Below are 72089 nucleotides of genomic sequence, written 5' to 3'. Positions count from 1 at the left end.
TAGTTTCTTGAATTCTAATTGTAAAGTGAAGGTTTTGGTTGTTCATTTCTTTTCTCCCCCAGCACCCCTTTTTGTTTCTTGTGCTGGTCCTGGGGCTTCAACTCAGAATCTGGGCACTGTTTCTGAGCTTTGGTGTTAGAGGCTAGCACTGTGCCACTTGAGCTATGTCTCCAATTTTGGATTCTTGTTAGTTAACTGAAAATAAGCGTCTCATGAACTCTCCTGCTCAAGTCATTTTCTAACTGTGATCCTCAGATCTCCGTCTCCTGAGTAGGTAGTTAGAACTATAGGCTTTACCAGCACTGGCTGGTTCTGTATTTCTATAAACTTCTAGGGTAAGGATACTTAAACTCCTCTTCAGGCCACACTTGGAATGCCAAAGAAGAATAGCAGTATAGAATCAAGAACAAGGATTTGGCATCCCCTTAAAGAGAAAGGACACCACTGGAACATCCTTCTTATTCTCAGGACCAACTATATAAACATTATGTTCTACACAGGGGAAAGGAAAGAAGATACAAACTGCACTGAAGCATAGGTTAGGTGAAACTGAGACCGGGACTCAACTTAAATAGCTTCCAGGGTATATCTCCCTGAGTTGAAGCCTAGGTAAAGAATTAATTCATGAAAGGACCACAAGATAGTTTAATAGCTTTTCAGATGGTAGCTTCATTTTTTTGTTATTCAAATCCAAGTAAGAAGAGAAGAAAGCTTGAACAAGTGCACAGTCAGACTTCATTACTATTATTTTTCTCTCTAGCTGCAAGCTCAAGTTGGGTTATGAATTTATAATAGTTCTGATCATTCAAAATCAGATACAATTATAGAAGCTGGATGGACACAAAGTAGTTGGAGATTAAGAAAGACTAAACTGAGTCAGGAGAAAAGGTACCATTTACAGAGGAAGTGTAATCAGCTATGGAAAGAGACCATAAAAGCTCTCCTATCTCCTGGAGGCCCATCTTCTTGGCTAGACCTTGCTCTGGTCTGAGAACTTAATTTTGGCACCTGCAGGACTCTAGCAGCTGGTATCTTCCACTGGCAGTCTAGGATTAGCAGACTCTCCTGGTTACCTGGCAACTATGTTTAAATAACCTTTGTAGGTCACACAATTTGCAAGCACAGAGCTGGGATTAGGCTAATGGAGGTATGATAAGACTCTCCCTCACTATGCAACCCATGATTTATCTCCACCAGTTATAGCTTGACATATTTCGATAACTTATTTAAAACAAAAAGGCAAATAACTCATGTCTTCCTCATGGATTAAAACCTTTATTGGTTAAAGTAGTAATTTTGCCTAATTTTATATTTTCCCCTTTGGTTCTTTTGACTAAGTTCATTTTGTCACTCCTGCTGTTTACAGTTTCCTGTTTCTTTAGCTTTCAATATTACTTTGGCTTATCCCGTCTTGAAATTAAACTGCTTCCATAAGACTATTTTGTCTTCTGCTCTTTTGATTTGTTGTCAACATGAAATCATATATATATATATATATATATATATATATATATATATATGTCTTTTTTATGTAGGCTTCTTCATGTGTTTTAACTTTTTAAAAATTATATTATCCTTAAAAAGTTGTTCAAAGTAGTTGCCCTTCAACTAAGCAGTTTATAATATACTGTGTGTTTTAACTTTTCTACATCTTAATGTTTTCTTTTATTTAATGATTTTAGCTTTTCTTATATTGCCTGTTTTGTTTTCTGCTTTTGTGTGCGTATTGGTAGGTATTTATTCTGTGTAACTAATCTACGTTTGATTATCTAATATTTTTAAAGAAATGAACTCTAAGTTTCAAATATTACCTGTAAAAGTGTCCTTAACTTGCATTTGAGCAGAACTGACTCCTTTGCTAAAACAATGAATGACTTAGTAAGTTTATAGCTGTTTATCACTAGTAACAGAAATGCTAGCAGTTTGATTCTTTCACTAGTTACCAGGGATCAATACTGAAGCTATAGTTGAGGAGTAGGAAGTACTTGTCTTGGCTTTTGAAGCTTGAACATGACCAGTGCCAGTTTATGAATGTGTCAGTCATTTTTCCATAAATATTTGTCTGTGTTTTATGTTATAACACATTTAAATACACTACTGCCTTTCTTACAACTCTTACAACATGTGTTGAATAGTATTTACTGTCTAGGTGCTTCTCTGATTCAGTGTAGGTCATTTAAAACAGATTTTAAAATATAAAACAGCTATCTAGTGCATAACAGAACTTTCCTCCCCCACCGCCACCCTACCAGATTTCAGCACTGTAACTCATTGCTCGTTTTATCTAATGGGATTATCATATATGTCAGGTGGCTCAGCTCATTAGGATGAGAAATGAAGCAAAGATTTTTTTTCCATTTCTTTATATCCTTAAATAGCTAAAATATATACACAGGCATCCCTGGGAACAGGGTGTTTGCCTTTTTCTAGCTCACTTTAAAAGTGTAGTACAGACAGGTTAAATCCAGCTGGGAGTTCTGTGGATAAGAGAATATCGAGCCAAGCCAGTCTGAAAACCACATCTAGAGTAGAATATTTACAAGGAAGGTTAAACTGGGAACATGCTTTTGATAATATTGCCTTAAAGCTTCTCCTTTGAAAATTATGATAGTTGCTTAGTCACTTAAGTGGTCATTTTTATACCAGTACCTTATTCATTGATTAATTTGAAAGACTTTGACAACTCTTATCATAATACAACATTTTAAACTGCATAAATAAACATGTACCTATTAACAAAGCTCATGTGTGTATTCCTATTTGCTATTTACCCATTGGATCTGTGTTATTTATATGCATTGTCCTTTAATAATCAGATTGTTATGTCCAAAACATTATCTTCCATTATGTTTCAGTATATTCACTTACAATTTCTAGAGTAGTTTTCAGAATGGAAAATTATACATGTAAATCCTTGAGTTTAAATTCTCCAAATAATTGCTGTTTTCTGATAGTGTGTGTGTGTGTGTGTGTGTGTGTGTGTGTGTGTGTAACATTTTTCCCGTGGTAAAGACTTTCCTGAAGATATTACTAAAAGCTAATATTAGCAGTAAATGAAAACATTTGTAAATTGTACTCCTTCTTTTTACTGCATTCTAAGTGGTTACATGAGTTTTCTTCACTTGTCCATTCTAAAAAAGGACCTGACTCTTAGGAAACATTTTACCCAAGCTGCAAAGCTGTGCCCAGCATCCAAACTCTACCTACCATTTTATTCTATAAGCATACTTTTAACTCAAACAATAATAGATAAAAACAAGATAAAATGACCACTCGAAGCATCTTGGCACTTTTGTACTCAGTTTAAAAATTGACCATAGCCATTGTATACTGATTTGAGGGAAAACTAAGATCACCAATCCAGTTTTTCACAAGAACTGACTTTCCATGCTGGTATTACAATTAATAATAAATTGCCACAGGTTATCCTTCTTAATATTAATGCTAAGACTTAATGTAGCAATGGTAAACTCATCTCAAAATGTTTCCATAAAAGTTAGCATTCTCCCTCATTGGCCTTTCTTCAAAGGTTCCATGGACTCTCCATCCATCAGTTCATGAGGACATTCCAAATCTCTCATCTCCTGTTTGCTCATTTATTGGTAGTATCATTTATTGGCTTTGCCAATTTAAATTCAAATCTACTTAAAGGTATGATATGACAACATAACAAATTCAGTAGAAGAAATGCAAAATCATAGAGTGTTAATTTTATAGTACTTTTGTTAAAAGAAAGGGCTGTTCCATTTTCTTTCAAACAAAGGACGAATGGTAGAGCTGTGACAGAGTCTGTAGTTCCTTCACTGCAGGTCTATGGGCAGAACTGGGGTTCTCTCTTTGAGTACAGAGACACTTTAATTTTACATGTTACTTATTTAAATGCAGATAGAGAAATAAATGTGATTTAGCAAATTTGAGAACATGTGTCACGTGACACAAGAGAGAGGTAAGTGAATGCATCTTACAGTGTCATCTTATGACTCTAAAGGGCTTTTCTGGTTTGTATACCACCTTCAGCACTTGGAGACAACCACAGGAGTCACCATGCTGCCTGTGGACTGGTCACCCCACAGCAGCAGAGGAGACTTTGAGGCACTTGTTGAAGACCTCAATTTGGCTTATTTGATTTCATTCCATCACATGATTTACCCTAGACCTCAGGGACTGGGGCCAAAATCCAGGATCACAAGAAACAGGTATTGGCAGATTTATCTGATTTTAAAAGATCTTGCATCTAGCTACAATACCTTTTTGAAAAATATTAATGTTAAGTAGTTGTAAAAATAAGTTGCCATTAACAGAGCAGTATATGGATACAATGCATCTTGATCAATGTCACCTCTTTCAACATTCTCACCTACCCCTTCATATATCTACTCCTTCCTTCTCTACTTAATTTTTAGGTTGTGTGTTGATTTTTTTTGCCATTCAGGAAAACAATTTATGTAGACAAGGCATCTTGATTTATGTCATTCCTTTAACACCTACACCCCCCACCCACCCCTTTATTTTTCTCAATTTTATGGTACATACAAGAAATTCTTACCTGCACTCTCTGCACTTCTTCCTTTCATTCTTCTACCCCTCTTCCTTTGATCTCACCCTCCCTTCTTGCAAGTACTCATTTCCAGGAACTTATTTTCTTGGGCTTTGACTCAGTCTTTCTAAAGAACTATACTATTTGCACTCTCTATAGTCTATTTCAGTTAATTCATTTGTATCTGCTTTTAGTACCTTGTATGTTTACTTACAGATTTTTGTACATTATAGCTACCACAAATGAGGGAAAACATACAACCTGTGTTTCTCTGGATCTGGCTTACCTCATTTAATATAATTCCCCTCCCCACCCAAGTCTTTCTATCTCCTCACAGATGATACAATATCATTCCTTGTGATGGATGAGTAGAATCTTGAAGATAAAGATATCTTTAATCTTCCTCTTTAGCTTCTGACCTCTTTCCACTACAGACTTTCCTTCACAATCAGTGATCAATTATAAATGTTGCCGATACTGGTTTTGAACCAAGTTGCTTCGTAGACAAGAAAAAGCAATTGTCTTTATGGAGCTCTTTGTTTGTTGTTGTTGTTTTTACCCACACATTTTCCTCTTTTGTGAAAGTCCTTAAGGAGAAACTTGAGCTGAAGACCCACTTTTGTTCCTAGACCATATCTATTACAGCAGTCTTAGAGAAAGTTCATGCTGAGAAGTAATTGTTCCTGAGAATAGGCAGAAGTGTTAGTTGTTGTTCCAATAGCTTCCTGGGCTTCAGTATCGCTTCTGAATCAGATTCTTGCAGACAAGTTCACAAGTGGGCATGTGAAGCCTTCCTTTCAGTTTTCCTGGTACTACTAAGTGCTGAGAACCTTCGTGTCCAGGAGGCACAATCTTCCTCATCTTCTTCATCCAATTTTCAAAACAACTGAAGATAGCATTTGTGACTTTCTGTTTTGAGAGATTCCTTCCCTGATACTTATTTTTTACTTTCAGATTTAGTTATGGAGGCCTATTACTTCTAATTTAAATTGTTAAGTACTGTTTGGTAATTAAGAGTGTTAATTTGTATATTTGGTTACTGTGTGAGTTCTTTGTGGGTTTATTTTTACAGGATATATATTGTTCTGTTATAATGCAATTGAAATGGAAACCTACTGAAATTGGCACAATCATCTTCCTTGGGATTTGTATGCATCTGAAATATCTAAATAAACGCCTAGCCTTTTCTGAGGTAATGGATGCTTCTGAATAAAATGAAGGTCTCCATCAATGGCTTCTGAGTCCAGACCAGTGTTCACCCTTAGAGGTCACTCATTGGCTTTTTCCAATGTTTCATTGTTGACCTTAGTTCATTTGCAGCTCAGGGTCAGAAATCCCCTTTTGCTTCCTAACAACTTACAGAAATGTTGTAATTTTAGAGAGGAGAGGCACTATGGAGCTAGCAATTGTAGAAGAAGTGGTTCCTGGCTTCCTGTTTTCCTTATCTCCCCAATGGAACCATTCTTGCATGAATGCAAATCACTATTGAAGATACTAGACTTCAAAGGATTCAAGTTATAAGAATTCAAATTGTCCAAAGACTTAGAGTTCAATTTGTAACAGTGAAGTTTAACCCATCACAAAACTACATATTCTAGGAACGAAAATGATCCTCGAATCTGAGGCTAATCCTCTGTCATTGAACACTGCTCTGGCTTGCAAAACATCCTTTGCACGATATGATCAGGAAGGTCTTCCAGCTGCTAATTCTGGCAGATAGCCCTTCATGTAACTGGGCCCATGCAGCTGTTTTCCATAGCAGGCATTTTTAAGAGCTTTCTTGGCCACAGGAGTTCTGAAGTTTCTTACCCAAACTCCCAAAATTTGTACCATTATGCATTGTAGATCTGGCTCTGGAGTTTTTTCATGGTTTTTATATGTACTTTAGTAAGGTTAAAAAATGCATCTTATCTACCAAGATTAATGATTGTTTTGGAAGAATATATCTAATTTCTAAGCTAGCTTTGAAATCTTAAAAAAGATAAAAATCAACATTTGAAATTTCTGGTATACATATTTTACAGAGAGAATCTGCAGAGTTATATTCGTACTAATATTTATATCCAGCTCTCATTAATCTTATAAATAATCAACATGTAAAATCAGATCTCCAATGATACAAAGCCTATTTTAGTTATATTAAAAGAAGCAGTTGGCATATTTAAGCTATTGGAAATTACTAAATAGATCAGGAAGATAGTAAGGTCATACACAGTGCATCAATCAAATAAAGTGAGAAAATTTTTAACTACACTGAGAAATACAATATGCTCACTGAATTTTAACAAGTTTTTTCATTCTTATTTTTCCTAGCCTAGATAAAAATGGAAAATGCTTCACATGAATGATTGTTCTTCCAGATATTTGCCAGTATTTATTGAGTGTTATGTGTCATGTAGCTATTTCACTGATTTTCCTATGTTGACTCATTTTAATCCTTAAAACAACTCTTTGAGGTATATATTGTTATTACCCTCACTTATCAGAAAGTTTCACAGCTGAAGTACATTTCTCTGACTCAGTCAGCTTGAACACTTGTTTTCTTTGTCTGTAGTATTAGATATATCTTAGCCCTCATTATGAATATTTTTGTAGACATTTACTCAGTAGTAAATCATACTGTTATACTGTAAAGTATATGCGTTAATAATAAAGTATGATCTTCTCTCCAACGTTTATTTGAGAGAAAAGAAGAGTTTGATTAAAAACTGCAAAAATTGAGCAGGGCATCAGTGGCTAATGACTTTAATCCTAGCTAGTCAGGAAGCTGAGATCTGAGAATCACAGTTTGAAGCCAGCCTGAGCAGGAAAGTACAGGAGATTCTTATCTCCAATTAACCACCAGAAAACTGAAAGTGGTACAGTGGCTCAAAGTGGTAGAGCACTAGTCTTGAACCCAAAAGCTCAGGGACAGCATCCAGGCCCTGAGCTCTGGAAACAGTTTGTATGTTTATATTTAAGCAACGTGACTTTGAACATGCTCATCAATCTGGAGGTGTCATGATGTCTTTCATAACAAAATGCCAACCATGAGATTGAGACTGAAATTAGAAAAGTAACTCCATTTGTAATAGCCAAAAAAAAAACAAACTCCAAACCTAGGAATTAACTTAACCAAAGATGTGAAGGATCTATATCATGAAAACTTTAAAAATCGGAAAGAAACTAAAGCAGATTTAAGGAAATGAAAAAAATCTCTCATGCTCCTGGATGGAAAAAGCTAACATTGTAAGAATGTCAATACTGCCCAAATCTGTCTACAAATCCAGTGCAATACCCATCAAAATCCCAACAACATTCTCCAATGATATAGATAAAGCAGTCCAAAAATTAATAGGAAATAATAGAAGACCCAAATAGCAAAGATAATACTTAGCAAGAAAAGGGGTGCTGGAGGAATATCAATACCAAACTTTGAACTCTATTACAAAGATGTAGTAATAAAAACAGCTTGGTACTGATACAAGAATAGGTTTTAGGACCAATGGAATAGAATAGAATAGAGTAGAATAACTGACCCAGAAACAAATCCACAAACCTATAGCCACCTAATATTTGATAATGAAGCCAGAAACACAGGATGGAAGAAAGACAGTCTCTTCAACAAATGGTGCAAAATTGGCTATGCATGTGCAGAAAGCTAAAAACATTATCCTTATCTATCACCCTGTACCAGAATAAATTCCAAATGGATCAAAGATCTCAATGTAATGCCAGATATCATGAAAATATTACAGGAAGGGATGGGGAAACATTAGGATTCCTAGGCATTGGTCCAAACCTCCTAAGTAAAGATCCAGAATTACAACAAATCAAAGAAAGACTGAATAAATTGAATTGCATCTAACTGAATAGTTCTACATGACAAAGGACATAGCTGGCAAGAAGCTGGGGAGAAGATCTTTACTAGCTATGTATCAGAAGAGGGCCTCATATCTAAAATATACTTAGAGCTCAAAAAATTAACCCTCCTAAAACAAATCCTCAAAGAATCAACAACCCAATTAATACATGGGCTAAAGAACTAAAGAGAGACTTCTCAGAAGCAGAAGCAAGAATGGCCAATAGACACATAAAGAGATGTACAACATCTCTAACCATAAAAAAATGCAAAACAAAACAACATTGAGATTCGGCCTCACTCTAGTTAAACTGGCCACTATCAAGAAAACAAACAATAACAAATGCTGACAGGGATGTGGCCAAAAGGGAACCCTACTACACTGTTGGTCGTAATGTAAATTTGATCAACCTCTCTGAAAGCAGTATGGAGGTTCCTCAGAAGACTAAACAACCATAAGGCTTTTCTTTGACCCAGCAATTCTATTCCTAGGCATTTATCCAATTAACCCCAAACAAGACTGCACTAATGTCACCAGTACAACCATGTTCATTGCAGCATCATTTACCATAGCCAAGATATGGAATCAATGCAGATGCTTTTCATTGGACAAATAGATCAAGAAAATTTGTCATAGCTAAAATATGGAACCAACCCAGATGCCCCTCAGTAGATAAATGGATCAGGAAAATGTGGTACATATACACAATGGAATTTTATGCCTCTATCAGAAAGAATGACATTACCCCCTTCATAAGGAAGTGGAAGGACTTGGAAAAAATTATACTAAGTGAAGTGAGCCAGACCCAAAGAAACATGAACTCTATGGTCTCCCTCATAGGGAATAATTAGCACAGGTTTAGGCTAGTCACAGCAGAGGATCACAAAAGCCTAATAGCTATGCCCCTATGAATGCATAAGATGATGCTAAGTGAAATGAACTCCATGTTATGGAAATGACTGTTATATCACTGTTGTAATCATTTTCAACATGCCATGTGACACCATAGCTTCTATTGTTGATGATCCTCTTGTATCCCCTTCCTGTGGTTGTACCCGCACTAGCACTGTATCTCATCTGAGTACCCTGGATACTGTATATACTGGTATAAGAACTAGGGAATTGAAAGGGAATATCAAAATCGAGAGAAAAAGGATAAAAAGACAAACAACTCCAAAAGAAATATTTGCAAAACCATTTGGTGTAAACAACCTGAACAACTCATGGGGGGGAGAAGGAAAGGGGGAGGGGGGAGGATGAAATGAGGGAGGAGGTAACAAACAGTACAAGAAATGGACCCAAGGCCTAACCTATGAAACTGTAACCTCTCTGTACATCACTTTGACAATAAATAAGAAAGAAATAAAATTAGAAAATTAAAATTAAAAAAGAATACCACATAAGTTAAAAAAGAAAGAAAAAAAGAAGATTTGGTATAGATACTCAATGGAATCTTAAGCTTCCATAAGAAAGAATGATATTGTACCATTTGTAAGGAAATGGAAAGACTTGGAAAAAATTGTATTAAGCTAAGTAAGCCAGACCCAAAGAAACATAGGATTCATGGTTTTCCTCATTTGTAATAACTAGAATGTGCATATAAATCTATAAGCAAACACAATCCATGATAAAAGACAAAGAAGTATTATACTTGGGCAGAATATTTACACAGTGAGACCAAAAGATATATATATATATATGTATATATATACATATATATATATATCTTTATATATTCTTAGGAGAGGAGCACAAGGGCTCAATAGCTATGTGTGTAAAATCATATAAAATAATATTTAATAAAATGAACTCCAAGAAATATAAACAAGAATTTTTTTGTTCTTTTACTTTTTCTTTTGATTTTGGTCTCCCTGTCCCCCCCGACCCTTTGTGCTGTTTTAAAATTATTTCTGGGGGCTGGGGATATAGCCTAGTGGCAAGAGTGCCTGCCTTGGATACACGAGGCCCTAGGTTCGATTCCCCAGCACCACATATACAGAAAACAGCCAGAAGCGGCGCTGTGGCTCAAGTGGCAGAGTGCTAGCCTTGAGCGGGAAGAAGCCAGGGACAGTGCTCAGGCCCTGAGTCCAAGGCCCAGGACTGGCCAAATATATATATTTCTGTACTTTTTGTCTTTTATGTAAGTTTATTTGTTTGGAGGAGTGGAGGGTGGAGCACAGAAATGGCAGAACAAAGGGTGAACTAATGCAGCAGTGATTCTCATTAGACACTATGTTGAAAAGAATTATGCAACTTGAGGTGGGGGACACTCAGGAGGGAAAAAACTGGGAGAACAGAACTGAAGAGGTGATGTTTTTCAAAAAGAAATATACTCATTGCCTGACTTATGTAACTGTAACCCCTCTATATGTCATCTTTACAATAAAAAAATTAATAAAAAATCATACCAGGGACTGGTGGCTTACTCCTGTAATTGTAGGTATCATGGTTAAAGGCCAGCCTCAGCTGAAAAGACCATGATACACATTTCCAACTAATTAGCAAAAGGCTAAAAGTGGAGATATACCTTAAGTCGCAGAATTTCAGTCTTGAGTGAAAAAAACAAGCAAGAGTTCAAAGTCCTGAGCTCAAGTCCCAGCCCTGACATACACAAGTATGCACATGCCATGCATGTAGGTGCGAGCCTGCGTGTATGCATCCACGCTGGCACACACACACACACACACACACACACACACACACGGTAATTATACCATATAGGTTTAAGAATTAAATGGTTAATATACAGCATTTCAAGCACTACTTAATACATAATACATAATAAACTTTATAGGCCATTTTCTTCTTCCTCCTATTTATATTGTTCACATTCAAAACTTTAACATAGTTAAAAAGTGTTCTGAGTACAAGTGGGTTGGTGCTTTATTGATATTCACTGATCATTTTATCTAGGAAAACACAGACAGAAAACCACTGAAATATTTATGTTAATCAATTTTTTTCTCTAAATGTGTGGTTTGTGTTTAATATAGACAGGCTAGGATTTGTTTGTCTAAGGAAATCCAGAAGTATCTGAGAGCTTCAATTTATTTCAAGCTGCCAATTAATGAACTTTCAAAGAAACTGATAAATAATTCCAGAAGTTTTTATCTCTCACCAGTTTTCTTAAACATATTGTAAAATCTTGTATTGGCTAGGTATCTTGTGTAGAAAATATTGTTCAGTCACACACACACACACACACACACACACACACACACACAGAGCTACTGTGAGTATTTTAGAGGTTTCAAAGCATGTCTGGAGTCATTGAAGCAGTAGCAAGCCGTCAGTATTAAAGCATAGAGTGTCATATTACGAACCAAAAACTCTGCTGCTTATGATAACCATTACTAAAATGAATTAAAAATTACAACCTAGATTAAATCAGTGGGTGGTCAGGGGAGGTGGAAAGGCACCACTTAGAGGATAATCACTCAAATACTAAGGGCACAGAACTAATAGTATAAGTCCAAAAATCACAGTTACGAGCAGTTTCTGTTGCCATTTCTTTCAAACATGATCATTATTTTCACTGATGGCTAGCTAATTTCTGTGTATGTAGGGTTTTTTTTGTGTGTGTGTATATGCAAGATACCATGCCTGGACTAAATGAGATGAGCAAAACGAACAAAGAATGATTTCTTGTATCACTTGAGGATTGAGAATGATAATGAGCCATAAATCTCAGAGTGCCTACCCTGTGGCAGAGGCAAGGGGTGTGGTTAGTCATGGTCAACATTATAGGCAAAATGGAGAAAACAGGGGAGGGGTTAACTCCATTCAAAGTAAAATGTCCTCATCTGTACATCACTTTTACTATAAAATTCATATTAAAAAAAATAGAAGTACCAGAGGACAAGTGTAATGTGTGTCGGTTCATAGCAGTCAGAGAGCATAATCAGGTGGGGGCATTAGGGAAGATTTGGGGTGGGTGGAGGAGGGTTGCCACACAAAATGCGCTTTGAAAAAGCTGGACATAGTGAAGGCTAAGTGGAAGAAAACACAGAAGTAGAAAGAAAGGAAACTATAAAGTGCTTTGGTCAGCCGTCCTTTGGGTTAGGGAAGTTGAGACAACTGGAAGATAAGGCCAGATTAGGTTGAGGAGCCAGACTGAGGTGGTTAGGTTATTTAGGAAGGAAAATGAGTCTTAAAGCCATTTATGTTTATTTTTTACTGTTTGCTTGAAATTGAACCTAGGGCCTCATACATGCTAGGAGAGTGCTGTACCACTGGGCTATGTACTCCAACATGGGTATAGAGCCTTAAAACTCTAATTTAGGAAGATTGCTTCAACACACCCTTCTTATGTCTTAGAGGCCTAAGAGGGTAGCAGTACCATATATGAAAACAGTAAGTCAGGGGTTGGTTTGTGCCCCTCTCCATCAAATTCAGATTTATGTGCTTTGTTTGAAGAACTATACACCTATAGGATTGAACTTTGGGTGAAGGGGAAAAAGAGACTGTTTATCAGTTTGCCAGCCATGTGCATAAGACATAAGTGAAGTGATGTTGATGCTGACATTGGAAAGAGAAGGAGTGTGTGAGGGATGATGGTCAAGTGTATCAAGAATATATCACTGAGCCAGCTGATGGGAAAGAGAACGGTAATTGAAACTGTAACCCCTCTGTACATCACTTTAACAATAAAGAAATGACAACAAGAGAGAAAAGGAGCAGGAAGTGAACAGTGGCAAAGCAGGGATGTGAGCAGTATTTGGAGGTAAAAGGAAAAGAGAACTTCAGAACATAAACAATAAGTCATGGCATTGTCAGCTCCTTATAAACTTACAGGCTGTTCGTGTTGTCAGCACTCCTGACAACAGGTGTGCTTCAGTGTTCATGCATTCTTTGTGCTCAGTAGATATTGAATGGAGATCTATATTGTACAAAGCCTGAGGAGTATGTGAACACTAAAATGCTAAATAAAAATCCTCTTACTTTGTAATCGGGAAATCCTTGGTTATTGCTTCTATGTTTGTAATTCTCCAGACTTTGTTTTAAGGAAAATAAGGGACAAAGATCTTCATATTGAAAAAGGAGGTATATATGACATTGCCCTTAGGTCATGTCTTCCATCACATCATGAATATTAAAATGTCTAGTTTTGTAATATTCCAACGTTGTCACTAAGCGCTGGGTTTGTGCTCAGTGGATGTTTGAGAATGTGTGTGATATCAGGAAGGTAAAGGCCACACAATGCCCATCTCTAGACCAGGTCAGTCCAGTGTGTGACGGGTGTATGTAATGAGATGGTTAGCAGCTGTTGGACAAAGAACATCTGGTGACTGTTTATTTTAGAAACATAATGGCCAGTGGGAAAGAATGATAAACAGAGTAAAAGCCACAAAAATTATAACATCTTTGTATATTAAAAGCACTCACAATGATAATATTCATACATAACACAAGGACATAAGCACAGTCAAAACCATAATCATGGAATGGGTGTCTTTGGGGTACAAAGGAGTGAACATGAGACTTGGGATAAAGGGAAAAACTAAACCAAGAGAAAGACTTTGTAGATAAATGATGGGGTATGCAGTTAATTCATACTTGAGACATCAAAGAAAAATGTATAGATGTGGTAGAGGGAATCTCCTAAATATCAAAATAAAAACTAAATGCAATAAGAGGCACCATAACCACAGGAAAATAAATAGCTTTTGTAGTTACTATGATCACTAGCAAACAAAAAGTGCAGAGGAAAGGCATGCTATTTATAATGACATTCATGAATATCATAAGGTTTATTAATTGGGACTTCACCTGTACAGTTCAAAGTGGTGATATGATATATGCTGGGACCAACAAGAAGGGTGGATCTGTTTATCATAGTAAGAACAGACAAGGTACACACAGTGCCTTCAAGTTCTTCTAACACAGAAAAGCTACCCACATAGTTGAACTGAATCTAATATTTAGGACTATAATCTATGGCAGCTGATATTATATGGTTATTAGCAAGCAGAAATTCAATGATGTGTTCTAGCTAATTTGCTTTCTATCTGTTCAAATAACAAGATAACTTTCCATTGATATCCAACCTGAAACTAAGCAAGGATATCCTGGATACATAGTGATTTGCAGAACATATGAATGGAGACACAGCTTACTTTGATATAGAACAGGACTGCTAGTTTCCTACATAGTGACTTCAACCAGCTTTCTGCCTCTTCCTCACTCTTTCTATGTTTAAATGAGATACAACTGCTGCCCCTCAAAGAGCCTCACTGAAGGTCATTGGGGCAACTAGTGCTTAGGACTGTGTGTTTTTGTCTTCACTGCTCTCAACACGAAATTCCATTTGCTATTCATTTGTTCCAGGCGCTCTTTTTTGAAACTGTCTTGAAAAGAACAATGGTTATCTTCATCCTCTGTTTCAGAGATGATCTCCATCTTCTGAATGATGAGTTTGATGAGTTCGTGCTGCTTTTCTAAGAGAGAAGTGAGGTCCTTCAGCCTAAAAGAATATACAGAATTTGTGAATTTATTTCCAATTCTTCTTTTTGCCCTACTGAGGTAGGAAGGTATAGATACTAGAAGTGGTTCATATAGGATTTATATATAGCATTTGTTATATATATTATATTGTATACTATAATATATGTTTCATATTATATTATATATTTACTATATATTATATATTGCATTTCCTCATGCTAGTCATAAAGCTTTCAAAGGAGATACATTTAAATGATTTTTCGCAAAGTTGACATAATTTGTGGCAACTTTTTTGTTGTTGTTGTTGTTGTTCCTAGTTACAGACAAGAAACTATTGCATAGAAAGGTTAAATGCCTTTCACAGGATTATAAATAGTGGAAAAGGGATTTAAATTTGGGGAAACAAAGCCAGAAGCCTTCATTTACTATGGCCCCTTTCCTGCTACTCCAGAGGTCCTCATTCAGAATTTTGCTGTATAAAATCACACTACTCATGAATAACATGGTTTAAAATAATACTCCAGACTTAAGGAAATTAGCATTTTGATTTTCAATCAATCTTTGAAAGACAAACTACTTGGTTAATACTCACAAGTAAGTTTTGGTGTCTAAAAATTGCCTTGTGATTCTGAGTAACCTAGCAACACTACTTTATAAAGCTTGATTTAATATAGGAAATAGAGACCGACATACCACACATTATTATGTAAGAGTTTTAAAGTCTTAGATAATGATAGAAGAATAAAAATACATACCGGTATTTCTGTTTCAATATTTCCATTTCTAGACATGTGTCTGTGTTTGGTATTTCTTGTTTTGTTTCTTGGGTACCAAAAAAGTAATTAAATAGACGCTGTAGAATAAAACATAATAGTTACTCAAATTGAACAATCAAGGGACCTATTTCCTGGGTATGTGCTGAAATGGAGCTACCAAGCAAGGTACCCTAGCACAAATATTCATAAGACATAGAAAGTATTGGTAAATGTACTTACTAATATCTTCCCATGTCTGGGTCTGTTGGGATACACAATGGTGGATTTGTGATCTACTTTCCGTAAAAACCACATTGGCAGCTTTTTCTCTAAGCTGGTGTGGAGTTCCACCTACAGAGCATTTCGATTGATTAGGAGAGTCATTAATTCGTACAGAGAAAGCTTGCGCTGTACAGAAGCAAGCATATATAGAGAAAAATGAAAACAGATTCATGTCCTGGTTTATGCAGAGAGCAACTGGGCAGGCCAGGCTTCCCTGCCCCTGTTTATCTCACCTGCTCCCACCTGTCACCAGGACCAGAAATGCAAGGGCAGGCAGTAGGGAGGGGTAAGTGGCTACAGAGCTCACTCTAATTCAGCAGGTATTTATTGCTCAAGAACTGTAATTCACATTGCAAATATAAAGATGAAGAGTCTATTCTGGAAACTATAGTGGTATGAAAGTATAATGATATGAATTACACCCAGGATAGGAAAGGAAGGAGAGACAAACTAGGGGATTACAAAGCAATAAATACAACTAATAGGTCTAAGAGTGTTTTGTGAATCTGTACCTACTGTATAATGACCTTTACTTTCTAACATAAAACCATATGATGTTTTTATATCTGAGCATTTAAGTGACTTATAGTAATAAATGATCAGAGGTAACAACTTCCCGTACTACAGGGCTTAAATTATAACACCCACTGCCACCCCTTCCCCCAGTAAGAAATAAAATATTCTGTCTGGCTCTTCAACTTTTTTCTGTGGTCAGTGGTGGGGTTTGAACTTGGGTCCTGGGCACTGTCCCTAAGCTTTTCCTCAAGGCTAGTGTTCTACCACTTTGAGACATCTCCTCTTCTGTTTTTTAGGTAGTTAATTAGAGATAAGAGTCTCACAGATTTTCCTGTTGGCTTTGAACTGTGATCCACAGATTCACAGATCTCAGCATCTTGTGTAGCTAGGATTACAGGTTTGAGCCACCAGTGCCCAGCTTTTCTCCTATTTTCTGCCACTACCATAGCATTCCACTTGGCTTGCTTGCTTTTGGCTTTAATTTATTTTTCAGATAGGATTCCGTACCTTTGTCGATGCTGGCCTGGAACCACAATCATCTTGCCTTTTCCACTCAAGTAGGTGGGATTACAGATATCCACTCCATGCCTACCTATAACGTGTTACTATTTACTTAACATCTTGAAAATGACTTAAATCCAGTATTGGCCAAAAGATACAGGACACTATGTGAGTTACTATTGCTCCTATCTATGAGCTGTCAAATGTGGTTTTGAGAGACTGGCATTTCAAGCCTTAAGTCCAAGATGTGTCTGGTAAGACCCACTAAACTTGCCTCTTCTAGAAATAAGGAAATATGTTCACCTCCCCACACTGGTAAGATTTCCACACTGAGGGGTAAAGTGTGATCTATCAATTTCTTTCTTAATTGATCATGGGCTTAAAAACATTTATGGAGTGACTACAGCTGTTAGCATTTGTCTGGATAATGAACAAATTAGTATTAAAAAGCAACTGATGGCAAACCCCTCAAGTGGTAACATCTGCCCATACATGAGCCATCACCAGTTCCTATGGAGAGCACTGTCTCAGAAATCTTTGGGTCCCTACTTGGGTTTGAAATGATTTTGAGAGAGGACAAAATGGCTCTGTATGAAATACTCTCCCTTCTGATCCTGCTTCTATTGTAGGCTCAGATAAGTTTCAAGCTGTATGTAGAGACTCTGTCTCTGTCCCTGTTCTTCATTCAAAAGAGGACCAGGTGGCATGTGCTCCTAGGCTCTGTGCTGCTTGCTTTCAGGGAACACAGTGAGGCAGTTATTTTTGACTTAGGGTCTTGCTTCTTTCTCAGGAACATGCCTGGGCCACAATTCACCTATTTTAGGCTTCCGACTATGGCTGGAATGATAGGCAAATATAGTAGCCAGCTTATTCCATTGAGATAGAGACTTACTGAGTTTCCTGTTAGGCCCTAGGCTAGAACTGTTATCCTCTCTATTTCAGTCTCACACAAAAGTAGGAAGATAGGTTTGTACCATCTTGGCCAGCTATAGGTTCATAAGATATTTCATAAACTTTTCTACCTGGATTGGCCTCAACCTGCTATTCTCTGTTATCAGCTTCCCAAACAGGCAGGATACTAGGCATGTGCTGCAGCACCTGGCTTATCAAATATTCTTAAAGCATCAAATATCTCTATTCAAATTTAAATACAATGAAAGAACACAGAAATGATGACAGTATGATTAGAAACTACCTCACAAGATTCAATAGTGAAAGAACTATCATATTACTGGAAAAATGAGAGAAATATCATGGATACAGTTAAAACTTCAATGTAGAATATGCTGTGAGAGCCCCTGTTATTGCAAGAAAGCAAATTAGGAGCCCCTTTGAACATCTGGACTAAAATAAGGCATAATAATCCATACCAGCCAGGCATAGCAGCACACACCTGGAATCGTACCACTAACAAGGCTGAATTGGAATGATTGAAAGTTCAAGTTTGGCTTGGGATATACAGTGAGAGTCTATCTCAAAACCAAACAGACATGAATAATTCATACCAGTGGTGATATTCTTTGTCTAGCAACTAGTTATGTAGCCAGCCATGAAAAAGAGACTCTGTCAATTTCATCATTTCCCTGTAGAGAGTGTTGTTGAATACCTTTCACTATTTTTGGATATTTGATTATAGCAAGTATGCCAGAAAACATACAACCAGACACAGGAGGGTACTCTTCACTCTTGGGAAAATATCTCTATTAAATCATTGTGTTCTCAAAAAACAAACTATTCTCATATGCAAGTAATTACGATAGTACTAATTTCAGTGAGTTTTAAATGAATATAATGTTCACCTGCATAGCAATCCTCTTTAATGATGCATGCTTCTGGACCTCAGCAATGTCACCAACTGCCAAACCAATCTGAAAGAGGGCACAAAAACTTTAGCATGACTTGCTTCCACATGTACTTAAGTTTTGTCTTAGTCTATCCAGGCTTCACTAGTAAAATACTGCAAGCCCAGTAATTTGTAACCAGCATGCAATTATTCTTCCCAATTCTAAGAGCTAGAAAGTCTTGCATGAATCAATCAATAACTTCATTTGAGCATGAGCCCTTTCCTCATGGTTTTCTATGTATTCTCACATGGTAGAGGGCAGAAAGGGTCTGACAAATGCAAGAACACTTTTTTTCTTTTATGGAAGCACAAACCCTACTCATGATGACTCAATGATACACTATCATAGGTTCTATGTTCTAATACTACCACCTTGGTAATTAGGTGGCCACATGTAAAATGTGGAGGGACCACCCACATTTCAACCACAGCAATGTCTCCCTGGTCAAAGCACAAGCAGCAGCTGTGAGCTCCTAACAGGGGCTCAATCAAGCTTTGAGAATTCATCTTGCAGAGAAGTGCCTTGTCTTTCAAACCTTTGCTGCATGATGGCTGCATTAGTAGTCCAATAAAGTTAACTGTTACTCTGAAATCTTAAGACATTCAATTGAACCTGCAGTTTATCCTAGGATAAAAATCAGATTCTTTTGGAAAGGGCAGGGACACAAAGTGATATCAAATGGGATTGGGGTATATCAATGCAACGTGGTTGGAAACTCCAGGAGTTTAGCAGTTAGGGTAGGTAAAACAGACTTCACAATAGAAAAATGTTTAAAATATGAGGCGAAGGGAATAAACAACTGTTTATTTTCCATATGTTTGGCAGGAAAACATACTCATTATGGGTGGGACTTGGGCAAGAAACCTTTAAAAATATACAACTAGCCAGGCATTGGTAGCTCACACCTGTAATCCTAGCTACTCAGGAGGCTACTAGGATCAATCAACTGGGATTCGTAGCCACTCAGACAGGAAAGTTTGTAGACTTTTATCTCAATAAAGTACAAAAAAAAAAAAACACCCAACAACCCAAAACCCTGAAGTGAAGCCATCGTTCAAATGGTAGAGTATTAGCCTTAAGCGAAAAGTAGCTTAAGGTTAGAGCCCAGGACATGAGTTCAATCCCAATGACCAGACCCCCCCCCCCCCACACACACACACACACACACACACACACACACACACACACACACACACAGTGCTAGATAGACACAGACTCAGGTCAAGTGGAACTGTTAGCTCAGGTTTACTCCATCTGAATAAATTAATACAATTCACTCACACTTTCATCTATTTTTAGATGCTTAATCCCCATCTTTGCTAAGACTGTATCTTACTTGCTATACCTGAAATGGGAATCCCTGGTTGCTCTCAGGAGCTCAAAGTTCAAGAATCTCTAGGAAAAAATGCTGTATCTGCGTAGGCTACCACTGTATGTCCAGTGCTTAAAACTGGACAGGAAGCATGGTGAATGAATGAACATTCAAAAAATATAGTCCAGGGATTTCAAGCTAAGAAACATATATACTCACTAAATCAATTTAATTTGACAAGACCATAACTTTTATTCTTTAATTTGTAGGCTTTTATATGAGGTTCTCTCCAAGTTCCAAAAATCTTGTCAAAACCAATTATCTCCTATTTGCTGCTTCACACATTTATGATGCTTGCTGTACTCTAAGCTTACAGACTAGAAAAGATCAATTGTTAGCAATTCCATACTATTTAAGGTTCATTGGATGCTAATAAGGTGACAGACGTTGCTTAATGTGCTTTGTTTTAGCTCATTCAATCTTCATGAAGTCCTGGGACATACACTTTATTATAATTCTGTTCTGAATTATGTTTTCAAAAGTAATAACACAAAAGGCAGCCCCCAATTCAGGCTAAAGTAATAAGGGTACGGTACTTAACAGGCACTTAATAGGCACAATGCTTGATAAAATCTGCCCCGTAGAGATGGTGCTTGAGCTGAATTTTGAAAGGTCAGAAAGACTTAACCTCTGGTGGGAGGTTTTTTGATAGACCACAAAAGAGCCTAAGCCACACAAGAGGCTGTAAGGAAAAGTGGCATCGCCCCAGGAACAGTTGGTATGATGTGAGTAAAATCAAGATCCCAGGGACCTTTGAGTGAAATGCTGATGGGTGTAGGCTGGCTAGAGACTATTGAGTTACAGAAAACCTCACAACAAATCATTTTGAATGAAAGCCCAGAATCTTCAGAGTCATCTCTGCCCTAAAAAGGTAGAGAAGGTATTCCACAGAGAACTGATGTAGGAGACTTCACAGGCCACTGCAGCAATTGAGGTGAAGTACCCTAATGGGAAGTAGATGTAAAAGGGAAAGTGTGATGCAGAGAACATGGGAAATTAGAAAGAGGGGACCAAGAGATACCTTCCACTGCTGTGAGTAAGATGACTAAGGAGCAGATTTGGGGTTTGAAATACAGATAGAGATATTCAGTGAGTGTTTGGTATGTAAATGTCTATGACAGAGACAGCTTGTCCTCTGAATAATTTTCTCCTCAAATCTAAAACATTGGAAGAGAAGAATCTAGGCTTCGAGTCATCTATATCTGGTTTCCCTAGTGCCAAAATAAGTGCTAAAATAAGACAGTGGAGTTGTAGCACAGGAGAGAAACAGAACACTGGGGAGTCTGTACACACATGTGTTTCTGTTTTGGAAACATTCTGATACAGACTGAAGGCCAATTTGTCTTTGGCTAGATTGGGGTATCTGAATGTGAAGATGCCCTCTGCCAGAGGGTCTCTTCCCACTTGAATCTCTGTTCAGTAAGAAACACAAGAGTAACATAATGCTTTCCATTAAGATCTGCCAGAAGATCACAAGAGCTCAATAGTTATGTGCATATGAACACATAAGATGATGCTAAGCAAAATGAACTCCAAGTTATGGAAGTAAGTGGTTTATCATTATCGTTGTTAGGTTCGATATACCATGTGAAATGATTCCATTTTCTTTTGTCTTTCTTCCCCGTGGTTTAGCTCCTGATGTCATTGTGACTGATTTTAGTATCCTGGGTAATGTATACACATTTATCAGAAATACGGATGGGAAGGGGAACATCAAAATGGAGAGACAAAAGGCGAACCAATGTAAAAGCAATGTGCTGTAAACCAACTAAAAACTTTGGGGTGGGGCGGAATTGGGAGTGTAGAGGGTGGAAGAAAAATGAGGGAGGAAGTAACAAGTTTGATAAGAAATGTATTCATTGCCTCATGTATGAAACTGTAACCCCTCTGTACATCACTTTAATAATAAATAAATTAATTTTTAAAAAAGATCTCCAAACTGCCAACCCTTCCCCCACCCCAGAGCAATCCACACCTCCACCTTTACCATCTTGGTCTTCCTTGAACTCATTCCATTATGCTCCATAGGTATGGGTGCTTATTACTTAAGGTCTTGAAGAGCTCACAAGCATATATAGACCCAGCCTTAGAACTTTTTTTTGTTCACTGCTGTGTCCCAGAAGCTAACATTTAGTAGATCTCTGGAAATATTTGTCCATTGAATGCATCTTTGTACTCTCCAAACACACGAGCCTCTGGATGTGTTTGGTATGCCCACCACACTAGATAAGTGTTACATGGATGGATTTGTTGTAACTGCTTCTCCATTGTTATGGCTTGGGTATTGAGTGTCTCCCAGAGGCCCATATGTAACAGCGTGGTCCCCAGAGTGACAGCATATGGAGGTGCTGTGGACCTTTAAGTGGCAGCAACTTTTGGGAGCTTCTTGGTAATTGAATAGGGTGGTGGATTCCATCCATCCTCTTCCTCTCTGCTCTGGTTGTGATAATTGTTTTCTTTCCATAAGTGTTCTCACTGTGATACACCTACCATCTTCTGCCCTCACCAAAGCAGATACCAGGCTTCTGAACTTCTAAAACTGTCAACTAAACAAACCTTTATTCTTTGTGATTTAGTCACTCCAGGTGTTTTATTTTAATAACACAAAGCTAATACAACTATCCTCCCACAGTAGAAGGCCACTACAAATTCAAAGAACAATCATCATAATTAAATGTTTCAAATGATTGACAGACTATACAATGACAAATTACTTACCAGTAAATTCATGAGGACAATTGGGACAAACATTGTGAAGGCAATAAGTTGTGCAAAGGAGAGAACTGGATATGTTAATTCTTCTCTCAAAAATGGCTCTAGGAAGGCATCTCGATAATTAATATCCCCTAGCATCATGCTGAAAGTTTGAATTAAAGAAAGCAATGGTGAGCTGAAGGCATCCTGAAAAACAATAGTAAGGTACAAATGAAACACAAAATCAAGACAATTGAAAAGTATTTTATGGAGAACAAAATGACAAAAAATACATTATGAACATTTTTTAAAAGTCATGAGCATGTAGCCACAGAAATGCAGTCCTGAGAAATATTTTCTAAACTCTAACAAAGTTACAAGAAAATTTATGCACATAGAACATTTTTTCTGACAATGGGGAATTTTTTTGTCTTCAATAGAAACCATCCCAAAGCTACCAGAAAAAAATAATAATGAAACATTGTGATTGTTGCTTTCATAGGTGATTGAGATTTAATTATAAAAGCATATTATTTCTGATATTTACAGTAATGGCATCAACTGCATATATAAAACTGCCATACCTGTAAATTCAGGAGAATGTAAAAGCTGAGTCCAAAAGCCAAAAGAAGGAAGATAAAGACTCCTGTTGATCGCAACAAGGTTTTAAAAATTACCTCCAACATAACAATAAATATTCCACAATTTTCAAACCTGGAAAAAGAAAACAAAGACATGTAAATTCAGGAATAATCAAGCCTGATTTTTCAATCCATTCATCAAACTTCTTTTTTTCTCTTATCTCTCATTATTATACCATTTGTCTACAGGATATTTCTTTTACCAAAATAGGGGAAGGAAAAAAAAGCTCATATGTTTCTAATGTCAAAGTAAATGTAATACTAATTTCCTAATAAAGGAAGAAGAGAGATAAACCATGTGACACATTAAGTATGTGTATTAAGGTCCTTATTTCAGGGCACACAGGCCATGCTACCTTCCTCCATCCTCACATCCTCCACCCCTTCCCCCTCCCCAGTTCCTACATGATCAAATGTTTGGGTGAACAACAGATGTCCCATGTGGCCACTAGCTTGTCCTAATGGACTCTTCCATTAGCACAATAACTTCTTAAATGAAGGAACCACAGATTTTAAAATTGCTACCACCCAATTTACACAGAAATCTAACATCACAACTCCACTTTAGAAGTAGATAAAAGTATTCTGTATGAATTAAAAAATGAATGCAAACATATTTTGAGAAATAAAATGTAAAAGGACATTAGGTGAGTTTCAGAGATGGTGATTGACTACAGACATCAAGCAAAGGGTGTGACAGTGCCTGAGCGTGGCTTGAGTCCTCTTTACTTGTAGGCTACTGCTCTTCTCACCACACTAGGTCCTCTCCAGGGACCTGGGGTCTCCAGGTCCCTGTATCACTGGGCTCATGACAGCAGTGGGGCAAAACAGCAGAAAAAGTGAGATTCCTGGAGTTACAAGACTCTGCTTAAGTTCCTGTAACTCAACTTCCTAGCCAAGGTCTTCTACACTCAGAGTTTCCATTTTTTTCTTTTTCCCTTGGTGAGTCGTAACAGTTTCTTCTTCAAGTAAAGGCTGCACTAACATTTAGTGCAATGTCAGCAACTATGAGTAGAAGAGGAATGAATGAGCTTTTTCCTTCTCTTGAGTTAGATTCTTGGGCTCCTCTTTTCCCTCTAATTTTCATATCACTTTTATCAACTATGAAGCTTCTGACTTCATTTGGAGTGTTTCAATGCAGAGTAAATGCTTATCAAATAATATCAGGTGAAACAAGAATAGCTACACTTTTATGATGTCACTGTCTTTTTAAATTTTTTTTGTTTATGTGGTTCCAAGGAATTGAACCCAAGGCCTCATGTATGGTAGGCAAGCACTCTGCCTCTAAGCCACATTCCCAGCCCAATGTCACAGTCTTTTGTGTGCACTTTAAACCTAGCTTTTAATGGGTGAAAGGTTCTTGACCCTGGAACTGAGGGGACATGGGTCAATGTCTGCCTAGGTTTTTGTTTATAAAATCTGGGGTGAGGTCTATGCTACTGCTTCTAGTGTGTGGAAGCCAGAAATGTTATTGGACATTTTACTATACACAAGACAGCCCCTCTTCCAATACACACACAAAATGAATCAAAATGCACCCAAATTTCAATCATACCTAGGTTGGGGGACCCTGTTCTGTTCTTTGAACTCCATACATCCTCACTTCATTTAGATTAATATGAAATGATCTTCACCATTTAGAACAATGGGACAAAATACTGATCTAGTTAAAGATTCTTGTCAGTTCTAATAGTTTTTCCTTTGATATTAAAATTCCTTAAAGATGTCAAAATCATTCAGGCTGGTTTTTACCTTTGAAGATACAATAAGAAGTTCATCCAGTAGAAGAATATGGCAATGGCTCCACATTGCCATTGTACATGCGCTGGTATGTTCACAAACAAGGGCAGCACAAATATGATGCTTGTCGTGTAGATGATCCATTCCAAGGCATTGTTGTAGTCCAGAAAGTAATTCCTTTTCTGGGGTTGAAATGAGTGAACTGTTACCACATAGAGAGACTGGTTGCTTATGAATAGTTTCATGATGTCTAGGATCAGGGAGTCCCCACCTGCCATCCTCAGTTTATTTATGAGCCACCTGGGCATGGATGTGGATTGACCAAATCATCAGCTGACCCAGGGCAATGGAACTTCAATGCCTAAGAAAATCTTACACATTTCTGAGCTTTCCTAGGGGAGTCTATACCATCGCAAGGTACTGCAAGTTGGTTTAATATTCATGAGATCTCTCTGCTTATCTTAAGACAGATATGTGGGCCTTTCAGCATACAAAGAACAAAATCTTCTTTGAATAAGGTTTGTGCTCTGTGCTGAGACTAAATCAGAGAGGCAAACAAAGCACAGTGGTATTCTTAAAGATTTCATCTTTCAGGTATTAGGATATCCCATCTTGTAGAGCACTTAAATATCAATAAGCAAATGTTCAGTGCAAATCTGAACAATTGTATATAACTTTGTAGATCAATTAAAATTATGATATGTAATTTTCATTTAGGAAAATGAAAAATGGCATGGGAGACTAAAACTGTGCTCTAAGCCATTGAACAATGTAGTCTAATTCTCAGAATTGTGACAATGTACTAAAATCATGAAAAATCTTGTATATTAGTAAGTAAATACAAAATATAATTATCAAAATGCTGCTAGGCAGATATACATGTGCTTACATAATGTTATAAAGAAAATTTTTATGGAAAATTAAGTTGTTGCATTGTTGGTACAACTTATAAAAATACTCAAAGAAATACATATGAACATGGGATTTTAAATCCCCGTATTTAGAAAGTAAAGATATGTGGACAATTAATTTGATTCATAGGTCTGATCTGAATTTATCCTTTTAACATATAGAATGGGTTTCAGTGGCTCATGTTTGTAATCCTAGTTCTTCAGCAGTTAAAGATGATGAGGACTGTGGTCCAAGGCAAAAAGTTTGTGAGATCACGTCTCAGCTGAGCTGGTATGTTCATGTGCAACTGTCCTACCAACCACACAGGAGGATGAGGTTATGAAGATCATAGTTCTAAGTCAGTCTGGGAAAAAAATTTGCAAGACCCCATCTCAACAGAAAAGCTGGGCTATGATGGCTCACATCTATCAGACCTATAAATAATATTGCTGTATAGAACAGCCCGGGGGGCGGGGGGGAACAAACACAAAAGAACAAGAAACAAAAACAAAAGGCACTAGCTCCATCTTAGAAGTGACCCATTCAAAAGGGGGCTAAGTGCTTGGCTCAAGCACTCTGCTTAGCAGTATGAAGCCCTGAGGCCAAACCCTAAAAAATGAAATCAAATGAAATGAAAGAAGAGTAAAAGGAAAATACTGCTCTGAAGTTTCCAAGCCAGGCATGGAGGCTCATACCTATTATGCCAGGAATTGAAAGACTGGAGTGGGGGTTGAGGGGGGTGGAGGGATGGATCACAAGTTCCAGCCAGCCCAGGCTACATAATAATCCTTGTTTTGTGTTTCTTTTCTAAAACTTTCTCAAACTGTATTATAGCTTAAAATTTTGTTTTTAAAAATTAATAAGAAAGAATTCAAAGACACAACCTAAAAGAGTCTTGGGATATATATTGTTTATTTAAATAAATATTTACATTGAAAATGATAAAACTTTGTGTCAGAAAAGTATCTCAATATGTTCTATAAAAGAACATACCGGGGCTGGGGATATAGCCTAGTGGCAAGAGTGCCTGCCTCGGATACACGAGGCCCTAGGTTCGATTCCCCAGCACCACATATACAGAAAACGGCCAGAAGCGGCGCTGTGGCTCAAGTGGCAGAGTGCTAGCCTTGAGCGGGAAGAAGCCAGGGACAGTGCTCAGGCCCTGAGTCCAAGGCCCAGGACTGGCCAAAAAAAAAAGAACATACCATATAGTCATTCCTGATGATTTTTTGTAGCCTAACAGAGCCACCTAGACAAGCCAAGGTCAAATATCCTTTTCAGAAACATCAGACAAGCAACAGTTTTACTTAAGGGTGTAGTCTCTACAGTTTGAAAAGTTTCATCTTGTTATTTCTAGGCAAGCAATATGAGTTTATTATGACAAGATGTTATTTTGAAATGACTATTTGTTTTGTATAGTAAAATACTGTAACTTGAGAGAAACAAAATATATTTTGTACCTGTTGGAAAATTTGAGTCACTTCTTTGCAATATCCAAATATACTTGATAAGAAAACTAAAATCATACAGACTTTTATTGGATATGAATTCTGAAACAGAAAAGTAGAAGACAGATGGTTATAAGAAGCAACAGTGATTACTTCATAATTTCCTTCTACTAAATACTAATTTGTTTTATGCTTCATTCCTATGTACTGTCAATACTTGAATTAAACAGAAAATTATGCCATGCTAATATTCATCTTTGAGTAAGGATAATATATTCATTTTATAATTCATTTATTAATTAAGGGAGGTTCAAATTTTCCAACTGAACTTGAAAAGAATATAATTTTTAAGATATAATTTTTAATTGTAATAAGGTGCGCATGATATAAAATTTTATATTTTACACACACATGTGCAATTCTGTGGCATTAGCATATTCACAATGTTGTACTACTATCACAAATATCTAATTTCATAGCTTATCTTCTCCCCAAGTGGAAAATACATTTCCACTAAATATGCCCTTACATTTCCTGCTTTCTTTTGTCCCTCAAAGGTAAATCTGTGAAGTCTTCTGTCAACATTGAAGTGAACATTCCCACATTTCTTTTCTTTTTTAAAAAATTTTTATTTATTTATTTTTTTGCTAATTCTAGGGCTTAGACTCAGGGCCTGAGCACTGCCTCTGGTTTCTTTTTGCTCAAGGCTAGCACTCTACCACTTGAGCCACAGCGCCACTTCCCACTTTGTCTGTGTATGTGGTGCTGAGGAATTGAACCCAGGGCTTCATGCATGGTAGGCGAGCACTCTACTGCTAAGCCACATTCCCAGACCCTCTACATATTTCTTTTGTTCCTTTCTTCTTTCTTTCTTCCTGTCTTTTCTTTCTTCCTTCCAGCCTACCTTTCTTCCTTCTTTCTTTTCCATGTCAGCCATACTTTTACTTCTACATTTTAACTGGATAGTAGGAGATAAGAGTTTTCTACTTTCTTGCTGGAGCTGGCTTCAAACTAGGATCCTCAGATCTCAGTCTCCTAAGTAGCTAGGATAATGGGAATAAGCCATCTGCACCTAGATCACATATTTCTTTTGAATTACTTCAAACTCATTTATTGACTCATTTACTTATATCTCCACTTCTTCTATAAAAGATTTCAGGAGAAGTTACTGTATACAAATTTTATAGGCTACTATGAAGTAAATTCTTATTTCAGGTTAATTTTAGCTATAGTGCTGCTAGGAAAAGAAATCCATTTTATATCCCCTTATTTTAAAAAGGTGAAGTTGGAAAATACCGTAGTGTCCAATGTTTCCAAGTGATCACTAGATTCATTGATGATTCCAGTGGAATTGAAAGCCACTCCTGGCTTTATATGGACCACAAGAAGGGTCATAGGTATGAGACCAAGACAGTAAGATCCTAGGTTCATCATGTGGGCTCTAAATCCATAGGCGCACCTACAGTAGACAAGCAAATCACACACACATTTAAGGACACCTGCAGAAAAAGTGACTATAATCTCTTTCAGGAATCTATATTCACTGAACCAAAAATCTCTTCTAATTTATATGATCTAGTATAAAGTGATAACATCCTAAACAGAACACTGATAGCTCAACAAATAAGAATTGAAATAAAATTTTATTTTTATCAAATTTAACCCTTTCCATAGCAAAGGGAACAGTCACTAGGCTGAAGCAACAGTTTACAAAGTGGAAGAAAATCTTGGCCAGCTACATATCTAATAGGCATTAATAACCAGAAAAATATGCAGGGAGCTTAAGAAAACAATCTCTCAATGAATCAACAACCAATTACTATGTGGCCAAATTGAACTGAATAGATAATTTTCCAAAGAAGAGATACAAATGGCCAAAAAGTACACAGAGAAATGTTTTATATCCCTGGCCATAAAGAAAATGCAAATTAAAATGACATTTAGATTTCATCTTATTCCAGTCCGAATTGTCATCCTCAGAAATATGAGCAACAAATGCTTGTCACGGGGGCAGGTGATGAAAATGGAAATTAGTTTTACCACTATGGAAAATAGTATGGAGGTATCAAAAAAACTAAAAATAGGATTATATTATGATCCAGAGTTGCCATCTTTGGGCATATATCCAAAGAAATAAAGTAGTTAACAATACAATACTTGCACACTCGTGTTTATTGCAGTGCTATTCATTACAGCCAACTAGACCCTAGATGCCATCCAACTGGTTACTCAGTAAAGAAAATGTGGGGTACATACACAACTAAGCATTGTTCAGCCATCATGAGGACTGACATTATAATAGTTTTAAGATAATGGATATATTTGGAATTCATCATGTTAAAGAAAGTAAATCAGGTTTAGAAGGACAAAGGCCACATGTTCTTCCTTTTATGCTGAATCTAATATGAGAGATGTGTACAGATACATATATTCATACATATGTACACATATGAATGCATGTATATGTATATATGTGTATATATATGTATATATACACAAATGTATATACACATGCATAAAACATGGTGAGTGGATAAGAGATTGTTGTAGGGTAGATACAATCAAAATACATTGTGTGTTCCAATGTGCACAATGAAGTGTAGGGATGGTCATGATATAATGAAATTCACTGAGAGCTGTTCAATAATAGTGAGATATATAGAATGCAGAAAGTGAGGGCAATAGAAGGGTTTAATTAGAAGGAGTTCATCCACTTAACGTATGTATGTGTGAAATACCATGATGAAATGCCTTTATACAAGTAATAAGAAGTAAAGAAACCAAATGACAGAAGTGTAGATTAGGCTCCCTTGGGGAATGGGTACCAGGGAGAGTGAGGAGAGTGGACAGAGCAAGTGAAGGGGAGGGTGCATACAGTCAAAGCATTTTATAAGCTTGTAGGATAACAGAGCATGTTGTTATTAAGAGGAGGTGAGGGGATGAGAAAGTGAGCAAGGAGGTGAATTTGATCAAGAGAGGACATTGTATATATGTATGCAGGTATGATAATAAAGCTCCTTCATATAACCAATATATGCTAATAAAATTAAGACTCTCTCCAACAAAAAAAGGGAAACAGTGGCAGAATTTTTAATGTCAAAATTTGCTTTTGATACATTTCTCTTTTCAAAGTACAAACATTGAAATACCATCAAAGCACAGTTGCTTGGATTTTCATGATGTAATAGAGAACTGATTTAGAGCAGAAATATCCTTCAGTACCCACCATTTCATCATTAGATATTCTTTACACACAGGGTGATTGAGAAGCTCAATGCGGTTGTGTTGAACCATGACCTGGAAGTGAAAGGAAAACAAAAAATAAAATAAAATCAGACTCAACAACTAAAGAAACTGAGCATTTTTCTTCTGTGTTTATAACTTTAGTTTGGTTTTATAAATATAATGTTTATTTTATGAATTTCATAGAGATAACAACCACATCAAGAAAAATAAACCAGAAGCTACAGAATCATCTTATATAGGTACAATCATGTGATTCAGTCTCTCTTTTCTTCTGAGTGTTGAGAGATGAGATCAACTTTTAAACCTTATACAGAATTACAACAGGAATGGACAAGCACAAGAAGTTAACAAGGGCCACATGTCCACATTTTTCTTGAAGAAATGCAGCATTATATTTCTATGAGGATTTTAAACAATAGAGTGCCTATACGTAATCATTAAAATAGTGTGTGAATTGTGTTTTCGTGACCATTTTTAGAAGGTCCAAGTATTCTTTCACATTTTCCTTTTATCTATTTTTTTTGCCAGTCCTGGGGCTTGAACTCAGGGCCTGAGCACTGTCCCTAGCTTCTTTTTGCTCAAAGCTATCACTCTGCCACTTGAGTCACAGCACCACTTCTAGCCCTTTGCTATATATGTGGTGCTAAGGAATCAAACCCAGGGCTTCATGTATAGGAGGCAAGCACTCTTGCCACTAGGCCATATTCCCAGCCCCATATTCTTTTAAATTATATTTTAATTATTCCAGAAATACATAGAGGAGCTGACACCACCAAGATGACAGAAGAGGGGCCTCTGGGTTATCTTTTCTGCACACAGAAACCGAATAACAACATTTTACACACACTGCCGCCTTCTTGCATAATACAGAATCTAGTGAAGTGATTCCTACACCAGGGGTTGAAGATATAAAGAAAAAGATCTAAACCAATGACAGATTTCCTGGCATTTATTTGCTACACCTCTAAAATCGTCTTGGGAGAAAAATCTCAACTCCTTGTTTCTTCCTACAGAAACAGAAGCATGGAGTGTATATGCAATATGCAAATGATTCCAAAGGGGATCATTTCTAAGCACTGAAAGGAACAAGCACCAGGAGAGGCCCAGGAGGACAAAGTTGACCAGAAAAGCTTGGTAGAGCACTGAAGAAGTGCATTATCACAGAGAGACATCGGGTGGTGCTATAGAAACACAGTAACTGCAGTACCAGACGTACAAGGAAGAGATTGTGAGTAGAAACACACAATTCTATTACTCAGAAAAAATGAATCTGCCTTATCAATTCTTGCTATAATTACCTTGTTTTCTACTATGGAAACAAGAGGTTTATCACTGTTGTGTTATGTATCATGTTCTATGTGAAATTATTTCTTTCTTCATTCGTTTATCTTCTCTATGGTTTAGCCCTGTTGTCACTGTATTTGATTTTGGTACCTTGGGTATTGTATACATGTTTGTCTGAATCAGGGAAGGGAAAGGGAACATCAAAATGTTGACACAAAGGGCAAAAGGCAAACCAATGCAACAGCAATACTTACAAGACAATTTGTAGTAAACCAAATGTACAACTTGGGTGGGGGGAGTGGGGAGGAGCAAGGGTGGGAGAAAAATGAGGGAGGAGGTAACAAACTTGACAAGAAATGTACTCACTACCTTACATATGTAACTCCAACCCCTCTGTACATCACTTTGAAAATAATTTTCTTAATTAAAGAATATAGGAAAGTCCTCATGTGTTTACTAAAAAAAAAAAAAAAAGTGCTGACATGGTAGAAATAAACATTGGGCTATAAAACTAGAATTACCTCCAGGTCCATTTAATTTTCATCAAGAATGGACAGTTTCTTCTACCCAGGTAGAAGAAACTAGCTAGATAATGAAACCTCTGCACTTACATTGACAATTGAAAGGGGCTCATATATGATTTCCTGTGTAGGTGTTATTTTTTTGGTAAATTCCAGTGGACACTGAAGATACTTGAAATTATACTCAATCTGTGGAGGACACAAATTTAAATTGTTACTCTAGTATAAAACCCAAATCATTACCTTGTCTTCTTTCTTTTCTTTTTGTTTTTCTTTTTGTGCTAGAAAAAAAGGGGGGCCTTGTGCATTAAAAGCAAGTGCTCTATCATTCAACCACAGCCCCATCTCCCACAAGTGCTTCTTACAAGGGGCAGCAAAACCAGGAACAGACATAAATGAGAGTTCAAACAATGTGAAGATTTTATATTTTCATAAGGGTTATTAGGAATTACTAGTATCTGTTGAAAAATGTCTTGAAAGATAAAATATGCTAGGATAAAATTCTGCTGAGTCTTAACTGGTCTAGACAAACATGAATCATTTTAAGTAGAGAAAGGGGAATTAAATGATCATACATGGAATGTAACAAATATTTTAGAAAGCTATTCTTCTATTGCTTTATAACTCAACGTCAAGGAAAAAGAATTCTCCTGTGGCTTGGACCTCAAGTACATAAATAATTTTAGTAAGCTCAAATCTGAGGGAAAAACAAGCAACAACAAAAATTTACTAGTGGCCACTCTGCCTGTTGGTACTAGGATGGAGAGAAAGTGCTAGTTCAGTCCCATAAGTGCCTCATGGAGTTTCTGTGGCATCTGATTACCTCATCTGTAGAGCTTTGAAGAATTGCAGAATTTCACTCTCCATGAAAAATGAAGCCCAGGACTATAAAGATGATAACTAATACTAAGTGATGCTGTTAGAAACAAAATATCTATGGAAACCTAGAATGTAAATAAAACATTTCTTCACAAGTAGATAATAAAATATTATGGTAAATGAAACCAAAGTGACTACTACAATAGGCTGTTCAACCTGTGGTAGCAATATTTTTATATTGTTCAAAGAACTGTAATAAAATAAATTTCCAACTATAATGATAAACTTACATGGTAGTCTCGGCAGGACTTGTCCTCAGTGGACGGAATCATGCAGAAATCTAAAAGAATCTTTGGGAGAGAAAATGCAGCTGAGATATAAAGGCAGAAGACTATCTGAAATGTCCCATTTCTAAACACCACAAAAGATATTGCACTTCTATTCCTTTGCTTCTTATACTGCAACCAGCCAGGATAGACACAGTGTCCTATATGACCCAAAGGTTGTTTGTTCCACCTCTCCTTCTCATGTGTTAAGCTCTAGTGCCCAGTGCGACTTGTCATCCATGTGCAATTGCTTTTCCTGTACTTGATCTTCCATAGGTATACATATCTATACACAGTGTGAAGACAAAAGCCAGGCCACGGGGAACCACTGAAAGAGGCCTACACACCAGAAGGGGGCAGCTGATGCTCAGCCCAGCCATTCTTGAGTTGTGAGAACAGAGTCCAGGCAACAGATCTGATTTCTGTGGAAAGCAAGATTATCTGGGCCCTTCAGGAAAACACCTGGGCTGTGAATTGTTAGGTGCTAATGAAAATTTGAAACAAAAAATATACATGTCAAAAAATGTACCTAGAGAACTAAAGCCTTCATTCAAATAACAAATACCATTTTGCAGTCTCGGTCCCAAACTTAGATTGTTTAGAGAACAAACCTGTTTAATACATGTTCTCATAAAGCACACAATTCGTAATTGAAGTAGTTAAATACCTATTCACTAGCTTCCAATGTAGCCTATGAAAACCTAATGTCTAGATAAAAGCTATGATTAATAGTGATTATTACAATGACTCATTACATTATATTATATGCCAGGAACATTGCAATAATGAATACATAGGGGCTTACTTTCATGCATTCTGGGAGGTATTCTACCATTTCCATGATTGGACATCTATTGGATGGAGAATGATGAGTGAAAACCTTCATACATTCATCCCACCTATAAAAAGTAAATATGTAAGACACGTGCCATTCTTTATCCTTCTTTTCTGAAAAACAACTGAAAATTTAAAATGGTAGGTTTTGGGAAAGCTTCTGTTTAAGTTAATTTCTGAAGTGGAACAACCACACATTGGTTTCAATATGGAACCAAGATTACTCTATTAATGAAATTTTATTAATAAATTTCCATTAACTAAGAGAAATAAGACACAAGGGCAAACTCCAAAACTGGCTGTAACAATTACTGTTCTGTTTCTCTAAATGCCTTCCTAAATGCCTTCTAAATGCCTTCTAAATTCTGTTTCTCTTGAAGTCATGAAATGCTAAGTATGTTAAAAGATGATCATGTTCAACAGAGATAGTCACATACTTACTTTGGCAACTTAGAACTTAATTGTTAATTCACACACACATACAAAAACACATGCATATATGTTATATATTTAGTTTAACTACAAAATAGCATGTTAAATACATAAAAAGTACTTTGAATCTGCCAGACCATCACAGAATTTGCCCTTCTTCAATCCCACCCAAGTTGATGGGATAAGAAAGTGTTTATGATACCAAAGAGAAGTAAAGAATAGTGCATTTGTGTCCAAATCCCTATCTATGTGATAGGATTCTGGATCTAATACCAATACAGACCAACTTTCCCTTACCAGTAAAATCCATCTGGAATATCTACACTATCAGCAGAAAACTTGGTTACAACTTTGATTGGAGTTTCAAAAGAAACCTTGAAACTACGTATCTTTAGCCTAACTCTGCCTTGAACATGAAATTTCTCCTCGTTGTGCCTACCACTAGGTAATGTAGAGCCCTTGTGCATGGCAGTCCATGATGAGTCTCAGAAGAGGAAAAACTACCCTCCAACTTCATCATGAACAATGACATGTGGGTAACAGTGTAGCAGGCCAGTTAAAGAAGGGCAGACAGAGTAGAGTTCATTTGACAATGATCTTGGGGGTCTGATCGCAATATGCCTGGATTATTCACATCTGACAAAAGGACTGCCAGGGCCGAATTCTATGCTTCCTTCTTTTTATAGATGCCAGATTAAAAATGAATGTATTTGTTGCTTGCCACTAGAGTGAAGAGGAAGAATGATGGAAGAGGCAATGTTGATCAAGGTGCACTGTATATATAATGGGAATGCTAAAATGAGGCCCCTTTTCACAGCTAATTGATTCTAGTAAGTTTTTCAATAATGTACACAGTTGATATTTAATACTGATTAAACTCTGAACCCCCTTTTTCCTTTATTTCCTCCCTGCACTCTGAGAACACTAAGCAGCAGTGGACAGGGTGACAGGTACCTTTTGCTCCTGATGGTGGTGAGAACTACCTCCTTCCTCTTGTTATGAAGTGCAATGTGCAGGAAGGAGGCCTGCTGCTTATTCAACACGATGTCAGCATCATGGTTCAGAAGAAGTGCCACTGCTCTGGCATGCCCCTCCCGTGCCGCAAAGTGGAGTGCAGTGTTCTTTTAGAGAAAATAGGACATAAAAACACTGGGATGAAAACGTGGTATTTACACACAATGGAATTCTATACTTGCATCAGAATGATATTATACCTTTCCTAAGGAAATGGAAAGAGTTGGAAAACATATATTAAGCAAAGTAAGTAAGACCCAAAGAAATATTGGTTGCATGGTTTCCCTCATTTGTTGCACCTAGATAGTGCCCATAAAATTAATTTTTTTTCTTTTTTTTCTTTTTTTTTTCTCAAATTTTTATTATCAAACTGACGTACAGAGAGGTTACAGTATCATACGTTGGGCATTGGATACATTTCTTAAAGGGGCTATAAGTCTATAAGTAAACTCACTGGATTGTAAAAGACAAAAACATCCCATACTTAGGCATGATAACTTATATAAAACTCTAAACATTCACACAGTGAGACCAAAAGAGAATATTCTTAGGAGAGGAACACAAAGGTTCAATAGCTCTGGCTATATGATCATATAAAATGCTGTTTATCAAAATGAACACCACAAAATGGAAACAAGAGGCTTTATGTTCTTTTGCTTTTTTTCCCCCATTTCTTCTTTGCTGCTGGTTTTTATTTCCTTACCTTTTGTCTTGTATGCAAGTTTATCTGTTTGGGGAACATAAGGGGAGCACAGAAATGCTGAGATAAAGGGTTAACAAATGCAGCAGTGATACACACTAGATGCTATGTTGAAAATAAACTCTATGAATTGTCAGGGAGTAGGACCAGGAGGGAGAAACAAACAGGTGACACTGTTTAAAAAGAAATTACTCATCTGACTTGTTACTGTAACTCCTCTGTACATCACCTTTACAACAATAATAATAAAAAGAGGGCTGGGAATGCTTGACTAACATGCATGAAGCCCTGGGTTCAATTCCTCAGCACCACATATACAGAAAAAATTGGGAGTGTTGTTGTGGCTCAAGGGTAGACTACTAACCTTCAGCAAAAGGAAGCCAGGGCCCTGAGTCCAAACCCTAGGACTGTCAAATAAAAAAGAGAAAGGAGGGCAGGAAGGAAGGAAGGAAGGAAGGAAGGAAGGAAGGAAGGAAGGAAGGAAGGAAGGAAGGAAGGGAGGGAGGGAGGGAGGGAGGGAGGGAGGGAGGGAGGGAGGGAGGGAGGGAGGGAGGGAAGAAAAATTGGGACAATGGCATATTGCATTGCAGAATTTTTCTAAAGAAATGATCAACAGACTGAACTATTCAATATCCAAATGTATCAATTTATGATGTGTTTACAATCATTACACTATGAAATAATGAGATGAGTTTATCATTCCAATATGGTGTGTGTGTGTGTGTGTGTGTGTGTGTGTGTGTGTGTGTGTGTGTTTATAGAGAGGTGATTCCACAAAGACCCAGGACAGGTTTTCAGCATAAGGATGCTGTGAACATAGAGAACATTCCTAGGAGATTCCTTATCTCTGAGAGCTGTGCTTCCCAATTTGGGGTTTACAAACTTATAAAAATAAATTAGAGATTGAGAACATATCCTAAAAACAGACAAGAGTGACTTTCTATGTTTGTCATTTCATGAATACTCTGCAAAGAAGTTGGAAGGACACTAACAGCACCATAAAGGACAGTCTTTTGGATCAACAGACTCCAAAACAACACAACTTTGAAAATACTCAGTCCTGCTGTCTTCATTCTTCTAGGTTCATCAGGGCCTGGTGAAAACTTTATCTCCGAGTCTCATGGGCCTGAAAGAGCCTATGTGACCATAGGCAGGTGGCCTCTTAGTGTTGTCCCATTTCTGTTTCCCTGTGGCTCATACCTTACCACAAGGTCTGGTGTGGAAACCCCAACAAAAGGCTTGAGGTAAGCCAGGAAAGGGATAGAGCTACCAGTGAAGATGAAGGATTCCTGGAAATTTTGGAATCAAAATTTGGCATTTGGTAAAAGAAATAGACTACCTACCCCCTCTTCATCAAGCCGATCTGTGCACTTCATATTGGTATCCAGAATAACCTTCATGGTCTGAGTGTACCCACCCATGGAAGCATGATGCAAAGCCGTCCAGCCATTGTGGTCACTGTCAAGAGGGTTGAAAAAGGACCTGTGATCACACTATGAAGATGAAATGTGGGACAGGCAACCACACTGCTCATGCTACACGGGTTAAACTACAAAGCGGGCACCATTTGCAATCTAATAACTTCATGTTCAGTGTTATCTATTGATAACATGATCTGAACATATATATATATATATATATATATATATATATATATTTTTTTTTTTTTTTTGTCGGTCCTGGGCCTTGGACTCAGGGCCTGAGCACTGTCCCTGGCTTCTTTTTGCTCAAGGCTAGCACTCTGCCACTTGAGCCACAGCGCCACTTCTGGCCATTTTCTGTATATGTGGTGCTGGGGAATCGAACCCAGGGCCTCATGTATACGAGGCAAGCACTCTTGCCACTAGGCCATATCCCCAGCCCCCTGAACATATATTTTAGTTAGGAGATTAATATACAGAGGACATAGACACATTATCAAATGCTTGAGGATAAAAGAAATGACCATATGTTTGTGTCATGTAAAGGTGTTATATACTACTGAATATTATTTTCATTCTTGTTTCATTGTTTCATTAAACATTCTATCAAAAATGCTCCACAATGGTAGCATTAGTTTTTATGGTTAATAGTTACTGTTAATAATAACATCATAATATCTTTTTGGTGTATAATGGGGTGGTCCCAAAACTTGATCTCCAGGCCTGGGTGCTATCCCTGAGCTTTTTTGCTCAAGGCTAGAGATCTGCCTCTTGAGCCACAGCTCCATTTCCAGTTTTTAGATAGTTAATTAGAGATTAGTCTTAAGGACTTTCCTGTTCAAGCTGGTTTTGAACCACAATCCTCACATTTCAGTCTTCTCAGTAGGTATAATTACAGGCATTGAGCCAGTGGCACACAGCAGAATTGCCTTTTAATGCTTGAAAACTCACATATGCTTTAAGAATAAGATGGACAGAAATGTTTAGTGAGATATAAATTTAGATAATATAATTAAAATATCGAAAAAGACAACCCATAATACTTAACATACTATATAAACTCCTTCCTCCACATGCCCTTACCTGAGAAATAGTGCTCCTTTTTTCAGCAGAAGCTGAACAACTTTATCATGGCCGTTCTTCGCAGCCAGGTGGAGCGGAGTCATGCCATGGAGATCCCCCTCATTCAAGAGCCTCGTGTCGCTTATGTCTTGCAGAAGCCTCTGACAGGTATTGATCCTCCCATAACTTGAAAGATAGGGTGTTTATGTATTTTCAAAGTCAGTATGTTATAGCAGAAGGACATGTCATCTATTGTACAGACTGGGTTTTACCTGGCTGCAAAGTGCAGGGGTGATTTCTTATCTTTGCTTTTTGAGTGAATAGACACGTTGAAACCAAGTAGGTTATTTACAGAGACAGGGACCCCCTGTCTGCATGCATAATGGAGAGGGGTACACCCTTCATTGTCTTCATCCATCACTAGCTCCTTAATAGGTTGCATCTATGGGAAAATGAATATTTTTTATAGAACTCTATTATACAAATACAGAATTTTTCTAACTACTGCAACATGGAATTTTCTAATAAGGTTCAATTTGTATTCCTCAAGGATAACCTGTAAACTACCTACAGGGTATTAGGATAAAATGTCAGGATGAAATATCATGCTCTCTCTAAAGTGCACACTACCCTATTAAAGGCTCTGAGAGATTCTGCAGGAAAAGTACCTAAACAGCATTTTCCAAACTTATGTGGCCCTATTTTCTCATTGTTTCCTTTATTTGCCAAAAGAACACTTAACATGTTCTGTTAGGCAAAATGCATGGGAATATTAAAAGTAGGCTTATTTGGTCTTTGATAGTATACTAAACAAAACAAAGAAGGGCATATGGGTAGCTTAATCAAATTAATAGGCATTGGTTAACTTTTTAAAATATTCAGTTACAGGTATCTTTGATTCATTATTAAGGACAGTCACTGTATAAAAAATTCTATTCATTATTAAAAATGGCATATTTCACATATACCCAGTAGTTACTTTGTAACTACTGATGAATATAAATATAAAGATACTGCTTTCATCTGGGAATCAATGAGTCGGTATGTCAAGTAAATTATTAATTGCTGGTAGAATATTGTTCATTTAATTGCATACTTGACTTTCTCAATGATATAAAATTTATAATATTCAATGACTACTGAAGGAAACATGATTATTAAGATGTATTCTTATTATAAATGTATATATACAGCAATCCTTTGTCACATCAAAAACCATTCCAAGTTCAATGAATTTTTATTGTCATCATCATCATCATCATCACGATCATCATTATCACGACCTCCACCACCACGACTATGATGTTCAAATGCAGCATTTTTTATTTTGAAAGTTTTGAAATCCTCAAATGAAGTCTCATATAATAACAAGCTCATAGCAACCCAAACCAGCTTACTCCCTGCAAAACACAGCTTACTCTATGAAAATCCACAGACATACTCTACCTGCATAAACTCAGGTTGCAAATTTTTTAATCCATAAGGTTGCTGTACAGTCAAATGTAAGAAGTTACGCCCAAGATGATCTTTTACATCTACCTTGGCACCTACAAAACAGAATATAATACAAATTGAAATTCTTAATGTTTAATGAAAGCATGGTTTGTGGTAAATTTTCAACCTAATATTTTGACTAAAAATTTTTGCCAACCTTTAACTTACAGAAAACTTTATATAAATGGGAAAAGTAAACATTTTTTTAAAAAGTGTGTGTGTGTGAGAGAGAGAATGTGTGTGTGAAAGGAGATAGTAAGTGTGTATTATATTACAGTAAAAATTTCTAACTTAAAAATATTTTATTGATATTATAAAGGTGATGAGTAAAAGGGTTACAGTTACATAAGCCAGGTAAAGAGTACATTTCTTTTTGTACAACGTCACCTCTAAACCTTAACTTTTGGAACAGAAAATATGAACAAGGAGCAAACGGAAGATAAAAAAAGAACGGAATGGGGGAGGAGAGGGACTGGAGAAGGGAAGAGGAGAGGAAACAGGAAGATGAAGGATGGCGAGGTGAACTGGAGAGAAGAGGGCCAGGACTGGGAAGAGCTGGAAACAGCTGTAGTCTTTATTCTCACAGCAGCAGGTTAATGGATGTAATAGGGATGGTTACAACACCTATACCAAAGAGGACTGACTCATTTACAGAAAGCTGGTACAATGTTCAGCAAACACCTAAGGTGTAACTATTGCCTGTGAATGTTCTCTACTGCTGTCCTGAAATTATCTGTAAAATATTGCTCCTTTACTGGACATGGGAAATGTTCTGTTCTGACACATAACAGGTGAACATCAGTCTTCATATATCAATGCTGTAGAGTGCACACATTTTCTATCTCATCACACAGAGAAACACCAATAAATAAATAAATAATAAATATTTATCTAGTCTAATTGAATAGTGATTCCAAAGACTTGGCTTGCTCCATTTTTGTACCTTTAGATAGTAGCAAATTCACAATATTCCAAGATGCAGATGCCGTTGCTAGTAGCAGAGGAGTGCGTCCTTCTGAATCAGTGATGTTGATATCTGCCCCCTAAGACAAAGTAAGTCATTCACCACAGAGCTATACACAGATCAGTCAGTATACTGAGATCTCTAAGTAATGAAAATCCACTAGCATAGAGTGTCTATATTATGACCACCATTCAAGCATGTGATTAAGCAGTGTGTTATGTGACATTTCCCTCTTTTCTTACACTAGACTATCAGAAGTCAAGACTTTCTAAAATAATTTCAATGCTGGAAATATTTTCACATATTAATTAGGCACTTAGCTGCCTTCTTGCACTAGATCTACCTAAACCCTAAAACCCTCTAAATTAGGAACTAAGAAATTATTTTCAATAAAATTGTATGTTGCATATGTGAATTTTACTTCGTCCTACACAGATCAACTGGAATAAATGCATTAAAATTACTAAGGTAAAATTTTTTTCCAACTTCTATCTGAGAAAAAAATGTACTTAAAGTCCAGACATGGCACAAGCTTGTTAGCAAACTTACTCAAAGAGCAGAGATTGGGAGAATAATGATTTGTGGCCAACCCAGACAAAAATAAGTTAGTGAGACTCCATTTCAACAAACAAACTGGGTATGATGGCTCATATCATCAATATCAGCTATGTTAGAGAAATAAGCTTCATAGTCAAACGCCGGACCAGGCAAAAAAGAAAAAAGGCAAAAATTCCTGTTTGAAGAATAACCTAAAAGGTAACGGGGTGAGGGATGTAGCTCAAGCAATAAGAGCACTTGCTTAACATGTGAATCCATGAGTTCAAGTCTGAGCACCACCGTTTTCTAAATTTACAAATCAGATTTTGTAAGTATTATATATTACAATGATAATGTTTCCTAGAACAGGAAAAAAAAAAGCCTTTGAGAATTTCCTGAAAACAAGCCCATATTTGGGGCAGGATAATCGAAAAGTTTAAATGCCAGTTGTGATTGTGGACATTTCCCTGTTCTTTCAGGATCCAGCAGACACAGGTGACAGTGGCTGCTTCATCCCCTCTAACTACTGTTATTAGGTGCGGGTCTGCCATGGTCCTCTTGCTGGGGAGGGAGCACATCATGCCTGCCTCCCAAGGAAACCATATGTGACACAAAACCAAGATGTTTGCTGGGGCTTCCAGGATTCTTCTAGATAACAATCATGATTTCAGTAGCTTCTCCTGACAACACACTTCTATTATACACACATGAAACTCTATTTTTGGCTCCTATGGTGGACTTACATAGGGCTATCATACATGTATCCATTCCCAGGACTTAGAAAACTTTAACTCAAAAGCTGACTGCTTCCATTTCTTCGAGTGCAAAAGACCTCACACTTTCATTTGCAAGAAATCCTCAATAATTTTCTCCATTTCTCAGTTTTTCCTGGCTTGCCAGCAGGTGATGAGGGATGGGGCCCAAAGCTTACAATGGCAGGTGACGGAGACTTAAGATGAAAGTACATGTCTGCCTCAAGCCACTGAGGCTGAAGAAGGATCAGTGGAGTTCCTTAAGACCTGCACTCCCAACCAAACTGGTTCATAGGCCATCAAGAGACCTTGAATTGCAATGGCCAAATAAGCTCTAAGCAGGAAGACAGTGATGGGAACATCAGAAAGCACACTTTGGTAAGAAGCTTGGCCATAATGCATCCCTACAAAATATACTCTAGTTTCCAATGTGTTAGTCATCATTCTGGAACTCTTTCTCCGTTGCTATGCAAGAAACAATTGGGTGATTTATTTTGAAAATCAAGATTATGTTCTTAGAAAATTATTTTTCAACTGTAAATAATAATTAAGAAAAGTACACTTATTTCACTTATTGGATGAATAGTTACCACTGAAATTAAGTAGTCTGCTAGCTCATGGTGATCAAATAATGAGGCTCTGCAAAAAGAAAATTGAGATAATATTGATATAGTATAGAAAACAAAGCTACTGTATCAGAACACATGTCTTTAGCTAGACATTGAAAAATAGGATACAATGTTAATGATTAGTAGTCCTTCAAAATTTACCATTGATTCTGATTAACAAAACACACATACACCACAGACTGGGAATTAGATTTGAAGCATAGAATGTCAGAAAAGAGCTCACAATTCACAGTAGGTAACTGGACCGTGTTTTGTAATGTGTAGTATTAGAAAAAGAAAGAGATACAGAAACAGAGACACAGGGAGGTGGCAGTGAGTTTTGCACATGTCCCTGGCTCCATTGTCCTCACTAAACATGGGAGAAGACACTCAGGATGTAGGAAGTTATTCTTGAGCCTAAGTTCAAGAGTCCAGAATATAGCAATGGAAATTTTGTTCACTGAAAATCAGTTTAACATTCTGTTCCCATACCTTGGGTATAGAAAAGATTCCAGTTGAATCATAGGGTCAAGCACTCTTGCCACTAGGCATTACCTGTTCTTCTCTCTTGGGCTAAACGTTTTTAGAATTTTTTGCTGACATCCTTGCTGTTTTTCTTAGAATGACTAATTTAACTTGTGAAGACTAAACATCATATACAGATGAGAAGTAGGGAACTTGCCTGTGCAACAGCGTCTCATGATTTCCATCAACAGCATTAACAATATCATTGCTGCCAGAGTACGAAGAGATCATCATTTTAACAATCTCAGTGGCTCCTTGGGTTGCAGCAAAATGAAGGGCCATGCACTTGCCATTCTATAAACAAGTTATATAGCACAGTCAGTGTTTACATCTCAGATGAGGATGTAACTTAGACACATCTTTGTGGAAAACATGTTATTCAACAAAATTGCAGACACCTACAGGAAAAGATTCTGAAATCTATACTTTCAGTCACCCATAACTGAACCTGGGGCTCACTCAATTCTGGTATATATAGAAATTAATCAGATGGCCCCAAACCAAAATATGTTAACACTTAAGAATGTAATTATAGGGGCTGGGGATATGGCCTAGTGGCAAGAGTGCTTGCCTCGTATACATGAGGCCCTGGGTTCAATTCCCCAGCACCACATATACAGAAAACGGCCAGAAGTGGCGCTGTGGCTCAAGTGGCAGAGTGCTAGCCTTGAGCAAAAAGAAGCCAGGGACAGTGCTCTCAGGCCCTGAGTCCAAGCCCCAGGACTGGCCAAAAAAAAAAAAAAAAAAAAAAAAAAAAAGAATGTAATTATAACAAAAAAGATTCATGACTGAACTTCAATGTTTCTGCCAATGATTTATTGTTGTACTTGAGGGCACTCATTGACTTATTTAATGGCAGGTAAGCTGTTTATGGTCTTTACTGAATCTGTATTTGTAATTGTTTAGACTCATTGAAATTTCCAAATATAAAAATCCGGTTATTGTGTTCTTACATGAATAGAAGAAAATAACATTTACTTTCTGCTATATGCATTTCCAATTCACATTGACTGTACAGAAGTTGTAATGCATCTTGAGAAATAATTTGTGATGATGCTAAAGTAAGAACATCCTACAGAGTGTGGACAATTACCTCTTGCAGGTCGATGTGTGCGCCGTTGTCCAGACACATTTTAATCATTTCTAAGTCACCACTCTGAACCGCCAGGTGGAGTGGGCTGGCTTTCTTGTTATTCACGAAATTGATCTGAGACTCCCGGCTATATCCTCTCTGCTCACCTTTAGGAGGAAGTATCATTTGAAATGAATATTTCAATAAATGGAAAGACTTACGAGGGAATTTAGACTTAGATGCAAGACTATGTGGAGATTCTATTAAACACTTCTCAAATTAAGCACATCTACTAGGACAGTCTTCTTTATTCCAAAGAATTGAAGAAGTCTCCACTCACCAAACTTTAATATTAGTTCCATGCATTTTTTGGCCCCTGAAAATGCAGCCTGATGCACCGGGCAATCTCCCCACTTATTCGATTTACAGAGCTTTGCTCCTTTACTTAACTGGAAGAAATGATAAAGACAAAAGTCAATAACATGAGTTAAGCCTGAACTCACATGAGGGAATGGGCATTTCTCTGCCATTCCTAGGATGTTTTACTTCCCTGGATCACAATAAAACCAGAGACTTCATACTGATAGAAAAACCTAGGGAAGACAAGTAAATTCAGAAGTAGGCTAAGATTCTTCAATACATTTACATTGCAACTTTTGAACATGAAGGAACACCATGTCTCAAATATATCAATCTTGATACCTCACTAAATTCAACATAGTTTAATGGAATTTATGAGTATTTTTAAAAGAATATCATGACCTTAGAAAAATAAAGTGATAGTCTTCAGATTTTTTTCCTTCACTTATTCAAAGTTAATAAGAACTATATAAACAATAAATAAAGATTAATAATATACTAGCAGTTATAAAATTAAGAAAAATCAGTTCTTTTGATTAATAAAGGTTTACTACACAAAAGTTAAATTAGTGTCTCATCTTTTCTGAGCCAATCATTATGAAGTATGACTTTGAATAACTTAGACTTCAGCTTGAAGTACTTTCTCATTGTGATAGATAAGATTTTAAAAGTAAATTCTTAAAATGTTGCCTCTCAGAGCCAGAATCAGCATATGTATAATTTTGTGTACTCAAAAATGGAACATCTGCCTCAAAACATCATATTGTTAAAGTATATATTTTTGAGTAAATTCTTTATAAAACAATACCATCATACAATATACACATAAAATTATACTTGGAAAGAGACTAAAAAATTTTAATATATTTGCATATATAGTTATGTACATATACATATGTGTGTATATGTATACATAATTGTTCTATTTTTTTCCAATTTGCTATCTAATTATTTTAAGTTCTTGGTTGGAGTATTTATTTTCATTCTTTTAATGATTTATGGCATTCTTTTTTGGTCCAATCATGTCAGCTTGTAGATTTCATACTCATCTCTAAAGCTATCTAGTGAATACATTAACACATATTTATACATGTGAATATAGGTAAACATTTTTAAATGTTTTAATTTCATTTCCTCATCTTTCGTGTGTTGAAGAAGCAAAAATCCATGTTAAGTTTCGGAGTGAACTCAGTGTGATTCCTCATAAAGGCTAACTCACAGTCCAATGACATAAACACGAGAAAAAGGGGGTACTTGAAGAGAAGAGTGGGGCTACGGGGTAGGTGAAGGAAGAGAGGAAAGGGAGAGAATAGAGTCATAAAAACTCCTACAATATTACCATAAGTGAGGAAAGGTATGGGGTTGAGAGGGATTACAGCAAATGTTAAAAGGGGTGACATTGGTCAAGGTGAATTGTGTTCATAAACTGCTTTGTTGAATGGCAACTCCTTTGTACAACTACTTAAAGATAATGAAAAATGGATAACAAGTACAGAAACTGCTCTGAATAGTATACGGGTGATTAAAGAATACTTGAAAGAAATGTATTGACTGGAGTTCTAGGAGTGTATAAAAGAGTAATGCCAGAAGCAAAGGGAGTCACTGAATTGGAATCTCCATCTGTAGAGTCTTTCTGGACCTCAGGGAAGCCTTTCCAGAGAGTAGGCTGGCTCTGCATGCTTAGGATTATGGTTGAGAATCTTTAGAGCGTTACGTTGCTTTGGACTTCCCATTAGAAAACTGTGACAGTAGTGCTGGTCTTGGGAGCTGGAATGGCTATTTTCCTTTTGGCTTCTCTATTATGAGTCAAGTAATTAGTCTTTTCCTTTGACTATTTGGAGGCTCAGAATTAAATGGCCTGTATCAACACACAGGGTATTACATTTTGCATTTGGTATTCTAGCCCAAGCCATGGTTTTATCTTATTTTTTTCCTGCCTATATTTCCTTGTAGTCAGTTTTCTTACATCTTCTTCCATGATTCATTGTTTCAACATGATTCACATGCTCTGTGTCCGATGTCTAGTCCATTTAGGAACTAAGAATGTAGACACAGATAAAGATAGACAGAACTAAGATTTTAAACCAATTTTCTGTGTAAAGAAAAAGCAAAATAATATCATACAAACCAAAATTTGCAGTGCTTCGCTATTATCTTTGGCACATGTGGTCAATACAGCGGTGTTTCCATTTTCTCCTTCCAAATTAATATTAGTAGTGCTGTGCTCAGTTAAGACCTACCAAGGAGAGAGGAACAGTTGTTAAAAAGCTAATTTCCAGGTTTCCAAATCAGAAACTAAGCTCTCTGATGCTGAAGACTATGTCTTTTTCCACTTTATTTAACTCTTTCTCAAACAAACTTAGATACAATGGGTAGCAAATAAATTAACCCAAATGGATTAAATAATAACTGTAAAATCACATCCAACAAAGGCAATGTTGAATTATAGAATTAGAACACAATTATAGATACATAATAGAGTTGCACTGAGTACTTGGTTTTGTAAAAGTGGATTATGTTAAGTACGATTTTCAAAATTACTTTGTAGAGGTATTTGCGATGTGTTCATTAGGAGTTTGAAATAGGGAAGGGAAGACAGGAAGAAAAGAGAAAGAGAAATGACGGGAGAGAAGGATTCAGCTTAACACAAATTACTTCATGCATATTCCCTCCTCCCCAAATTAACATCTTTTAATTGATCCATTAGGTGCCTCTCCTTGTGATAAAATGCTGTGGTAAAACTATGAAATACTTGAAATTTAATTAATTTCAAAAGGTTTATTAAATAAGCTATGTCTTCAGAGCCCATCCCCAATAAAACATGCACCAGTGTGAAGGTCAGAAAATAAATTAGGCAACTAAGAAGCTCTGTTCATAGGAAAAATTTCCAGGGTTTAGGACTTAGCACGAAGAAACTGGTAATGGATATAAGGAAATAAAAATAAAAGATTATCTCATGGATTTTAGACAACTTCCCATTCTATTGTTTAAAAAACATATTTTATTATTATTGTAGAGGTGATGTATAGAGGGGTTGCAGTTATATAAGTCATGTAATGAGTACATTTCTTTTTGAACCATGTCATCCCTTCCCTGGTTTTCTCCCAGTTTTTCCCCCCTGTCATCATCCATAAGTTGTATAGTTCCTTTTCCACATAGTGTCTAGTAAGTACCAGTGCTCTATTTGGTCATCCTTTGTCCACGTTTTCTTTGCCCCCCCTACTTCACCCTCTTAAAGATTAACAAATTAACAAGACAAAAGGAAAAGATAATAAAAACAGCAATAACAAAATTCCTCTTGTTTCCATTTCTTGAAGTTCATTTAGTCAAATATTATTTTATGTGATCATATGTACATACATAGTTTTGGAACCTTTGTGTTCTGCTCCTATGAATATCCTCCTTTGGTCTCATTGTGTGACTGTCTAAAGACCTGCATAATTTACCATGTCCTACTGTATTTTCTTATTTACCGTCTAGTGTGTTCACTTGTAGATTTATAGACACATTTTGGTTGCCATAAATAGGGGAAACTGTGCAACCTATGTTTCTTTGGGTCTGGCTTACTTTGCTTAGTATAATTTTTTCTAAGTCTTTCCATTTCCTTATGAATAGTACAATATCACTCTTTCTGATAGATATGTAGACTTTCATTGTGTATATGTATGTATATATGTGTATATGTACACATATATACACGCACACTGTATTTTCTTCATCCACTGAGGAACATCTGGGTCAATTCCATATCTTGGCTATAGTAAGCAATGCTGTAATGAATGTGATTGTTCTGGTAGCTTTAGTGTGGCTTCATTTGTGGTCAATTGGATAGATGCCCAGGAATCTGGATCATAGGGAATCCCTGTGTTTAGTCTTTGAGAAACCTCCACATTGCTTTCCAGAGTGGTTGAACAAATTTATATCCCAACCAATAGGGTAGTAGAGCAGCTATGGAATTATATATAATTTAAACAGCTTTGTTAAAGTTATGCTTATGACAATATAATAACTATACCTTAACAAATGCTACAAATCTATGACCTGTGATTTAAAAGGGTTAAAAGAAAAAAAATCTCTTCTTGTAAATGTTGAAAGGTTCTTTTACATGTGATACTAGAGCTTCTTAAGCTCTATCTTCTAGAGAGAAAATCAAAAGTGTACAAATTCAATCATGACTAGGCATGTCTGGAAATAGGAGAGGTGCTCTCTCTAGAGATCCCTGTGAATGAACCCTGAAAGGGAAAAATAAGTGCATACTTTGAGCTTACATCCCAAGAACAAAGACCTCTAAGATAGAAGACTGCTGAATAAGTACCAGTCCAATGGGCCCCCTAGAGTAATGTACTGCCTATGTACAATCCATGAAAGAATGTGAAGTGATACATAGATTACACCTTTTTTTTTTAACTTTACAACCATATGGGCAATGGTGGAAAGTCTCAGGGAAGACTGGTGGTTACTCTAAAATTGTCAAGGGCTGGTGGGTGCAGGCCAGCCCCATGGGCATATATGGAGAGGCAAGCTATTGGGACTTCAGATCCTAAGTAAAACTCTATATCTGCTTCCTATTCTTGGTATGTCTAGTGAAGAACAGGGGTTTGAGAACCCTTTTAGATGAAGTTATGGCTGGTAACACAAATGAAGGAAAGATTATTTCAATCCTCTCATGACCTATATCTCTTCTTTTTCCAGTCATCATCCAGCAAAAATTTCTTTTATGTCTACAAATCTAGTTTATGAAACCAGTTATGAGCTTATTTATATATCTTTTTGTTTCTATTTCTATACAATAATCACCTTTTTGTATTTGTTGGTCTGAAATTTTCTTTTTCTAATTCTCAAATCACACTTTCACAGTCAAGATTAATTACATTAATGGGCATTTGTTTCTGAAAAGTCTTCAGACAGCAACTGGGATTGCTAGGAGTCCCTACAAGGGCTAGGAATCCAACCCAATTAACATAGCACGAATACACTTTAGACATTAAAATAAAAATGTCTGCTGGGCACCAGCGGCTCATGTCTGTAATTCTCACTACTCAGGAGGCTCAGATCTGAGGACTGTGGTTCAAAACTGGCCTGGGAAGTGGCGCTGTGGCTCAAGTGGGTGAGTGCTAGCCTTGAGCTAAAGGAACTCAGGGACAGCGCCCAAACCCGGAGTTCAAGCCCCAGGACTAGCAAAAAAAAAAAAAAGTTGGTTATTGTTATCATGGAGCTATCTAATAACCTCCCTAGAGGTCATCTTGCCACAAATTTCATAGTAGCTCTTCAGCAATCTCCTCCATCCATTCATTCATTCATTCAGCAGCCACTATTGAGACTTAGATTAGCAAGACGTAGTTCTTCTATCATTGATAACCACCCAATGTAAACAAAAAGCATGTGAATATTTATTGACAATAATATACGTTAACAATTATGATAGAGCTTCAATTCAGATAGAGTGGGAAAATATGAAGCAGGCTTCCCTTAATTTCTGCATGCCCATCTTGGAGGGCTGAGAGAAAATTTTTTGTGCTAAAGGGAAATGGCTCTCTTTGCTTATTTATACATAATTATATTTTGGTATGCTTAGCAAAATAATCACTACCAAAATTATTTCCACAGGAAAAATAATTGTAAGTTCCAAATAGCTTACCTTAGAAATGAACTTGAAGAACATGATTCACTTGTAAAATGGCACTCTTTGTTAAGGAAGTATGTGTGTTTTCTAATGCACCTAATATGAGACTCTGAGATATTGTTGAAAAGTCAGAGACTAATTCTAATTCTTGTCTGATGGACATCCACCAGTATCTTTGCCAAGGTGCTCATGACCTTCTTAATTCTGAGTCACGAAATCACGGAGATTAAGAGAACCAAAGCCTGATCTTGGGAACTTTAAAAAGAGATAAATTTCTAAGTCTTGTTTTCATCATTCAGGATGTTAGGCAGGTTATTTAATTCTTTCTGTCTTATCTTATTTGTCTGTGATGCTAATAGACTGAATTTATAAATGTTTTTAATGCAAATTTCATAAGCATAGAAAGGTTATTTTTAAAACATGTGGTACTAAAACAGGCACCAGTGGCTCACATCTATAATCCTAGCTACTCAGGAAGCTGAGACCTGAAAATCCCAGTGTAAAGCCAGACTGAGCAGGAAAGTCCAGAGATTTTTACCTTCAAATAAGACCAAGAAGCCAGAAGTAGAAGTGCAGCTCAAGTGGCAGAGCATCAGAATTAAGCAAAAAAGCTAAGTGACAGTGCCTAAGCCCTGAGATGAAGCCTCAGTACCAGAACAAAAACTATGTATGTAATAAGCTAAAACTATTTTTAAAATATCACCACCATCGTCACCACTACCATCACCAATATCATCATCATCAGTTGTTAAGAGTAAGTGTTTATAATGATCACATTTCATTTGCCCTGAAGTTTAGACTGGCCACTATGGATCTGGAGAGAGAATCAGCTGTGGGCACCAACCCCTCTCCAGCAGTCAGGCCTTCAGAAGTGGACCAGCAGACTCACCCTGGTGATCTCATTGTGCATGCCCTGCACGGCTATGTGAAGAGGAGCCATCATGTTGCTGTTTCGGAGATTTGGGTTTGCTCCTTGGCTGAGAAGAAACTTCACACTTTCAACCTGGTTGTTCTCTGCAGCCCAGTGCAGGGGGGTGTTTCCATAATCATCCATTGCATTCAGCACTGGAAGAAAACATCAAAATTGGGCTGGGGTTGTGGCTCAGTGGTAGAGTGCCTGCCTAGCGTGCATGAAGACTGGGGTTCAATTCCTCAGTACTGCAGAAAAGACCAGAAGTGGTACTGTGGCTCAAGTGGTAGAGTGCTAGCCTTGAGTATAAGAAGTTAAGGACAGTGCCCAGGCCTTGAGCTCAAGCCCCAGGACTAGCAAAATAAAGAAAGAAGAGAAAATATCAAATTATGTTTTAATTCCATTGAAAATCTCTGAAGTGCCTGCACATTTTAGATCTCAGTGCCAAGTCAATGTATAAACCAGCTGCATCTTCATTATGAGAAATAAAAATACAGTTTTAATTGGACAGCAGTGACTCGCAGCTATAATCCTAGTTACTCAAGAGGCTGAGATCTGAAGATCATAGTTTGAAGCCAGCCCAGGCAGGAAAATGCTTTGATTTTGTTAATCACCAATTAATTATGGACATGGAGCTGTAGCTCAAGTATTGGAATTCAAGCTCAGGAATCATGCCTAGGCCCCAAGTTCAAGTCCCAGTATAAGGACACATTAGAAAACAATACTACAGTTTGAGTTCTCAAAAAAAACATCTAATGAGTATGTATGGGGATTAGGGCAAAATTTTGGAACTGTGGCACTGATTTTTTAATCTGAGGTAAATTTTGATCTCTATCATCCATAGGAAATAGATACTCCTGTGACTATTCTCATTATGAATTTGGGGATTGTGATAAAATAGTAAGATCATATAAAAGCAGGAAGTATATACCAGGAAATATATGCAGTTCCACATAACTGTAGTTTCATCCAACTCTCAATAGTTATTCCATCTGAGCAAGTGGGAGCCCCACATTGAGCCCTAAACAAGGATCTACACATCCACACTTCATTCCTCATCCTACTACTTTTCACAACTCGTTGCTACAAAGGTCATTAGGACTGTTGTACTCTCGTATTTGATCTCTGTACCAATTCATCTTTGTAACTCACAATGCCTTCTCCTTGGCTTGGGTATCATCATCATTCTTGTCCACTTATCTCTTTTCCATCCTAATCTTCCACTACTGTTTGTCTCTAAGTGTTGGTCCTCGGATCTTAACTGTCTTTTTTAGCACATTTCTCCTAAAGCACGTTTCTCACTGTCATCTACTTCCTGTGCAATAGTAGCCTGGGAATGAGGAAAGTCCTTTCCTTCTATAATTCTGGTTGCCTATTGCATATTTCCAAGGGGTGATCCCTAAGCTATCTAAACTCAGCATGAGCAAATTGCCTTAACCTCTGACACAGACTTTGTTTCTGGTTAGCTTTAGGTCTCCTTTCCTGGAATGGCTGGCTTATACTACTGGCCTACTCCCCTAAATTAGGAATCTCAGAGTCAGTACAACTCCAGGATCCTTACTCTTAGATTCAGACCTGTTGTCCAGCACTGCTGACACTGCACCTTGACATATCCTGAATCACTTTCAGCCACATGACCCTAGTGGATTAACTTTCCTTTTCCCTTTATGCTAAAATGAATTTCAGAGAAGATGTCGTCTTTGAAACGATGTTTTCATATGGAGCCCATGCCTGCCCCAAGCTTGCCATCCTGCCACCTCTCCCTCCCAAGTACTGGTATTACAAGCATCTGCCACACACAACTTGCAATAGATTTTGAACTGGCCTTCTAATACACTTTCACAGTACTGATGGGGTCCTATCATACACCTCACTGTTTAAATTACTGTGGCATCCACTGCTTCACTGTCTAATGTTGGACTTCCCAGATAAGGTTCCAAGGCTAGGAGAGAGAGGAAGTCATATCTTAGGAAGCAACATTTGAAGAGCACTCAAATGGAGCGAAGTTCACACTCAAATGAGATATTCTGGTCCTTTGTATTCTGGCACTAATCTGCCCTTCAGAATTTCTTCATGCCATGGTTCTCCATAAATCTAAGGGGATGATGGATTTGTGAAACCTTATAGTAACATTAAATTACCTTCACAGGAAGAGCCACCGATGATCATCTTCATCAATTCAACTTGACCTTCAGCTGCGGCATGATGCAAAGTGGAGACATTCTCGTCCTCATCTTTGTTTGATTTCCTTAGGTTCCTCATGTAGTTTTGCAATTTACATGCACTTCTTTCAAAATCCACCTGTAGGTAGAGAAAATCATGTTAACTTAAACAAGCATTTGCAAAATGTATTAATATAAAGTTACTCAGTTTATAGCTTTAAAAAGTTTACTAGTAGGGCTGGGGATATAGCCTAGTGGCTAGAGTGCCTGCCTCGGATACACGAGGCCCTAGGTTCGATTCCCCAGCACCACATATACAGAAAGCGGCCAGAAGCGGCGCTGTGGCTCAAGTGGCAGAGTGCTAGCCTTGAGCGGGAAGAAGCCAGGGACAGTGCTCAGGCCCTGAGTCCAAGGCCCAGGACTGGCCAAAAAAAAAATAAATAAATAAAAGTTTACTAGTAGCTTGGCATCAGTGTCTCATGCCTGTAATTGTAACTAATTGGAAGACTGAAATCTGCGAATCCCTGTTTGAAGCCAGCTCAGGCAGAAAAGACTATGAGACTCTTGACTCCAATTAACCAACAAAAAGACAGAAGTGGAGTTGAGACTCTACTGGTAGACCTATCCTTGAGCAAGAAAGGTACCGAACAATACTCAAGTCCTGTAATCAGAACTATCAGGGTCACAATAAAGTAAATATTTTTCTTGAAGAACACAAAATGCTTATACATAGAAGGTAAAACAAATCTAAAACAAATTGATAGCATGTTAAATCAATGTTTTAGTTTTCTTATCATAAACTTTTAGACATTGTCTACATTCTCTAGACATTATTAGAAAAAGTTAAGAATTTTCAAAATCTTTTGTGTGAAAGTATTTAAATAAACTTTATTTAATTATTTTTATTAACAGTTGTTTATAGTACTGTTACTTATACTTGAAAATGGAGAAGTACCAATGACATGAAAAGGCAGCATTTATTCTACTGTTAACATTTAATATACGTATATGTGTGCTGGTCCTGGGGCATGACCTCAGGGCCTAGGCACTGTCCCTGAGCCTCTTTTAGTCTACACTAGTGCTTTATCACTTGAGCCACAGCTTCACTTTCACCTTTTTAGGTTGTTGTTTTTGTTTTCTTGTTTTTTGTAGTTTACTAAATATAAGAGTCTCACAAACCATGATTCTCATATCCCAGTCTCCTGAATAGTTAGGATATGAGACACTGGCTCCTGGTTTGCTACTAACAGTTTTATATTGTTTATATATGGTGGTAATAACATTGGCCACATGCTAAATCACAGATGCCAGACATGCTAATATGTTAGGTATTCTGATATATAGCTATGACAAGAAAGGTAAAAATACAAAGTTGAATTGCAGATTCAAGCCCCAAAGCCAGGCATAAACCAAATGCTAACACATTCCTGCCTGTATATGGTAACCGCCTCTGAAAGCCCAGCATGCCCAACCCTATGCTGCATGGTGTTGCTCTGTTTGTGTTTGCTTGGGTTTCTTCATTTCCACCACGGACATCTGTTGCTCCTCCTTGTTCCCCATCCATTCCACTTCCTGCAGCCCTCTGCATCACACCTGGCCTTGCTGATAGCTCAGGAGGCCATCCTTCCCTTTTGGCACTCTCACATTCTCCCTAGAGTCTGCTATGGAGTCTGCTATACTCCACAAGATGTGGAGTGACACGGCAATGATACTTATAGGAATTGCTGTGTTATCTCATGCTTTGAGGTGGTTAAACACTTTACTTTCTAATATGATAAATACTAGTAGCTATAACAACACAAACAGGTATTCTTCAGGGCGCTACATATTATTTAAGTTTAATGGGGTTTGGAGATTAAGGAAAAAAGTTTGAGGAATATTTTGGTCCTTTCATGATCCCTCATCTAAAATATATTTAATATTTACTACATATTTAATTTACCATGATACTTCTATAGGTGTAAACATTTTTCTAGAGAGAGAAAAAAGAAAAAAAGGAAAAAGGAAAATGCAGAGATTTACAGAGAACAGGAGAAATTAGTGTTTTATATATACTAGAAATCCCCTAGACTACTGGGTAGAAACTTAAACACATCCATACAAAAAATGGGCAAAATGAATGGAATCACATAGTAATTTTATACAGGCTAAAATGATTTCTCAGTGTATCTTCAAGATTTGCAAATGTGAGAACAAATTAAAAAATTTGCCTAAAGTTTTTATAAACTATTTTCTATTTGTTTTTACTTAGCAATTAACAAATGTGTGTGTATGAGTGTATGTGTGTATGCACACGCACGTGCGTGGGTGTTAGGGCTTGAACTCAGGACCTGGATGCTGTCCCTCAGGTTTTTCCCTCAAGGTTAGTGCTCTACCACTTTGAGACACAGTGCCACTTCCAGTTTTTCTAGTGGTTAAATGGAGAAGAGTCTCAAAGACTTTCCTACCCAGGCTGGCTTTGAACTGTGATACTCAGAACTCTGCCTCCTGAGTAGCTAGGATTACAGGCATGAGCCACAGGTACCAAGCCATAATTCTCTAATCAATACTTCATTACAAAAACAAAAGCAAAATGTTTTACAAGTCAGTCATTTTTCACAGAAGCCATTATCAAACAATATTTTCATGAAAATGCAAAAAAAATCTCTCCTAATAAAAGACTGATACATCTGCTTTAATTTATATTTTGATGAGTGAGATTTTTCACATAAAATCATGCTTGTCATTACCCTAATTTCTTATTTTAAAGGTACTCAGGACATTGCTCATTACTGAAAAGAAAAGGTGCCAAAGTAAAATGTTGAAATATATAGAGTATTTTCATGCAGTTAGAGAAGAATTAAGGATTAATTCAGTAAATGTCAGGTTGGGATAGAAATTTAATCTGATAGACCTGGATTTGGATTTTGCCTCCATTATCATGGAGCAAGAAGCAACTAAGAAAGAGGTTTTCTATGGCAGCATGGAAAAGGCCTGTCACTTGTCCCTGGCTACTCGTGGCTCATGTCTATAATCCTAGCTACTCAGGAAGCTGAGATCCGGAGATCAGCATTTGAGGCTAGCTCAGACACAAAGTTCCATGATACTCTTATCTCCAATAAACTACCAAAAGCCTGGAAGTGGAGCTGAGGCCAAAGTAGTAGAACACTAGCATTGAATGAGAAAGCTCAGGAACAGCACCCAGGACCTGAATTCAAGCCTCAGTACCCAGCACACACACACATACACAAAGATTTGTCAATTGTCAACCTAAAGAAAGGAGAATTCCATATAAGCCACAAAGACCTTTAGTGGCGCCAGGATATGGGAATGAGCATTAAACATTTCTGAATTTATACCTAATCACTCATAAATTTAATTTAAGATGAGCTTCTTACAGAAATGTTTCTTCCTTAATGTCTTGCTGTATCAAAGTGTTAAGTTGAATCAGCTTGGAAGCATTTTAGCACTTGAATTTAATGTTTTTGGATAACAAGGAATTTATCTTATGTGCTTCCTGTACAGGAAAGAGCAATGTACAGGTCTCATCAGTCCTATGTGGTCATCCAGTTTCACACTCCTTACTTTCATATGCTCCCAAGTGCTATGAAGTCATAGGAACAAAACAGCATTTAAATACTTCAAAGAAGCACATGAGGTTGGCTCTCAGCCTCAAGTCAGAACCTGATATGTGGTCAGGCTTTGAAGAGATTCATTACATAAAAGTTTGCAGGAACATAAGTGTATGGTATCACATGTAGTGATACATACAGTGGGAATGGTTTTCTATTGCTGGGTCACCAGGCTCTATGGGATTCTGAGCTACAGGATTAGCTTTATACATTTCAGGCTGCATCACTTTTACAGATGCTAATTCTAATTCCTTTACATTTGAAATATCAAATCTGTCTGTGTTATGTTGTCTTACTAAAGAAGGAGTAGAGCAAAAAGAAAGGAAAGCTAAGGAGACAAACTAGAGCAAACCAAAGGTTAAATGCTAAAGTGTTAACGCCCTTGAAAGAGTTATGGAATAGAGCAAAAAGCATCTGTTTCATAGTTCTTTTGCACATTTCTCATTTTTCAAGTGTTCAGTGATTCCTCAACTTTGTTAATATTCCTGAGTGGGTGTGTGAGTTGATGAATATATGTTACATGCCTTATTTGTCAAATTGGAAGTTATCAAGAAATCCTTAGAATCTCTCTTCACAGAATTGAATAGAGAACAACAGCTGAGATTTTCATAGAATGATGCACAATTACTGTAGTTAGTAAAATCCTTAGAATCTCTCTTCACAGAGAGTTCTCTTCATAGAGAACAACAGCTGAGATTTTCATAGAATGATGCACAATTAATGTAACACGTTTTTCATTGGTTTTATGGCTTCGATCTTGTTTCCCAGATAGGGCTTTTAGTATTCCAGGCTGGCCTTGGACCCAATCAGTCCTCCTGCTCCAAGTCTCCTTAGTGCTGAGATTACAAGTACACTCCACATGCTGAATCCTAATGTAGGACCTAAATGATCCTAAATTAAATAACCCAAATGATTCCACTTGATTTAACTAATACAACTAAATAAGACATCAGAGCTGGAGGTATGGCTCAAGTGGTAGCACACTTGAGCACAAACAAGGTCCTGAATTCAAGCCCTAGTACCTCAAAAACCAACATCAGCAACAATAAAAATAAAAAATAAAACACTTAACACCTGAACAAAATATTGAAACTTGCAGAAGTCCTTCAGCAATCATGAATTTTTTTGTTCAATTTAAACTTTTTTTTCTTATTCTAAGTTATATGTTAATTCCAAAAACATTCTCCTAGTGACTAAAATCTATTCATGACTCAGTTCTTTGGGTAAGCCAAAAGGAAATGATCATTAGGTTAATATTAAGGAGGAAGGAAATCTGGTGATAAATCAAGATAGGCAAAGAAACCCTTTTCGTAGGCCTGGTTTATGGGTTTGTGGGTTTGTGTGATTTACTGTATTTCTCCAACTCATATGTGACTCACAGCAGGGTCAAGTCATTGTTACCATTTCACAATTTGTCGATTTCTACCCCAAATCAAGCTGTACATGCCTCGTGACTGCTACGATGTTAGCAAATAATTGTAATCCTAGCCAGGAAGTTGAGACTTAGAGGATCCAAGTTCAAAGCCAGCCTGGAAAGAAATGTCTAAGAGACTACATCTCCAATTATCCATCAGAGAACTGGGCTGGACACATGGCTCAAGTAGGAGGACAATGGCCATGAGAAAGACAGCAGAGTGATAGCAAGTGGCCTTGACTTCATGCCTTGGTATCAGGAAGGAAGGAAAGAAAGAAAGAAGAAAAGAAAGGAAGGGAGAGAAGGAAAAAAGGAGGGAGGGAGAGAGGAAGGAAATGAAGGAAGAGAAAGAGACAGACACAAAGGGAAGGAGGGAGGGAGGGAAATAATCATCACAAAGGCACAAAAATACCAGTAGAGCGACTGCACTTACAGCAAAACAAATAAGCAGCCTATGTGTCTATCAGTGTAAAACTAGTTAAATACATCACGGTACATTCCAATGATGGAATATTATGAAACTGCTAAAAAGAACAAGGTAAATCTCAAAATGCTGATTTGGAAAAGTATTCTAAAGCAGTAAGTCAGAATGTATATCTCTGATTTGTTAAAGATATTTGAACATTTGGTATTTGGGTAGGCATTTTTCCCCCTGGGAAGTACAAAAACTGTCAACATGGTTCCACTGTGAGTTTGTGCTGGGGTGTGCAAAATCAGTTAGTGACAACTTGCTGTTTCAAAAGGGCTTCCCCGAGGTGGAAACCTCATGGGTTTTCTGAGAAACCAACAGCTTTTGCCCCTCACCCTCAGACTAGAGCAGCAGCTAGTTCTGCCTTCAGTGTCCTTTGCCATAGTCTTTCAGATGCCTCCACTTAGCCCTGCCTCTGTTTCCAGAGTCCTTGTCTGGAGAGCACTCCCCGCAGGAGGCTGTGTGTGCCCATTAGACAAGAATGCTTCTCCACCCCAAAGCACTATACGGCTGTTTGGCTCTTAATGAACGATCTACAAAAACTGTCCGCGCAAAACAGCACACACTCCCAAACTTCTGATTCTAGGCAGTTACCTAGATGGAAGTTATCCACCTACTAGCAAGAACAAACCAAACAGACAAGCAAACAAACAGGATCCAGTAGGAGAGCTGAATGGGAGAAGCATTTACATGGTGCCTCCCCCGACCCCGACCCCAAGTGAGCATCTTAACTCTTAGTCTTTCCAGACTTACAGGTGCCTGTTTGCTTAGCCAGAAGCTAAGCCCAAGGGAACTCCAGCCGCCCTCCTCCCTGCCCACACTCCGGTGCTCGACAGTTGTTCTGTTCGCGGGTTGCCCGAAGTACCTTAAAAGAGTTGTCCATGTCGTTCCCCACGCCCTGGTAGACGACGCCCTGGGGCTCCTTCTCCGCTGGTCGCAGCATCTTTCTCAGGCTGCGCTTCATTGACCCCACCTGGACGCTCCCAAGTGCAGCCGCTCCTGCAGGGAGAGCTCAAACGCCCTGAGCGATCAGCGGGCGCGGATCGGCGGGCTCAGCAATCTAGCACGGAGGCACGGAGGAATCCCCAACTGCCCGCAGAAAACTGAGCTAAGCCCGGGAGATCTTCTGGAAGGAGCACTTGGGTCTGTGCTAGTTGTAGTGCAGCAAGCAGGCGGGGCGCCAGAAGAGGCAGAAGTGCAGCATTTGCTTGGGCATGTGCCCAGGACTCGCCCCTTTGGAGAGCAGCGCGACTGCGGGGGTTGAAATGGACTAAGTGAATCTGTTTTATTAGAATCTACCTCGCCCCAACCACAAGGATGTGCGAGCGGCGGGAGGGGGGGGATGTATGGGGCGAATAAGTAGCAGAGGGGAGAGGGTACACCTGGTAACATGGGGAGGGGGATTGCATTATATTATAAATCTTTAAACAGTTGTACAAAGGGGTTGGTTTCAATTCAACATACGGATTGTGAATACGATGCATCTTGATCAATGTCATCCTTTCCATCATTTTACTTAGGGGACATTCTTGGCGATTTTGTGTTTCCAACGAAAATTCCTGAACCTGTCTTGCCTATATCCACCTCCTTTGGGGGGGGTCTATTGGATTTGAAGCGTGAAGCGTGTGTGTGTGTGTGTGTGTGTGTGTGTGTGTTTCTATTTTCTTTGCTTTTTAGGCAAAACTTATCTTTCCAGATGTTTAGAGGAAATCATATCCTATGTCTGGAATTAAATGAAGTCCCTCTGAATCTCAGGTCCCCTCAATGACAACAGTATTAGGCTGCCCTATGCTTTGATATTAAGGAATGGTTAATAATAAGAGAATGGCAGGTTAAACATAAGCCATTATTGACTTGTTTGGCACCACCTTTGTTGGAGAGGCTTATCTTCATGTGCTTGTGTCCCATTGATTCATCAACAGCATAGGTGTAAACTGGAGACAGGGAAGAAGTTTCTGGTCAATTGAGATGTTTTCCATTTAGGTAGAGACAACAGAATCTCTCTAACTACTGTTATACATATGTCACATGGCTAGAAAGTAAGAAAACTGCTTTCCAAAGCCATCTTCTGCTCAGGATAGAACTTACCTTTGACTGTCTTTTTCTTGACAAACTTCCCTAGAGTGTATGATTTACACCTAATTCATACCTTCAGCACCTAACACAAGAACAAGGTAAGGCAGGACCTAAATATAGCAGACAATTCACAATGGGCACTTTGGGTTGAATTTAAAAGTAGAGTACTCATGATGATCTTGAGGAATTACAGAAAAGTCTCTCCCATTTTCTGGTTAAATATCAAGTTGCAACCATTTCCACCACTGGAGTGGAATTAGAATGATGCCGAATTTATCACCAACCACCAGTCCAGTAGTATGGATTATTTAAGATTGATGAAGGACATAGAAGTTCAAACTCACTGCCTGCACGGTTTTCTCATGAGCATCTCTCTTCAGGACATATGGAGTCTGCATTAGCTACACACCGTAATATGATTTATCAGAAGTAGATAATGCATCTGGAAAAGCCAATAAAGGAATGAATCAGAAGGATGGGCAGAGACCAGAGCTTTAGTTGAGCCTGCTGTTTGCTTGGTATTTTATATGCCCATGGCCCCAGTATTTTGTAATAGAAATAACCTCCCACGAGTATTAAGGTTTCTTGCTTCTTACCATGAATTACTGTGATCAAATGTTTTTCTCCCAAAACAGCTGAGAACGTTCACTAAGGCAAATGAGAATTAAAAAGGACTCACAAAAGTGAACATTTTGGAAACTGAGGCCAAAGTATATAGAGGCAGCAAGCATTAGAGGGCTATATTAGCTCTGAGACAGGGATGTGGGGTTTAGGGACCCCCAGCTCTAGAGCATGCTAGGAAAAGGATCACTGGAGGTCAGCATCCCTTCTTTGTTATATTTCTACCAGGACACAATCTCTACAGAATAGCAGCTTCTGTGATTTTGCTTCTGCACCCATACATGTGTACCCCCATATATACAACAAATATACACATACACACAAAATATATGTCAAATACATGTATCATTTCTAGTTTGACCCCTTCCTGCTTCAACACTAAAAAGTATAGATGGCTGGTGTGAGATATATGTATATGAATTTCCCATGCTTCTGCTGAGGAAAACAGAGGGAGAAACATGTTTTTATGACCACTTTTTATTTATCGTTGTTTGGATTTGTTCATTTTAGGCATTTCTTAGCAATGTTTTCCTAAGCCTGCCCTAACCCTCTGTTGTCTAATTACTACATTATTTCCTATCTAGCAGAAGCATCCTTTAATAGGGCTATGTTTACTGAAAATTACTGGATTTCAAGTGTGTAATATATACAGGAAAATGATGGCATCTAGCCACTTATAATTAGGATCTTATTTCCTTTGGAGTTTAATTATTGATGGTAATAATTTAATAGTTTAATTATTGATGAAGAAGCATAATATTTTGTGCCAATTTATAATTTCAAAACGACAATAATTAGAGAAGATATCTTTCATAGATATTTCCAGAAAGTAATTTTTATTATCAAATTATGTTTTGTTATTTTATGGGGTTTTTCCAAAAGAAGAAGTAAAAATATATATATATATATTAAAAATCTCAGGGAAAAATATATATCAGCTCAATAATTATTCTTTATCAAAAACTACATTGTTACAATATATCTCTGTTTTGTTCCTTAAAGGAAAATTATCTCAGTTACTAATTAATTACAAAAAATGTAGATCTTTTAAAGCCTTAATCAAACTATATTGTTACTAGTACTAGGCAAGCACACACACACACGTGTGTGTGTGTGCATATATATATATATATTTTTTTTTTTTTTGCCAGTCCTGGGCCTTAAACTCAGGGCCTGAGCACTGTCCCTGGCTTCTTTTTGCTCAAGGCTAGCACTCTGCCACTTGAGTCTCAGTGCCTCTCCTGGCCATTTTCTATATATGTGGTGTTGAGGAATTGAACTTAGGGCTTCATGTATAGGAGGCAAGCACTCTTGCCCCTAAGCCATATTCCCAGCCCTCGTTACTAGTACTTATAACTGAATGTAAACTAGTTAGTTCACTGAAGTTTCTTCACTAATAATATAATGAAATGAGGCCTATTACACAGGTTGGACATTTTGTATGTTTTCTTTAAGCACAAAATGATACGTGTATAGTTTTATGATTTTCATAAAATATGTTTACAATTACATAACAATTTGGACACTCCTTTTTAGACCACATCAATAGGATAAAAATTCCTTCATAACCAAAGGCAGACAGTTCCCTCTCCCAACAGCAGTCCTATGTTTGATCTGTCTTCATAGTACAGTTTTTGTCTCTATTTTTAGCCTTAAACTTTTTTTTGGATGTATGGACTCATGTTCTATGCAGTTTTCACATCTTGCTTCTTTTGCTTAGCATCATATACTACAGATTATACTACAGATTCAACTGTGTTATAGTGTATACCAGGAGTTTCTTCATTTTTTATTGCTCAGTAGTAATCCATTACTTGCATATACCTGTTGCTGTACTTACCAGTTGATGGATATTTGGATTCTTTGCAGTTTTGATCAATTGTAAATAGTGTTGTTATGAACATTTTTTATTTATCGTGGGGCTTGAACTCTGGGCCTGGGCACTGGCCCTGAGTTCTTCAGCTCAAAGCTACCACTCTACCACTTAGTCCACAGCACCACTTCGGTGTTTTGGTGGTTAATAGGAGATTAGAGTCTAAGGGACTTTCCTGCCCATGCTGGCTTTGAACCTCAATCCTCAGATCTCAGTCTCCTGAGTAGCTAGGATTACAAGCATGAACAACCAGCTCCCGGCCATGTGATGAAGATTTTTGCACAGCTTTTTTGTGGACATAGATTTTCATTTCTCTTGGTTAGATACCTAACAGCATAACAATCTGTCTGCATAAAGATGTGTTTAGTTTTTTATGAGGCTTGTTTTATGAAGTGGCTGTACCATACATCCCTCCTAACATTACATAAGGACTCTAGTTATTCCATATCCTCATTAACTCAGCATTTTCAAATTTTTATTAGTCATTCTGCTGGGATACAGTGATATCTTATTGTGATTTTAATTAGCATTTCCCTAATGGCTAATGATGTTGTCAGTATTGTGATGTTCTTACTAACCACTCATGTTTTCTTAATGGAATATTTATTAAATTGTTTCTTATTTTAAAACAGCATTGTCTTCTTACAATTGACATGTAATGGTTCTCTTTTTTAAAAATGTCTTTTATTGGATAATCTGAATTTTTTTCCCCAAGTCTTTGGCTTCTCTGTTTCTTAATAATGTCATCTGGAAATCAAAAAGTTTTAAATTTGCTAAAAGTTTAATGTGAAGATTTCTGTTGTTTGCACTCTGAATGGCAAAGTGAAAAGTTTTGCTAGTGCCAAATTTAAAAGGATTTCAATGTTTTGTTTTAGAAGTTTACAGATTTAGTTCTTACATAGATTCATTTTGGGGTAATTTCACATGTTGTGAAATAGAATTCTAAAGTTTGTTTTGTTACATAAAGATATACAGTGATTAGCATTTCTTTAAAATATATTTAGAACTGCCTTGGAATTATGATAAAACATTAATGTAAGGGTTTATTTCTTCTTTTTTATAATTTATTTATTTATTTATTTATTGTCAAAGTGATGCACAGAGAGGTTACAGTTTCATATATAAGGCAGTAAGTACATTTCTTATCAAGCTTGTTACTTCTCCCTCATTTCCCTCCTACCTTCTCCCCTCCCAATTCCTCGCCCACCCCCAGTTGTACAGTTAGTTTACAGCATATTGTCTTCTATTGCTGTTGCATTGGTTCTACTTCTACCCTTTGTCTCTCCACTTTGCTGTTTCCCTTCGCTTCCCTAGTCCTGATGAACATATGTACAATACCCAGGGTATCAAAATCCATTACAGTGACATCAGGGGTAAAACCATGGGGGAGAAAGACAAAAGAAAAAAGGCATAATTTTACATGGTACATTGAAAGTAACAACAATGATAAAACACTTACTTCCATGACTTGGAGGTCTTTTTGCTTGTCATCAACTTATGTGTTCATATGTATATAGCTATTGAGCTATTGTGATCTTCTGCTAGGACTATACTAGACATGTACCAATTATTCCCAATAAAGGAGCCCATAGAGTCTATGCTTCCTTGGGTCTGGCTCACTTCCTTAGTATAATTTTTTTCCAAGTCTTTCCTTTTCCTTACGAATGGGGCAATGTCACAGGCAAGGGCCTCATATCTAAGATATACGTAGAACTCAAAAAATTAAGGGTTTATTTCAAAACGTACTATTCTATTCTGTTGGTCAATATGTCTTTAAGTCCATACCACATGATTTTGACTTTGTAGCTTTATTTAAATACTGAAATCAACTGGTATAAGTTCCCCAAATGCATCCTTCATTCTCCAAATTGTTATACCTTGTCTAGATGCTTTGCATTTCTATATAAATTTTAGGATCAGTTTGCCTATTAATGTGAAAATGATTTGTAGGAATTTAATGGTAACTATTTTCTAATACTCTGATGACCAAGACTATTTAAAAGTATTGAGTCTTCTGATTCATACACATGGAATTTGTTCCATTTATCTATATTGATTCTGTCAGCAGTACATTTGTAGCTTTTCAGGTAGAGGCCATACATGTATTTCTGTGTAATGTATTCATTAGTATTATATTGCCTTTAAGCATCTGAATGGAATTATTTTCTCAGTTTCACTTTTAGATGGTTTGGTTTTAGAAATACAATTGAAGCCTGTTGCTTCAAGCCCATAAATTGTAGCCACTCAAGAGGCTGAGATTTGAGGATCACGGTTCACCACCAGCTGGGAAGGACAAATCTGAGAAGCTAAGAATGAAAAGCTAAGTAAGAACATGAGGCTGAGAGTTCAATCCCCAGTGCCTGCATACACACATACACACACACACACACACACACACACACACACACACACAGCGAAATATAATTTACAGATTTCATTGTTTTTTTTAATCCTATACTATGAATTTTTCTCATCATCAATCCTTGTTACTTGTGATTACATTCCTTAGGAAGCTGTATACACAAGGTTACATTTGGGGCTAAAAAACATAGTTTACTTCTCCCTCTGACAACTGCATGCTTTTAACTTTCTATCCTAATACACTGACTAGAAGCTTCAAGACATTTTTGAATAGAAGTGAGGAATGTAAATGTCTTCAGCTTTTCCCCAACATAAAAGGGAAAGTATTCACCATTAAATATGAAATTCAATGTGGGAGTCACGTCGATGTTTATTATACAATAGGAAAGAGCTGAGCACAGTGTGCTCTCCCACTTTTAATCCCAGCTAGTTAGGAGGCAGAGATTAGGAGGAACAATGTTTGAGGCCAGACCAGACAAAAATAAGCTAGAAAGACCTTGTCTCAAATAACAACACTACCTCTGGTACTTTGTTTCTGTAATCCCAGATCTGTCTGCATCAAGGACTATAGTTTAAAGCAGTCCCTGGCAAAGGTATGACACTAATTTAAAACTAAAGTAAAAAAGGAATGAAAGTATACCGGAATTTATAGAGTGTTTGTCCAACAAGTTCAAGACCTGAGTTCAAACCTCAGTACACCAAAAGTATAGAAAGTTCTAGGAATAAACAATTTCTTAAGTTTAAAACTGTACAATATTCATTCAGTTTTTCAATGTATCCATGTTGTTAAGCCTACCTACTGTTTGACCATTGATTTAAGATCTACTGTCGTATGGTAATTGTGTTTGAGTAATCCTCCCTTTACTTACTAATGGCTCCCAAACAGATCTAGCTAAAAATTTATTTTATCCTTCAAAAAACAAGCTTTGAATTTATGGAATCCCTCTATTATTTCTCTGTTTGGGGTTCATTATTTTCTATTCTTTTTCTCTGATTTTCTAATTATTTGTGCTTGATTTGTTCTTTTTCTACCTCTTTGAGGCAGGACATTAGATTTTCAGTTTAAGATCTTTCTGGTTTCCCTTGTAGTCATTTAAAACAGCAAATATGAATTGGGATATAGCTTCATAGCAGAGCAAGTAGCAGAATTCATGAAGTGCTGGGATTAATCCTGGCACTGAGAGAGAAAGAGAGAGAGAGAGAGAGAGAGAGAGAGAGAGAGAGAGAGAGAGAGAGAGAGAGAGAGAGAAAGGGAGAACAGCTACTAAAAACTCATTAAATAATGCACTATCTAGATTTTGATTTATTTTATTTACATCTGTGGTTTCTTCATTGACTCACAAATTACTTTTAGAAGTGTGTTGTTATGTTTCCAAGAATGAATGTAAGATTTCTCCAAATTTCTTTTGGTTGTTGATTCCTAAGACATCTAGTTATGTTCAGAGAACATACTTTGTAGGATTTCAATCTTCATAAATGTAAAGGCATAAATTTATCAAAATTAATTTTATGACCTGCATGTGATTTATGTTAGAGATTATTTTATATATATTTGGAAACAATATTCTGCTGTTATGTGGTAATGTTGTTGAATGTTATTCACTATCATTTTCATAATACATAATACATTTTTGCAGATAAAGTGCATTTCATTCATTTCCTCTTTATCCCTCTCTTCATAAATTGTTTTGTTTTCTCTCTAAGAGCTTTCCGGTTTTTCATTTTTATTCTTGGTGTTCTGAAATTACATGATTGTAAAACTCAAGGAAGGATGCTGTTCACCTTGTTCCCTGCTGTGATCACGTCCAGTCTAACTCTGTGTGTGTATTCTCACACTTTCATTTTGTCCTTAAATCTGATTGCTTCTCCGACATTTTTATTTTCTCTCTATAATATTACTAGTTTCCCAGAATCCATTTGCTCTTTTGGTGTCATTGTATATTTATATTCATGTTCTCTTCTGTTCATTAAGGTTTCTCTCTAGTGAAGGGAAGGCCTAATTAATGCTGGAGACTATTCATTGTGTTTAAGCTTCCCCTCTAAGTAAAGCAGCTTTTTGTACTATAGAGAGCATTACTGGACCTTGGGTTTAAATTGGATTGCTCACATTTAGTTCATGGACAAACACCATTGCTACTTATTGCTTAGTATAGAACCGAGAAATGATCCATGTTGATTAGCCAGCTTCCTCTGTTACTCCTCAGTTAATAACATCTAGATTAATGCTTGAGGTTGTGACTTTACCTTCAGAGTTCCCACCCACCTATCTTCCCATCACAGCATTCTTTCTCTGAGTTTAACTTGTGTTAATAACTTCATAGATCCAATCCTGTCTACTTTATCCCGAAATCTCAATATTTTTCACCTCTTGGTAGCATTCTTTTTTCCCCTCTCTGTATTAGACTTGTTTTTTCTCTTAAAATGGGGTTTAGGTTTTGTTTTGTTTACCATTCATTTTACAGGAATTCAGATGGAAAGGGAGACACACAACTGTCTTTAATCCAGTTGCTTTGACTTACTTTCCATGTAAGTAATAATTGTATCTTCCTTTTGCTAAATTGTATGAGCAGGGAAGAAATTTTGTACACATGACTTTGAATATCTGACACAAGACAAGCATTGAGTCAGAGAGAAAACAAGTAAAGTCATGTCTTCAGTTTGCCAACTACTGTCTCAAATGAAAAATGCTTCCTATTATAGGTCCATGATAGTTTAAATCCACTAATCGCCATGCACACACACACATACACACACACACACACACACACACACTATAGTGTGACACCTATAAATTGCATTTTCCTCTCAGAAAAGCAGAGAACTGGCTGGAATATGGCCTAGTGGCAAGAGTGCTTGCCCCATATACATGAAGCCCTGGGTTCAATTCCCCAGCACCACATATATAGAAAATGGCCAGAAGTGGCGCTGTGGCTCAAGTGGCAGAGTGCTAGCCTTGAGCCAAAAGAAGCCAGGGACAGTGCTCAGGCACTGAGTCCAAGCCCAGGACTGGCCAAAAAAAAGAAAAGCAGAGAACCTCAGTACAGTTGTCTACGAAGAAGCCTGAAGTGAATTTTGCCCTTTGAACTTCCCTGAAGACCAAATAATACACACATATTATCTAGAACCAATACCATAGCCTTTGGCAAACATGGTCTAGAGTGGTTATTGGAATAGTTAATAAAAATGGAAATATGATAAGATTATTTAAAATATGATATATTTCAAACACTAATTAAATTGGCTTCCAGACAAGGTAGAAATCCTTTCTAAGGGTCAATTGCATCACAGGAAACAGAAAAATAATAGAATAAATTATGGCATGAATATATTTGATCAATATTTTAAATTCTTGTAAGATTTCATGTGCTTTATTATATCAGATGATTGATTTCAACTTCTTACTGTGTAACCTGATGGAATAGCCAATATTTAAAACGTGTTTCCACAATATTTGCCAGTGAATGAGAGATATGTTAATTTTTCATAGTTCTGAGATTTCTGGGTAGGACTTGGAAGTACAATTAAAGCCATCTGTTGGTTATTAAAACCCTCTTATTTGTTATGCATATAATGTTTACCCTGGTCATTTTAGCTTAGGATTTTATGACTTCCAAAGAAAGTGCCTTCCTCCTCAAACACTCTGCTACTTGGGTTAATACTTTTACTATACCCAGAACTTTCAGAACACTGAGCTATTTTAAATTATTACATGAAAATATTTGATTCAACTTAATATCTGTGTAGCTCTGAGTCTATCCTCAGTTTAAAAAGATATTCTTGTTTGACTGGCTCAAAGATATATGAACATATCCCAGTTAATGAAAAGAAAATCCTTATGAAAATTTCCAAGTTTTAAGCCTCTTTATAATTCTAGACAAGTATAACTCAACTCAAACAGAATTACATTTATAATAAAAATTATTTTATCTATTACATGACAGAAATTAGGTCAGACTGAAACCAGAGTATCAGATATAAAATGAGAGCCTAGATTTTTTTTTTTTTTTTGGCCAGTCCTGGGGCTTGGACTCAGGGCCTGAGCACTGTCCCTGGCTTCTTTTTGCTCATGGCTAGCACTCTGCCACTTGAACCACAGTGCCACTTCTGGCCTTTTCTATATATGTGTTGCTGAGGAATCGAACGCTGGGCTTCATGTGTACAAGGCAAGCACTCTTGCCACTAGGCAATATTCCCAGCCCCGAGCCTACAATTTTTAGAACTGAAACTCACCTCATTGTGTATGTTATATAACAACTACGCTTCATTCATTTGTCATAAGCCTCAATGCATAACATCCAAAGTAAAAACAGTATCTTTTAAAATACTTTGCAATTATATCATACTTACCTTTGCTTGTGAAAACTGGCATCCTGTTTTTGAGGTTATGCAGATATAAATGACCAAGTAGAGAGCTGTTTCTTTTTCCTGGTCAATAAATTATGCTTTTTTTATAGTTCCCCTTAATTATACAAGGTGTGGTTCATTATTAGAATCAATATTATGTCTTTTTATTAAACTGCCTTAAATGGTGAGTGTGTACTATATATTCATACTTTAGTTTTAAAATGATTATTGTCTTCTCAAAATCAACCACCTGATTTAATAATTATTTGGTAAGCTTGTCTCAACTGACATGCCTCTTTAATTGTGCAGGACTAGAGTAAAAGCAGTTTGCAACCATAGACACTGGAATACCCATGTTTTTCAGAAAACCATCATCCTGCTACTGAATAAGAAAGTATGAAGAAAAAAATAAAGGATTGCAGCATTTTAATTTGCTTGTTAAAATCTGTTATGCATTAGTAGTAAACTGAGTATAAACTTAAATAGTCAAGGAAAGAAACAAAGAGAAGTGCATCCAAGATAAAATAGGGCAAAAGCCTCATGCCATAAACATGTTTCTGTGTCTATCAGAAATAGTTGCAGGAAGAACAGACCTCTAAAGAGAATAATTTTAAAGCTGTCTGGTGAAAGCTAAAATACTATATTAAACCAAGCTAACTTTAAATTGCAAATACAACAACTGGGTTGAAAATGCTCCATCTCGATTTATTCTCCATTTTGTATTCCTAAGGCATTTTGTTCAATTATTAATTCAGAAATATTTACTTTGTGGTGAATAAATCTAGTGTATTAGTAATGCCCAGTCCAGTGAGAAAGAGGTATAGTCATTTAAATTAGTGTGCACAGTGTAATTCTGGGGTAGGAAAGACTGGCATCTCAACCATACAAACTCTAGAGCAAGTATTATAATACTATATATTGTTAACTTTTAAAAATTGGGCCTTTGTAATTATGGCACATCTACTGGTATTTTAATGCATCTATGCATTATGTGTAATGAACAGATCAGGATAATTGGTCTATCCATGACCTCACACACTTACCATAGAAACATTCAAAAGCCTTTCTACTAGCTATTTTGAAACATGTAAATCATAGCTAACCTATCATTCCACAGAACATTTAAATTATTTCTCTGTCCAATGGC

At 37.1% G+C, this 72089-nt stretch overlaps 1 protein-coding gene across 1 annotated transcript; it reads right to left on the bottom strand.

Moving 5' to 3' along the window:
• Positions 1 to 14631: 14631 nt before the first annotated feature.
• On the bottom strand, positions 14632 to 60631 carry Trpa1 (transient receptor potential cation channel subfamily A member 1). The gene is made up of 27 exons (XM_048358661.1): positions 60533 to 60631; positions 54153 to 54312; positions 51991 to 52166; positions 47607 to 47714; positions 45459 to 45567; positions 45140 to 45285; positions 44204 to 44340; positions 43504 to 43552; positions 41604 to 41703; positions 40613 to 40713; positions 39439 to 39608; positions 39188 to 39352; positions 38027 to 38141; positions 35924 to 36090; positions 34509 to 34602; positions 33668 to 33727; positions 32649 to 32747; positions 30734 to 30804; positions 28804 to 28966; positions 27520 to 27609; positions 25181 to 25350; positions 23372 to 23501; positions 22812 to 22994; positions 18677 to 18745; positions 15819 to 15929; positions 15579 to 15676; positions 14632 to 14842 (listed from the first exon to the last, which is right to left on the bottom strand). Exons 1-27 carry the CDS (start codon positions 60629 to 60631, stop codon positions 14632 to 14634), a joined length of 3351 nt encoding a protein of 1116 aa, XP_048214618.1.
• Positions 60632 to 72089: the final 11458 nt, after the last annotated feature.

Source organism: Perognathus longimembris, chromosome 12, assembly GCF_023159225.1.
Source record: "Perognathus longimembris pacificus isolate PPM17 chromosome 12, ASM2315922v1, whole genome shotgun sequence".
Lineage (NCBI taxonomy): Eukaryota > Metazoa > Chordata > Mammalia > Rodentia > Heteromyidae > Perognathus > Perognathus longimembris.
Note: the sequence above shows the minus strand (reverse complement) of the source record. Positions and strands in the feature narration are given on the sequence as shown.

What these genes read in the sequence shown, in the direction of transcription:
- Trpa1 (XM_048358661.1), bottom strand. Translation starts at nt 60,631, where the DNA reads ATGAAGCGCAGCCTGAGAAAGATGCTGCGACCAGCGGAGAAGGAGCCC. An exon ending in GGAACTAATATTAAAGTTTG is followed by an intron (nt 45,286 to 45,458) that starts GTGAGTGGAGAC and finishes TTCCTCCTAAAG; the next exon opens with GTGAGCAGAGAGGATATAGC. An exon ending in AGTCCTGCCGAGACTACCAT is followed by an intron (nt 32,748 to 33,667) that starts GTAAGTTTATCA and finishes TGTCCTCCACAG; the next exon opens with ATTGAGTATAATTTCAAGTA.